The sequence below is a fragment of the Melopsittacus undulatus genome, chromosome 5, assembly GCF_012275295.1.
Source record: "Melopsittacus undulatus isolate bMelUnd1 chromosome 5, bMelUnd1.mat.Z, whole genome shotgun sequence".
In the NCBI taxonomy this organism is placed as follows: domain Eukaryota; kingdom Metazoa; phylum Chordata; class Aves; order Psittaciformes; family Psittaculidae; genus Melopsittacus; species Melopsittacus undulatus.
In genome coordinates, this window is record NC_047531.1 from 80,688,766 (window position 1) to 80,760,854 (window position 72,089).

The 72,089-nt window shown below is 38.7% G+C and overlaps 1 protein-coding gene across 1 annotated transcript; it reads right to left on the reverse strand.

Annotated features, from left to right (window-relative positions):
* Positions 1-375: 375 nt before the first annotated feature.
* Positions 376-48,896, reverse strand: MPPED1 (metallophosphoesterase domain containing 1). The gene is made up of 6 exons (XM_031048142.2): positions 48,631-48,896; positions 43,338-43,519; positions 29,291-29,516; positions 11,404-11,519; positions 6,650-6,763; positions 376-3,093 (listed from the first exon to the last, which is right to left on the reverse strand). The coding sequence occupies exons 1-6, from the start codon at positions 48,780-48,782 to the stop codon at positions 2,975-2,977; spliced, it is 909 nt and encodes a 302-aa protein (XP_030904002.1). The 5' UTR covers positions 48,783-48,896; the 3' UTR covers positions 376-2,974.
* Positions 48,897-72,089: the final 23,193 nt, after the last annotated feature.

Genomic DNA, 72,089 nt, shown 5'->3' on the forward strand with positions numbered 1-72,089 from the left:
ATTCCCGAAGCACGGCACCCCATCTGCTTACTGCTTCACAGCCCCATTGCAACACTTCCTCATGTTAGCTTTTCCCAGCCTCACAGACACATCTGGCGTATTCCCCCACCAAAATACATCGGTTACAGGTAGCAGTTGTGGCTTTCCCCTCTCTGCAACCCCAACTTCCAATTTGCTGCCTTCTGCAGGACAGGTGGTGGCCAGAAGAAGCTGGCAGGTGGAGCAGGGCACCTTCTGCCTATCACCCCCAGCCCCTCTGCCAGATGTCCCTCAACCCCTCCCGATAACAACTTTCATGTCCTGCAGCCTGTCTCCTGCTCCTGGAGCAGATAGGCAGCCTTTCCCACAGAATGCATGAGGTGGACATAAAGAGGCTTTTTGTTTGTTTCGGGTTTTTTTAAGATTTTATTTGTCCAACATGCTTGACCAAAAAGTACAACAACAATCAAGTTATGCCAAAATGATTAAATAATCTTTAAGCTTTCATACCTCAAGTACTTTAAATGATATTCTGAAGGAACAGCTGCTTTCGTATCCTTTCCACATAAAAATACACAGTATTTTGAAGATGCCTTGGGAAAAATTATTTTTAAGACAATAGTTTATGGTCAACATACAAATTTTGTTGAGCATAATAAAAGGACCTCTTCCCCAACTTTAACACTTTTTAGTCTCTTAAGTGCTGTGAGCGAATGTAAACATTTCAGACTTTTAACATACAGCCAATTTCCTGCCACATTTGTGGCAAATCGCTTGAATTGTGACTAGCTAAGACGCTTTTATTCTAACTACATGCTATTGCTCATCTTCTCAGTGATGGCTGGAGTTCATAATCAACTATCAATTTCAGTGCTTGCTGATTTAGGAGCTGATCCTGCAGTTTCTATACCAATAGTTTTGACAAAAGCACTCATCTGAATTCATGGCAGGCTACTCATGCGCTTGTGAACTATTCACCCAACAACCAGTTGTGGGCATCACTGGTTGGTTTGGGGTTTGTTTCAGGAAAAAGCAGCACGTTAGTTTAGACCCCAAATCACCGAAAAGCTTACAGGGAACAACAGACCTGTAACTTCTCATGTTTTCTGTTGGTTTCTGGTGGGTCCACAGCATGAGTTAGTTACAGGGCTTGAATGCCATGGCTCCCAGCAGCAGCTGGAAAAGCTGCTGTCCATGGGAAGCCAGCAAAACACAATGTTTCTGCCCACCTTGCTTAAGAGTTGAGGCTGACATAGCCTGGTTTTGTGACACAGGCATTTTAAATTGTGTATGCATATGAAGTACATGCAGCTGCTACGTGAAGCTCATTTACACCCATAGATCAAGCAAAAAGTAACATACACAATTATCCAATGCATGTGTGCAGACGTGGGCTATGTACAGACCTGCAAACAAGCCTGTATTGGTAGCGTGATGGTCTGCCCAATATACGTGCACAAGATTAACGTCTAGATGCCATCAGCCCCAAATTCAGGATGCAGCAGTTGAATTAAAACAGCTCCTCTTTGTGCACGGAGTTACTGATGAACTGACCATTGTCAGTTCTAGACAGAAACCCATTTCTTGTAGGGCACATCTGAAACACATTTTTTTCTGTAATCAATTCTCAACCTTCTACCTAGGAAGGTTTTAATCCAGCAGCTTCAACACCTCTGTTAACCTGCAGGAAAGACGCACGGGCAGTACCATGGCACTTGGCCACCCCAGTGAGCTTCTGACACAAGTCCTGCTTTACCTGGCATCACACACAAAATGACAGAAAGGTTTCAACTCAGTTGACAATTTTGTCTTGGGCCTCTTTTAGCAGTGTCCATGAGTGAACGAACACCAGTGACAGATTTTACGAGTCTCTGTACCCACTGGTGTGTACTCATTACTCATTGCAGTTACACTGCTACATAGCTACCCAAAAGTGAATGCCCAATCTCCACCTTGGGATGACCCCTTCCCCTTGACATCTGTAACATTCTCCAAGGACAAAATGATGACATTTAATCACTTTCTGACTGGGGCCAAATTCAAATCAGTAACCTCATTATTGGCTGCATGTCCCATTATCAGGTTTTAAATAGTCCCAGTGGATTTTATTTAAAATACCACTAATGAATATACAATCATGTATCGCCTGACCATAACAAAACACAGTTATAGTATTTTTTTCTTTTCTGTTTTTTTGTTGTGTTTTTTTTAAGGGAAATATCATGCTTTGCTTTTTTTTCATAGGTGAGGCCAGGTTACAAATTCCTGAGTTTATACTGCACTTAACACAGTCTCCCTTCTTGAATGTTGAGCTGTTTACAGCATGCTGGCAATATGCACCATTTCCCTTACCATCTGTAACGCCAGATGTAGTAAAACTTCATTTCAGTACAGTGAATTAGGGCCTCTATTGCATTGGTTTTGAATAGATGCAAAGACTTAGACCTGGAGCACTTGAAGTAACAGCTTTCCTCCTGTGACTGGTCAGTCGTGCACCATCTTTTATATTTGCCTTGTTAATTAAGGGAAAACATCCTTACCATCATTCTTCTTTTACCGAGAGCTCACTGGGAAACATCTGAAATGAGGAAATCCTAGTCTAAACACTTAAGTTTAAACTGCAAACTTTCTTAGAGAAACATTACTTTGAAAGACATTGTTCTTTTAATAAGTCCAATATAATGTACGGTATATACAAAAGTCCCTACTTGATATATATATATATGTATATGTATATTATATATGTGGAATGCATTCACTTTTCCGTGTTCACAAATATTTTAATGGTGAAATGTTAAGAGTCTTTAACCTGTTTCTGGCACCAAAATGTCTTTGTTCCTCATCCACTTTCGTCACTCAAAATTTATCTGTTAAGAGCTAGCAGGGAAAAAAGAAGATTTTTGCTTTTTTTTGTTGAATGAATCCCTATTGGGATTCTCAGCCAGCAATATAAAGTTGCTAATGTGTTGGGTACAACTTTAAATCCTCATTAAAATCATGTGTTCCTTGGAGTAGGTAAGTCAATAACTATAGGTGGATTAAGTGGCTGGTAATTCACAGTGCACACAGATGCGTTCACATAGGTAGTAGTTCCATCAGCCATGACACCATAGCCTGTGAAGAAAGACACACTCTGGTTACTCTCATTATTCATTACTATCTTCTTCCTTTTTTAATTATTTGCCTTTATCACAGCAGTAAGTGCCACATTTATTACTCAGAAGGAATTAACAATTCTCTTCATGCAAAACATAAAGGTCTCCTGAATTAACACCATCTTTGTCCTACAGCAGAACTTTCTGCCATCTTTTAAATTGTGTAAGAAAATCAACATGGACCCTCACTAGCTAGTGGCTATATTCTCTGGTAGCCAGCTCACCAAACCTTCCTGGAAAGACAGGTAATTTTCTCTGCAAAGCTTTTTTCTTAAAACCTTCTCAGTTTTGGAAAGGATAAGAAGATAGACAGAGCTTAGGCAACTGCGGCATTGAAAAAAACCCATAGTTCTGATCATTCAGGTTTGCAGTCATCAGTGCTGCAAACTCTGGACAATTTTCATCTTTCCACCTTTTTTCCTGTCCTTTGTTGTGTATCTTTTAAGCAACCAATAAGGATAAAGCATTGACTGACTAAGAGGAGTATGTGTGCATGTGCGTCTGGGTGGGATTTGTCTAGTAGGAAGCTCTTGTCACTATGTGTTTGAATTTGTTGACCAAGTTCCACCAAATTTGCTGGAAAGACACTAAAATGCCTGACCAGTCAAAGAAAAAACATGGCTATGACAAAGTGAATTTAAGCCTAAGACACCATAGCATTTCTATAGGAGAAAACACTTTTCTGTAAGTCTCACCAGTGGTAAAAGAGCTTTAAGTACATTTCATGTGTGACTAGACACCCAAGCCAAACAATTCCAGAGCTAAATCTGCAAAAAAATCAGACTTCCAGCTCTAGCACCTGTAAGAAATACAGTGAAATGCTGTTTCAGGGAGTGAAGCAGCAGCCCTTTAACTGCCCTCATGTTATGAAAAAGTAGACACACTCTCCATTGCCAAAAATCTTTTCATGAATGACCAGGAAAAAACAGAAGCTTGATTCAGCAAAAGTAAAAGCTTAATGTTGGAAACTTGCATTGAAACATTATGATCATCATGAAGGAATGCATTCAAAATCAGAAATACATGATTTTGGGGGAATCAGATGCTAGAAAGCATTTGTACTATGATTCAATCCCACTATTATTGAATAGTGAAACGTATTCGTTGCTACATACACTGAGGTACAGCTATTCAAATCCTAAGTGCTTAGGATTCTACAGTTTTTTGAGTGCAATTTTGTGTCTTATGGAAGCATTGATAGATGCATAATTTACAAACAAAGAAACAGTAGCCAAATTCTTCTCTTTTTTGTTCCTTAAAACACCCTGAATAATGCAAGGCCTCCTGGACTCCCCATGGAAAAGCCACACTATAATTAGGGACAAGAGAGGGAAGAAAACTCTGTCAGGTTCCTGTCACAGACATTTCTTTAAATCATTTGCTGTTGCCACAGAACAATTGTTCTGTGTAAAACACAAACTGCACAGAGGACAGTCAGCATTGCTGCTGGGACTTTCTGTCTCCTCGGCTACATCTTCAGAGAGAACAGAATCAGCTTGCTAATACGTCTTTTTGCTGAAAGACTGCTAATGCTACAGTTCTAACTCACACCTCCATTACCCTGGCCGAGTACCGGCTGCAACAGGCAAAGCAGGATTTTAGCTGGAGTCCCTGCCATGCTGCTAGTCACTTCTGCAGGTCAACCAGCAGCAAGCCCTTGTGTAGAGGCATTTTTTGGCAGAAACAGCAGTGCAGAGGGGAAATAAAGAAGACACATCTCTTCTAAGCATCTTTTCCTTCTGGATATTCAGTAAATGACTGCTGCAGATGTAGCTATGCTCAGTCAGGGGAAGAACTCATCTGTTCAAATCATGCATTCCCTCTACAAAGAACAGCTTCGTTTGCACAGGCTGTCTGCAATGGGAATTCTCCTCTGCAGAGATTTAGCATCCCACTGCAAAACAGGCTATGCAGTTCCCCATTTGTTTTCTCTAAATGATGATAGTTAACAAGATGAGTACCTTGTTTCTGTGTTCAGATATCTACTGTGCCAACTGTATTAATTCACAGGATTTACTGTTCTGTGGAAGTGCCATTCTCCTCCCTTGGGAGCCAAAGTTGGGTTTGGTCTTAGCAGATGTGATTTTGTTTACCTGCCTGAAGCTTCATGACTTGCTAACTGTTTGCTTATATCCCCTGCAACCCACTTGGCTTACTATTTCTGAAAAGACAATGAGTTTGAACTGTATTCACCAACTCTCTTGTACAGAATCTCAAAGACTGCTCTAACAGTGGAGGGTTAGGGAAAATACTGTCTATGTATTGTGTGTTCACTCTGTGATTTAACAGCACATTCAACACTAGCTAGGCATTAACAGGTCACCACAGACAAGACACATGAGGACAATCAACTTAATCCCTGAGCTGTAAAATAATGATTTGAATGTCTTCTCAATCAGTTTCACACCATACACCTCTCAGCAATGTCACTTCTAACTTAACATAGTGAAAGCCCCTAGCAGCAAGTTGGAGTGGGATTTCTTGGGAAGGGTAATGATTCTTCACAAAACCAGAAATATCTGCATTCCAGCTATTCCAGTGCTCCCATTTGTTCATTTCTACACTGGTGAGACCTACAGAAATCCTACATCAAAGGCTGGAGCAGTCCCAGAAGCAGAAAACTGGCAGTTATGGAGCACCTTTTTCTGCCAGTAAATTAATGCTGCCAAGGACTAAGCAGCTGATAATAACACACTTACATGCCAATGGGTACACTTCTGCACAGCCCAGTGGTTTCTTTGGATGGGGGCACTGCTTGAAGTCTTGTTGCCATAGTATGTGAACAAGACATATATCTACAGCAGACAGCATCTACTTCCCCTTTGTCTGGAAACAAGCTCCCCTGGTCACTGACTTCAGTGGAGCATATTTGTCACCAGTTACTGACTTATGTGAAGGGAACTCATTTGTTTCCAGTTAAAAATGAAATAGTCAAGGGAACCATTTTGTTTTGTCTGGGTACAAAATGTTTTCCTTGCCAAAGCAAATATTACACAAATAAATATCTTAAACTTCTGGCCAAGTCAGTGGTGACATCCCTCTTGATTTTAATTTCATATACATGCTGATGGAATATTGAAGATTTAGCCTTAGAAGCACCCCTCCAAGTATTCTTACACATTCACACAGAAAACTGAGACACAGAGATCTTACATGAATTATCTGTCTCAGGTCAGAGACTCAGCAGAGGAAAATACAATCCATCAATCCTAATATTTAGTCACTTTCTGTAACTACTGGACTCATGTTCTTATTTTAAAATTCACAGTAATCCTCTCTGTGCAAGAGGGATCACCCTGTTTTACAGATGTAGAAAAGAAGCCATAGTACAAATACTGAAATTAGAGTATCAGCCAATTTCCTCTCTATATATGCAGCTAAATAAGTATCTGAATTCCAGAAGTGCTTCAGATCAGACATTCAAGTCTGAAAATGCTGTTAAACCAGACAACTTCTGTGTTTGTAGTTTCTACATATACATATATATATAGAGGGAGAAATAAATGTGTTCTGACCTTCATGGATATGTCCAAAAACATGAAGCCTTGGCTGTATTCGTCTCTGGACTGTGTTCAGCAGCTCAACACATCCTACCCGTTGCATTTTCTTAGGAACCCAGTCTAGAAAACCTTGGAAAAAAAAACCAGAAAGCTTTAAAAGAAGACAGGGTATCTGCAAAGCTGTACTGCTATACAGCATTTCTGAGATTTAATAGTTTGTGGCTTTTCCTAAGTGGCCACTGAAGAACAGACATAGAAGTAACAGTGTTTGCCCTGGTAAGTGCAAGAAGGAAGGAAAAATACTTGAGGAAAACCATAAAAGCTTATCTGAAGAAAAAGGACTATGATAACTCTTTGCCAGGTGTCTTCCAGGGAAAATAAATCACTGCAGTTAAAGCATTTTTAATGTGAAAACTCAATGCTTTATGAAGTTTTCTTCCTTTAACAGTGAGGTTCAAAGAGCAGTATGTCCAAAGTTAGTATCTTAAGAATTCAAATCAACATTTGGCTATTGAAGTCTAGCCCTGAGATGTAGTTTTTGAAATGGAACAATTTAACTGATGTAATGGAATCTGTGTTGTTAGTAATAAAACTGTACTGTTATCACATTCACTCTTACAGTAGAGGAATTCACATGGGGAACCCAGAGCATACCTAAAACCAACCTTATCAAGTAAATGGGTTTAAGCACCTCATGACACACCAAGGCCAACTAGCCTAAATCTATGAACCTCAGATAGGAAAAGAAACTCAGCCCATCTGCAGTAGATGTTTTTAAGAGCTATAGTTAGTTGCACCACATTTGTATAAAAATTCATTTTTTTTAGGTATACAGACAAAAATGTACACCAACTTACTTTTATGTCTAGAAACATACTGCAAGGGGATGCTTACTGCCAACTGAAGTCTCATGTTTCCTTCAAAGCAGTAGTATAAGAAGGATGTTGTTTTATTAGAGGGTATGCAATAACCATTCTTGTTATCTTTCTATTGTTCTGACATTTTCATCAGGCTCAAATTTGGAAACCTAAAAGATACAATCACTCTGTTTCTCTTTAGTTGTTCTTTCCCTGTGTGCCTATCATAGCTTTTCCTCTTAAACTGCTGCAACAGAAGGAATATATTATGCCTCTGAGAAAGCAGTAGTCAGCCAGAGGTACAGAGCATGGGACCTAGTTTTCATATGTTTACTTTTGACTTCCACTCGAGCATGGCTAAATAGCAGCTAACCAGCTGGCTTAAAAGACCAGGACTGGCATTCAAGCTCTTGGAAAAACTCACAGATTTGCTAGAGCTTCAGGGTAGGTTCACACATTGAGCTGATCATCTCTAGATGCCAGTGCTTGGAAACTGGGCTCAGTGTAGTGTGGGGTTTTATGGCATTTGAAAAAAAATTGCCCTTTTATCATAGTTACTCAGAGAGCAAAGTCCAATTTTCAGAAATGAGTTGGGAATGAGGCATCCTAAATGTCAAAAAAAAAAAGGAAGTTCTCACGACAGCCATAGACTCCTAATTAATTCAGACACAAAGATGTACAAAGAAAAAGCCCTGCTGAATTACAGAGAGAGCAGAGCAATGCTCGGTTCTGGTAACTGATTTTATCAGTCACCCTTGGTATCCAGTGCAGGTCAAAATTCACTGTATGAAATAATAAGTATTTAGGATGCCAAAGTGAGGCCAGAAACTCCCCTGGAATCCAGTCATGTTTTTTTCCAGAGTAAGAGTGTTATAACCATAGGTTTTGTTACTGCACTGATTTGAAACAGTTAATTGTCAAAATGTCTGCGGCGAACATCAAGCCAGAAGTATTTCCACTTCAAAAACTTCACAAACAAAAATTCATAAAATTAACTTCTCCATTAAATTAAGCATTATTTATGTTGAACATGTTTTTGTTTACATGCATTATCACCCTTCTGAAGCTTTCCCATATGTTTGCAGCTTATTATGTACACCTGACTACACAAACTAAGAATAATTGATTACACCTAGCTAACAATTAGAGTTCATCTTAGGGTTTTTTTAATGTTTGGTAACTTGAAACAGGTTTCTGCAGCTGTCAGGAAAGTATAAATCTTTGTCACCGACAATGAAGCAGACAGCTACAAATGAAGACTTAAAGGTGAAATTAAATTAAAAAAAAAACAAAGAAAAGTAAACTTTGTGAAGATGAATAAAAGAATCATAAAGGCAGATCTTTAGGAATCAGGGAGAAGACTTGAAAAGCTATAACATACATAAATGTAACAAAAATATGCTAATATAGAAATGAGCGTTAGCACTGATCCCATAATCACGAATACAGTATTTCATAAGCTATGAAATATATGCCTTATCATAGTTAACACCACACAGGTCACATAAAATGGTCAATATTAGCTGGTTTAACCTTTGTCTTCTCATCCTGTGTGAAGCTCCTGTGTATCCCTCCCCCGGTTTCATCCCAAAGTACTACTCAGAAAAGAAAAATTACTCAGAATTTTGTTACATGCCTAGCTAACTTAGAAACACTACATCCATTAACTCTTAATGGTGTTTCTGCATCTAAATCATGAAGGCAATTTAAAATCTAACAATGTAGTATTAATTAGTTTAGGAGGTTGCGTGCTTTTTTTAAGTGAGTGAATGAGAAAGCAGCACAAAAAATAGATGATGGAGAGAAATTAGGCAGCCATGGTGGAGAAAAAAAAGAGAAGAGGAATTTGCAAGAGCACTGATTGCTATTTATGATCATTAGGAACAGCTCTGATGATGCTGTCCAAGATCAGAACAACAGTAATCAGTTTTCTGGTTAAAATAATTGGCTGAGAGGGTCAAGAAGGATCCTATCTCCCAAAATGTCTATGGACCGAGCTGTATCATAAGGAGGTTCTGTGAGTTAGGCAGAGTGCTGATTTCTTTTGAAGCATCATATATTTGTTGCAATGGGTGTCAAGAAGACCAACAGCTGATGCCCTCAGGCAGAGGGTTCTGTGCCTGAGCCATCTATTAATGCATCAAAAAGAAAGACAATGAAATGGGAACTTTAAAAAAAAACCAAAACCCTTGGAGGACAGTTGAAGCTTAAGAATTAAAAAGAAAAAGAGAATAAATACTCAGACATGGAGATGGGGGAATTAATGTTTCCCCATTACAGTCAGTGGAGATGGGTGGCTCTTCATCAGAATTACTACAATTACTAACTTCATTATTAAATTTATTATTAAAGCACGTCTGCTGAGTGCCAGCTCTGCAGTGCTCTCTAGAGGTTCTCCTGCCTCTGCTGATCCCACAGGCTGCCTGGAGAGGCCTGGTGGCTAAATTAGCAAGGCAGCTAAAGCTGAGTGGTGTGAACCCCTCTCTCCACTTTCCAACATTGGATTTCATGTGGTAGATACAGGGATATTGTTTGGATCAGCTGAAGGTTGGATTACTTTACAGCTGATCAGATGGTTTAGAAATTGCTTAAAAATGCTGAAAAAGCTTCTGAAAAAGTTTTAAATAAGACTTATAAATACAAGTATATCAAAGACCCAGTGTCATGCCTTGGATCCTAACAGGGATCATCCCCAGTAATAACCGCTCGGAGCTGATATCTCAACGTCTAAATAATTTCTGCCATCCACTTTTACAATAGAGGTCTATACTAAAATCAGTCAATGGTATGACATGAGACTCCACTTAGGTGAAGTATCAAAACACACGCCTTCACTGTGAGAAACCGCGCTCACAAAGAAGCCCTTTCCCTCAGGATTAGTGAGCAGTGGAATGCAAACATGTCTTTCTAAAGAAAACAACAAAACACAAACCCTTTAGATACTTTCTTCTCCAAGCTCTGAAAGAGAAGAAAGGGTGGAAGACAAGAGGGTTTTAGCTTCCGGAAATTGGGGAATCTAAAGGTTTAAAGAAACCAGCTGCCTTCATTTCACACAAAGCACTCCTCCACAGTAAGACTCAGCAGACCCCTTAAGTACATGCTTCACCTTCGTGTCCACTGATTAAATTAGTGAGAGCTAAATGGATAGCTGCATTAAATGCAGCCTGCTGTATCTTAAATACATTGAAAACCATGTTAAAAGCTTTACTAAATCTGGACAAATTTATGAGATTACATTATTTCTGTAACACACATTCACTTTTTTCTAGGAATACAAGAGATCTCTCCTTTTATATCATCTATATTAATATTTGTAAAACACAAATGCAGAACTATTTCTTGTTGGTGTGTTGGTCTTGCCAGACGGTATTACAGATAGGCAATTCACCCACACTGTTCAAAGAACAGCAAACAATGGCAGCATTTGGGTTTGTGAGGCAGGAGATGCACCAAGTCAGCATGATGAGTGAAAACACAGACTCTGGGGGTACTTGTTGGTGGGGGAATGCTACTGAAAGTGAGGGACAAAGGCAGTGCTAAAAATAGAAGATCCTGATCCTGCACTTCTCTTCAAGCAGGCTCCATGCTTTAAACCTACTAATGTCAGCAGTGACAGAGTGGACATATGCATAGGAAAATCAGATCTCCCTTGTTTATAAAGCTCATTAAGGCTTTATATGTTGAGGCTTTATTTTTAAGCCATTATTTAATTCCCTACCACTGAGCATAGGTAATCATTAAACATAAACCTGCACTGGAGTCCTGGTGCTGCTGAAATCAGTATGGATGTTACTTTTGACTCTTCTAAGTCAGGATTGCACTCTGTCTAGGGAGAGGCATCAGTTACTCATAATAACATAATTTCAGATAATCATCTGAAATACACAGCTAAGAGCACTAGTATTTTCTTACCGAGAGGTGGTCCATGTGTTATAAGAATATCTATTCCATCTGGAATAAGGTTCCATTTCTCTAATAGTGCTTGGCCTCGTGGAAGATTAAAGCCCCAGCCATAAAACCAAGGTTGCCTGCCAAGAGAGGAGGAGAATGTCTTCAGTGGTACTTCCATATACTGGTTATCTAATTAAAATACGGAGATTGACTCTCTACTAGCATGGAATTTGGAGACACAAATAGCATTCATTTTCTCCTTTGTGTGCACAGTAAGACTCTCTTTCCATACAACCAGTGTTATTTAGCTTGTGTGGAAAATCAGTGCAGTCCTTACCACTTTCAGTAGGCAGCATACAGTAAAATATTCACAGTATTCCTCAACTAGTTGAAAAGTAACTCTTACAAGAGCTGGATAACAAGATCTTCATATGTGGATTAGCATGCTGCACTCCCACAGCATCTAAAAGAACACCCATCTCAGATACCTAGGTGTGGATCTATGTTTTACATTGGTTCCTGTCTTGTTTGGCCCTTAGCCTGTGACCAGCTGGGCAAGGACAGACCCTGGCACAATGACAGATCCCACTCCAAAGTCAGAGACATCATCTATGCTGCTTTGTTTCCCTAATTGGAAGCATCCCATCAGAACAAGAATACTGCTTCTTTCCTTACACATAATTTTTTTCTGTCCTTGGTGCATTGACTTGCTTTTAAGACTTTCCATATTCAGGATATCTTATCATATGGGCATTTACATTTTTTAAAACATATTTATGGAGCAGCTCATCATGGAACAGTGGGACTGTTAACACTGCCAGTCGGAACACGATTTATCCATGTCTTGCTATCCCATTGATTAAAAAACAGTATTTCACAGCAATTATATCACAGTGGTAAATTATGTCTTGCTGACTATGCCCTGATTCTAGGTCATAAAATTGAAGGATTAGTTTAGGTTGGAATTTTTTAATAATTTTTTGACTGACATCTTCTGGCCAAATCCATATTTGGAGAACAAACAGGCTGCCTTTCTTCCACAGACGCACAGCCTAAACAGTTCTAGACAAGTAACTGAAAGGTTTTCTGTGTCCAAAGCTAAGAGCTCATCTTACAGCTCTTCATCACATGCCATGGATAACCAGGGTCTGGATAAACAGGTGTCCCAGGGAAAAAGAATAAAAGGTGAAACTTTCTACATCTGCCACTGGGACCAGAAATATATTCCAGCCTCCCAAAGCTGTGATAAGGGAGGTGAAGGTGTGTGAAGAAAAGATGCTAATAGCAGTAGCAATGAAGCAGAAACCTTGCTCTGAGTCAGGTTGCTCAGACCAAGGCATCTGGCTAAGAAACACATATCCCTATATCAAGGATATGAAATCACAGTTTTCTGGTTACCTGTTCAACTCCTAGCAGCCTTTCCTCATAGGAATAACAGCACCTGGCTCACAGGTACATGACTTCTCACCTTCTGGGTGGTAACTCAGTCCAGCTAGGAGGCTCAGAAGGGACCTTATCACTCTCTACAAGTACCTGAAAGGAGGTTATAGTTAGGTGGGTGTTGGTCTCTTCTCCCAAGTAACAAGCGACAGGACAAGAGGCAAAGGCCTCAAGCTGTACCAGGAGAGGCTTAAATTGGATATTAGGAAAAATGTCTTGACTGAAAGGGTGATCAGGCATTGGAACAGGCTGCCCAGGGAAGTGGTGCAGTCACCATCCCTGGAGATACTTAACAGATGCGTAGATATGGCACTCAAGGACATGGTTTAAGCAAGGGACTTCACAGTGCTGGGTTAACAGTTGGACTTGATGATCTTAAAAGTATTTTCCAACCTAAATAATTTTTGATTGTAGTTACCGGCTTATTCTGCAGTAGGTGACCAATGATGTTACCATGATGTTACAACGCTGTTACGCAGAACCAAACTCCAGTCTGTGGAGCTTGATCAGCCTGTCTTTACATTCCGCTGTCCATTGACGAATTGAGTATTTTTATCTCACAGGAATGCCATGAAAATAAATAAAACTGAAGTCTGTGAGGCACTCAAGTATTACAGAAGTGGCAGGCTTTAGGAAAATATACAGAGGTTAGACTGCTTCTAAACTCTCCATCCATTCCTGCCTTGGGAGTGCGTTCCACAACTTACATGCTAAGCATCATGAAGATGAAAATATTCAACTGTTTGGCAAATTGTCTACAGGCCCAGAGCAAGTTTTCCAGCAGCAAAATCTCAGCAAATGAAAATATTTGCAAAGGCAATCAGGACGCAAACGAAGTGTCAGGACAGTAAATCATGCTTTTAAAGCCCATGACAGATTCAGTAAATACAGGCCCCTGCTCCCACCCGCTACTGGCACCAGTGCTGCTGGGCATGGACAGGACCATCCCCAGGTCCTCAATGGGAAGTGAGGTTAGGCACTGTCTTGCAGCTCAGAAGTGTGCCTGACAGCAGAATGGGCCATGGCCTCTCCACGCCCCAAGAAAGAAACCAAGGGGGAAGACTGGTACTTGTTCAAGAAGAAAAGGTCAAAAACCGTTGGAATAATTATTTTAAGGATGCAAAGAAGTATTTATGAAGAGAAATAATCATGACTGCCACAAGTCTTGCCAAAAGTCAGCTTAGTCCTGCTGAAATCCAAATGACCAAAAATGGCATATGCAGCTGCGAGAATCTCTGCCTGCCTCTACTAGGGCTAGCCTGTACACAGCCACTTTTTAAAAAGCCCGTTTCCCCTTATGAATAGGCATGATCTGCTTATTAAGACAAGAAGCACTTTCCCTCGTCCCTCCCTCCCTCCCTTTGTGGTGACTGCAGCATAGCCGCCTGAGCGCAGGGCTGGTAAGTTATGCATGCTGGAGCTGTTCTTTTGTGAAGGGGAGATGTTACAACTTGTGTGATTTGCCATTATGCTGTCTTTTGTGACAATCCCAAGATCGAAAGAAATGTCTGGAATATTTCTGGCATTTAAAAAAAAAAAGAAAATCTGAAGTCCAAGAAAGGATTCAGGGGAGGATGTTGGTATGCTTTACATCTGAGAGAAGAAAGACAAATCATACATATCAGTGCCCCCACCCCAAAGCAAAACCATCTTTATATGCAAACAGAGATTTTATAAATCCCCAAGCCCCCATCTCTACAAACTTAGTGCAAAACAACCATCAAAGTTTCTGAGTAGGGGAAAAACGTCTTCTCAAATACCCAATTAACAAGTGTGTGACCTGGGTATCACACAAAGAAAACTTTGTCTAAAATTCGCATTTACAATAGAACCTGAAAGCAAGTTAAATTCTTCATATGAAGCACCAAATTTCTGGATCCCTACTTAATGCTTGTTCAGGCAAAGTGGGTTTTTTTTTGTAAATTATTTTTCAGTATATCCTGGTTTCAGACATACTGAATGTTTTACACCTACATATTACATACTGTAATATTTTACGTTTTACAAAGACAATACTGGTGTTATGTATGTTTGATAAGGGAAAAATCCACTGTTCCTTAAGAACCCCAAGAAAAATGTATTTGGCAATTAAACACGTACAATATGAATGCATTTAATCTCTGAAGTGAAGCGCTCGTGTATAGAAATGTACTTTGATTTAGGTCTTCTTACACTGAACAGTTTGAGTCTCTCCATATACTACTGAAATTCCAACAGCTATTATTATTATGATAAGAATAATGATTGTCTACATGTTAAGATGCTAGGGGTAAAAGACATTGGAAGTGAATTTGTTTACAGCACAATTAACCTTATGTTAAAAACACATGAGCAAGTTTTGCAGGTCAAATAATCCACCATACAAAAAGAGCTGAATTATCAGAGTTTGTGCTAGCAATCGGATGTTGCTTTATGTACTGAATTTCTATCTTTCTGTTCTAAAGTAACCATTGGAATAATTTTCTTACAGAATGATAGTTGCTATGACAACCATAGCAAATTTTCCTTTTCTGAAACAGATGTCTCATTTAGTTGAAAATTAGAATGTGAAAAACCCATGGGAAAAATTAATTCAAACTTTAACAGAACACTGACTACAATGTAATCTCTTATAGGTTAACCCCTTAACATCTTTCTGCACTCTTAGAGTAACCTTCTCATAAATTCTAATTAAACCAGTTTAACCTCCTAGGAATGACCTTCTTAGCTATCATTAGAGCTTTAGTCGTCTTTGAAAGGAGTATTTCTGTTACAATAATAACAGAAAAAAGTCATGCTAAAAAAACAGTGGTCAAACACATTACTGCCTTAATTATTTGGGCAAACACATTATTGCCTTAATTATTTATTAGTTTTTCTTCTTTTATTCAGCTGTTATTGGAAAGGGCTACTGTGTAGTCCAAGGACTCTTCTGTCATTTAAAATGAGGCATAACTTAGCTTTACATGTGATTTACTGTAAAGGGCAGTGAGGTACTACACAGATTTGACCTGTAATTTAGGTGTAAATTGAAGGTTTTCAATTTTCAAACCACTGGTATCCATTTCAATCTGCTTAGCAGATGTATAAAAAGGGGACACAAAAAGGGACACTTGTCTGGGGAAAACTATCAATGTGAATGGATTTTTCCATTACAAGCAATGAAGACTGAAATCTGATTCTCCATTACTTTGACTCAATGTAAATGTTTTAACTTAAAGAATGGATCCCTTCCTCTCTGTACACCTGATGGAGGGGCCTCCACAGTACTTGATCATCAGCTACAAATGAACACAGCAGGCAGTCAGTGAGCAGTTGAAGAAATATCCCCACCACAGCACTACTGCCTGTAGTGCTTGTGGGATGTCAGCCAGCACAAGAACTTCAAGACTGCAATATTTACTGCAGCAGCTACATCTAGGTTGTCCAGATGAGTAAGACAAATCTTGCCACCAGTAGGCACACAATTACTCTCTTTGACTTCAAGGGAAAATTCCTTTCTACAGCACAGTAACTATGGAGAGTAAGTGAATGGCCATTAGCGCATCAAAGGCATTGGTAGGCAGCATCTTACAAATATGTTAATAGCAAGAAATACAGAACTAAAACACAATGCACAGATATTGTACCTCCTCATTTCTATAAAGCTTCCTACAGAAACCTTTTTTGCAGCTGAAAGGCAAGTTATCTCCCTAGAATTCCTTTGCTTACAAAATAAATTTCAAAGGTTCACAAACACATGACTTGCGCCAGTCTTTCCTCTACAACAGCTGTCATTTTCCTCCTATCAGAAAATAAACAGATATTGGCCAGTGACTGTAAAGAAGCTCAGTGGGAAAAGAATAGACCAAATCAGTTTTCCCATTCCTGTTTCCCTTCCTGACAACTGCAGAGCTGCACATAGTCAGCATTTAGAACATTAGTCTATACATGCTGAGAATCATACTGGTAAAAGTGACTGGCCGAGAGCCATGGAGCACCACAAAGCAGTCAGATTCAGCAGTGGCAATCACAGGCAAAACTCTGATACATCCTGATTCTCAGCCCAAGAAATCTCACTACTGGATCTATAATCTCACTATTTAAGTCTAACTTTTCCTGGTCTTGATTTAATCTTATTATTGTAACTAGTGACAGTCCTACGAATACAGGTATACAGTACTAAAAACACTACCTACCTTCCTTCACCTGCCTGGCATTAATATCCTTCAGGCATTCATATTTTTACATACCAAATCACAGTGTTCTCTGAATATACCCAATCTCCATAATTGCCATTTTAGCCTTTCCTCAGTAAGCAACTGACCAGTTTACTGAGTATTTCTACTGCTTTTTACTCAATTTTCTCTAACAAGTAAGGATGCACAGAAGTTCACGTTTGCGAGTGGGGGTATTGCCTGTTTCAACATCTAAAGTAGTTGTGAAATAACACTCATCTTTCTGTCTTTTCTGACTCACATTCAAGAGAATGATCCAAAGGAGGCGGGCTGAAACTAGCCGTGAGACCATAAATGCTAAAAAGGACTGGCAGGGCACTGTTTGCTTACAGCCTTTGAAATACCATTCTAAGCATTTCAACAGTATAACTGAGATTTCAAGGAAGACAGGTTTGAAAAGTTCTGAGGAGTATGAGGAGACTTATATTTTGGCTAACCTCCATGTGACAGAGACAACGGATGGTTTGATTTTAGAGAAGAGGTATGAAAGCAGCGTAGAGAATGAAAACTGCACAAAAAAAGAAACTTAGATTCACTCATTCATAATATTGGAACCAGGGTTTTCTTAATAAAATCTAAGGCCTTATACTTTAAGAAATGCAAATGATGGTTAATGTCATAGATTATCTCCTGGAACACAAGGCGGCAAAGTACAACTCAGCAGGTGTAAAGGAGAATGCAGAAGGAAGGAAAATGTAGGTGCTAAGATGGAGAAGGCTTGCACAGTATTAGTTCAGGAAACTGTAGTGAGCAGCAAACTGAAGTCATATCTTCTATCAGTCTGCTGGCTGTACTAGACACATTTCTTCGATGAGGAAGTTTGCTGTATTTTTTGGTTTTCTGCCTTACTAGCTTTTCATCTAAGGTTGTCCTTTCTGAAACTCTGAATCTAATTAAATTATAGTTTTTACAAAAGAAAAGGATAAAAATCCGAATATGGCCCTTTGTCAGTAATTATTTCTCTTGCAATATGACTTACACATTAAATCATTCATCTTTTGTTTAGTAAAGGATTTTTCTGACTGGAAAGAAGAAGGAATAAGCTGTGACTGATAGGAACTGATAATTCCTAAACCTTAATCTGTTATAAAACAATGAAAAATAAAAGGAAATCTACTTTATCTTCATAACAAGAAAACAGAAGATAACAGGTAAGGAGAAAAATTAATGAAGAACTGAATTTACAATATGCCAACAACAAAAGCAAATAGTTTATGTCATTCTGCTGGGAGGCAAATGATAATATCCCATCCGATAGATTTTAAGAATAATAAAATAAACCCAACAAATAATTAACCAAGAGATTCGCTGATGATGATACAGATGTAGAACTGTACAGACTTTAGGTACACTCTTACATATTTAATGCAGGGCTAAGTCCTTGAGTTCCTGATGCCACAGAGCATGTTCCCTCAGTCTCTCTGATTCTTAATACGTAAAAATATATGTGCAGCCAGGTTATCCAGTTTGTACTTCAGATACTGGTAGCTGACAGCCATAGAAAGAAGGGTTAAGACAGAGGAGGAATTAACATGCCCTCCGTACACAGTACAGTCACCATCTCATTTTAAATGTAACTTACACAAATGAGTCAATCTGTTAGGAAAAATAATTTTAGGCCCATCTATGTATGTCATCCCTACAGTTTTTCACTATCAGATGACCAGACAGCTGAAGAGAAACGATGTTCTTCCACACATCCAGCTACTGTTTGCTGTAGTCCCCAAAGACTTTGCAGAAATTCGCAAACTGAGAAGATTTACTATCCCTCCAAATTGAGACACTAGTGGGTTTTTTTACGATTCAGCTACTGGAGGGACTCTCCTAGATAAAACATGACTGAAATAGGTAGAATGTGTAATATGTGCACTAAGAACTGAGAAGAAAGGTCCTCAGAGTAGCCAGTTCGCAGTTCAGTAACTCTGCAGGTTTACATTCTTTTCTCATACCAGGAGTAATTAGCCCATATGGACTAACTGTCTGCCAGTTCTTTTCTAGTTTTCTTTCTTTTTTTTTTTACCTTCTTTTCTGTTGCAAATTCAATGCCATTTTGAGTTAAACAAGCATGAAAATGCTTCCAAAACTAATAAACTAATACAGCACATGTGCATATATGCAACAAGTATATTATTTTTAACATTTTTGATTTAGCAACAGATGAACTTACTTCTTGTTTAAAAAAAACAAAGTACTGATACTTCATATGCCATGTTTCTACCTGAGGTGAACAACATCCAAGTAATCCTAAATTCCAAATTCCTATTTTCCTGCAGTCCTAAATTCACCCCACAGTACAGTGGTGGAAACCAATTGCTGCAATATAACTTTCTATATGACAAAGGTACAGCTTTAACACCTGGATGCTCTTTCAGCTTGCTAGGAATTATGAGATAACCCTTAAAAAGTCATATGCTTATCTGATATAAATTACATCATTAGAAAATACCTGACACATACAGGTGCAGCCCTGTGTAATATTGGTTCCAATTTACCTTCTTATTGGAGAAGAAAATCCTCATATTCATTCATATTAAATTATGTTAATTTATTAAATAAAATTAATCCATGAACACCAAATCCAAAGGAAGTGTTCTAATGTTGAACAGCTTCACAACAAGTGGTAAATTACTTTTCAGCTTAAAATCTGGTCAGGGAAAAGAGGAAGAACTCAGACAACTGTGTTACAATTAGTTACTCTGATGGTGGCTCCATTTACAGTTCTTCACGTAGAGCACAATGTAAAGTCACCATCTAGTACTTGATGTAGTAACACATCTACTGTGTAAAAACCTAGGAAAAAAACATACATCCAAGCTACTGTGGAGCAGAGAGGCTGATTCTCACCAGGTGTAAATGGCTCAAAAGCCAGTGGAGCTCTGCCAACTTACTCCAGCTGAGAATCAGCTCCATATAGATCCGCTCCAAACTAGTTAGCTATTTGTGTTTCGCTTGGAATATTGCCAAAGGGCTCAACTCAGCACCCAACTGTGTTTACATCTTTGAAACATCCTGAAATTGCTGCTGTCTGAGACAACAGCCCAGACTACAGACAGAGCTGGTAGTCCTTTTGTTCAAGAAAAAATAGTGGGGAAAAAAGCACCAAAACAACAACAACAGAAAACCCACTTTAAACTTTAAAATCAGCTCTGTCGCATAAAATTAAACTTTCAAGCAAATGTGAAAAATAAAGAGAAAACTGCTGTGGGGGATTGCAATTTCACTCTTGTGGTTTATGAACTGCAGGAAAGTGAAGTCAATTCCCTGTAGTGATATTACAGGTCTTCTCTTCTATAGGTCTTAAATTAAAAACCAGCTGAATCCAAAGTGAGCTCGTTTACTGGATCAGAAGATTCAATTATTTCTGCTAAGTAACTGAATGTGAACTACTTCCTTTTAGTAATATACAACTAATAATTACCGCCTAAGAAAGGACTTTTTTCTACCAAGCTAATTAAACTAAAGCAATATATTTTTCAACTGCTCTCAAATTTAACTAAAACGAGAAACATTGCAGCAAAACAAGTAAATGAAATCCTCGCTCACATACAGAAATATAAAGCCACACGATGTATTCAGATATTGTAAGAAAAGAAACAGCACTTGCCCAAAAATGTTATGTGAAATCAATGTAACTTCTGGACTACATGCTGAATACATGTAGTGTTCAGCATACATGTAGTGTAATGTCCTGCACACTTGTACACACACAGCAGAGGAACACAACTGCAAAGTGGATGCAAAGCTTCAGTAACGGATTAAGCTAACTCTGCAAGAGATCACTGTGAAATGTGTTATTCATTCATATCCCTAACAGGTAAACACGTAAAGTAAGCAGCATGCAACTTACTGTTTTTCCTCTAGTGTGCCTATTCTAGGATTGAACTGTTCCACCAGACTCCTCAACCCTGAGCAATGTCGGGAAGCAATTTTATTTGAGAGAAAACATTTTCTGGAATGTTCATTAATGACAAAAAAAGGATAAACTGCTGTGACTTAAAAAAAATCTTATGGGAAATAGAAAATAAATTTCTTAGAAAATAAAACTTCTAAGGAGCTCATAACAGCTAGAATTAAACATATTGGTCTGACTATGATGGTATCTATGGGCTACAATAGGCATAGTACAGTTTACATTTCCATTCACTCACATACCTATTGCAGGATTCAATTAATAGCAACTATGTTCCTTTACCATGCTACAGAAAATTCACTTGGAGTCTCAGAAACTTTTATTTTGTTCTACACACCTTTTTTTTCAGCAATATAATGATTCTTGCTAATTCATTTCATTTAATTTGTACTGCAGTGTGCATTAAAAAGCGCTCCTGAATTCAGTATGATTACTCACATGAATAGCACCTGTATACCTACTGCCTACTGAATGAGATTCAACATTTCTTCTATTTCCAAGTCACGTTAAAAAAAGTACTTTCCAAGACGTTTTTACCACATGAAATGCACCAATTTTAGCAAACTGCTACTAGTAAAAAGGATGAAAAAAAATGGAGAAAAACAATCCAATGATCTGTTTCTGATGTTAAAACAGCCAGAACGAACTCTGAAAGTCTCACTTTCTGCCACTGGAAAGCCTTTCATACTTCAGGAGTTCAACATATTACATTTCCGCCCATCACATTCCCTGAGCAGCTGAATTTAATAGATCAAAATCATTTTGCAGGAAAAATACCCATTCTTATGATCTTCCATATGCTACAAACTAAACTACAGTGTATTGTGGTTTTAAGCATTTCTAGAAGCAGCACTTTCCAAAATGCAAAATGGTTTCTGATACATACGGAAGAGGAAATAAAAATATCACTCTAGCATTCTATTAAAATACAATTAAATCTGTATCCATGTGCCTCAGACTCTTAATTAATATATTTTAACAGGATGATGAATTTTGCTTTCTCTCTTGCAAACATACTGCTATTTCTTATGCATCTGTCACATCTTACCTACCTTTTACTGAATGCCTGAAATAAAACATCTTCAGCATTCTAACCATAGTAAGGCAGCCACACCAGGTAGGCTTAAATGCCAACATTCTCCCCAGTCTTTCTGAAACATGAGATGTCTCAAATCTAGGTAACAAGTAGAATCTATTGTTCTCACTCATGATTTTCATTTTCTTCAAGAACTGTATCGGCCCACCCAAATTACTTACTTATTTTGCCTGCCTCAAAGTCACTGATTAATAAAGCTCCACATAGTTCCTGATTTTAAAAAACAGAAAATGTCTACTGTTTTTAAAACATACTTATGAGCAACGAAAACGCATCACTATGTAGTATGTCCACATCCAGCATTTCCACACCCATTCATACAAAAGTGCAGCACTGACAAAGCTAGATAGGAAAACAAGACACCTGCTCAAAAATCTACCTAATCTGAGGCTTTCAATAATTTTGAAGTGGTATTTTATTGCATTAGAAAACAATTCAGAAGCAATTGCAGTATCGTTATCTGTATTCTTATTTTTTAACCAAGTAAGGGTGCAGAAAGAACACAGGAGGATCAGCTATTTTACTTAAAAGAAGTCTAGTATTGTTTTGTACAGTAACACGCATTTTTGGTCTCTCTATATATTTCAGTCATGTGCAAGGTACTGAATAGGGTTGCATTTTTTTTGCAGACTTGAAAGGGGGTATAAGAACTAAGAATCAGAGTGGTCACTTTGAAGCAGAACTTACTACTTTCTGTGAATTATACAAAGAATGAAACCTGCAATGTAACATCTTGCACTGCTGCTGCTGGAAAGCACACTCACGACTTGGGAGGTATATTATGTTAAATGAAGTCAATATTTTATTTTATTACAGTTTCATCTTAATTGATGTTCACCTCAACGACTAAAGATTTGTACAAGGTCTGGGAAAGTAAACATTAGATGATTCATCACTGGCAAAATGAAAGCGTGTCCCTCTCATGAAATGAATCTATAAATCTTTACTGCATTATTTTACTGATGGAAACTAAGTTCAGCGAGGAATGAAAGAGACTATTATAGCTGTTCTTAAAAAGATGGAGGAGGAAGGCAGTGAAATGGAGACCTAGGGTATGAGTGGCCTCAGTTCTGTGTGCAACAAAAATAAGTCTGCCTCATTTTGCCCTCTGCATGCTCTTTCAAACTACCCAAAATACACATGCAAGTTGTCAGTCTTTTTATCCAAAGTGCACATGTGCATGTGCATACACACACACACACAGAGAACATCTGAGAAGGGGGCTAACAAAGTCAGCTAATTTGTGATGAAAAAACAAATCAGGTAAGAAAGTAACAGATGAGAGTTACCTACAGCTAAGTACTACTGATCACACTGGACTACACAGCTTGAGTAAAGACACTTGGCAGCATACTGGAACAGTATAGATAACTGCAGTGAACCAAGAAAAGGGTCAATAGGTTGGAACAAATTTCCAGCCCTCACCCTAAAGAGGGATGATGATTTGAAAATAAGCTCCCTGGCTCCTTTGGGCTGAGCTGGTGACTGATACTCACTAATGCAACCTACAAGTTGGAATGGAAAGAATTCAGCCATCTTCTCTAACGTATTTCACTTAAAAATACCTGACTGCGTAGCCCTGAATGCTAAACTCAGTAAAAACAACTCTCCACATACACACCCCTAACTTTCGGCACTCAGTTCCCATAATCTGACTAACAGTGCTGCATGAGAGCTGTTGGCCCATGGGTAAACATGCAAGGCCACATCTAATCAATGTTCCACTGGAGGGAGCTAAAAAAACCCAGGAGTGCAGCCCCGGCATCTGCCACTTCAGGATAAATGATCACAAATGTCTTTGTAGGCTGATATTAATCTTTGCTCTCCCATTTTCCCTAACTGGGAAATGAAAGTTTCTGAAGTTCCAGATGGCCTAACAAAAGAATGAAGGAGGAAATGAGAATACATAGACACTAGAAAAAAACGTAATTCTGCAAAAAGAAAAATGAGGTTCTGTTTCACAGAACACATCCCTCCAGATAATCAAAGCCAAGCAAAAATCCACTCTCTGGATAATGAATCTGGAGGCAATCTCCTCCTAAATGTCTTCTTTTTGCTATCCAGGCCAATATGTCATTTAGAATAATTAAATTATCATACGTTTGGTGAGAGGACTTTGACTGTCCCTTCCTTTCCCACATTGTGGAAAACTGAAAAAGAAAAGCAAAACACTGAAGGAGCTAAAAAACTGTCCCGTCACTTTTTATGCTTGTTTGAAAGCAGGAGGACCAAAGCTTCTCCTCCAGTTGTGTACAGCTGATCAGTATTATGGAAATCCAGTGGCTAAGAAGAATACATTATTCTTCATCCACTTGCATTTCTCTTGCTATGTCAAGTGTGTACTTTAACCTTGCCATTAAAGCACAATAATCCATTTTTAATAGAAAATGCCACCAGAATTCCTTCAATTTTTTACAAGATCACACACAGAGTAATAGCTCTTCTGCAGATGCACATCTTTTTCTGTAAGTTTGAGGCAGGGATACAATATTACACACTGGTGGAAGGGCAAGTATAACCTCTGCAAGACACCAACAGCTTCTGATTATTGACCAGGTCAACTCATTAATCTTCAGGTCTTACCATTAGTTATTGCATGCAACTCAAGAGAGCAAAGTTACTTACCCACCAAGTTGTAAAAAACTCAATAGAAAAAATCTGTAGTAGGGCAGAGTCCCTTGTTGGAACCTTGTGCAGCAGAGAAGCAGACGTAGCAACACTCAGATCACACATGCAAGTATGAACCTCAGAGAGGTATTCTCATGTTGAAAAAAAAAATGTACATGCACCTGTAGAGGCATTTATTTTTGCATAGGAAAGTGGAGAAATACATAGTTAACTCACTAAGCACAGCAGATCTTGTGCACTGAATACATCAGGGGTTTTTGTGCAAATACAGTGTGCAATTGTGCAATTAAAATCTTTAGCAGAGGCAGAAATGGACTGTATAGCCTATCTTCATTACAGCTGTAGCTAACACTAAAACTTTTACCTGCAAATAGTAACACATTGTGAGGATAATGAGCTATAACAGAATGCTCAAAATCTGTAACTGAAATACCAATCATTAATATGGTTCCATGAATGATGTCATCACAGAGAGTACTCAGTCTGACGACACAGAAAAGACTTTCTGCTTCAAATCCAAATTCAATTTTCCACTATTGTCTTGGCTTCCTCACTTCCAAGCCACCTGTGAGGACCATCTACTGCTTATAGTGTTTCATATTAACAGCAGTACTTATTGTAAGGGCTTTGTTGATATCAGGTATCAGTGCTGACACCTAACTCTAGCTCTTATAGTGGGATGGAAAGAATCACAGAAACATTGCTCAAAAGGGACCTTTGAAGACCTTTAGTCTAACCTACCACTGCCTACTACCACTCACCACCACCAGATCTGGTCAGCCACAACTGTCCAGCCATGTCTTGAGAGTAGACCTGAAGATGGATTCTGTGCTCCTCTCTGGTGTTCCTGCTTGCTGTATTTTTACTTACATGTTATGATTTCATATGTTATACTGAAAAGCAAACTCTTCTGAAAGATGCTTTCATTTCTGGGGAAGCTTAGCAGTTAAATGTTAATTATAGAATTATTCTGTAGAATTATTTGGGTTATTCTGTCTGCCAGTTTGACTTTTGTTATAGCAGTCCAGAATAAATAAGAGTGTTTAAAAGTACTTTCCAATCAGAAGCTTTACAATTTACAACAAATGCTACTGAGAAACCAAAGTCTTTCGTTTACATTCCTAGCAACTATGACTATTCTTTACACAAGATTGCTTCCAGATCTGTGGATACGTTCTGGCCGTGTCCTTGGGTTTGCTGGGATGACACTAGGGTGCATCTTCCTGTGCCTAGCTTTTATGAAAAAATTCCCCAACAGTTCCCAGCGTGTGGGCTACACTAGAATGAAGCACGATGCATTCTTCCTGATGTCCTGCTCATCCAGATCTGGCAACCAACACTGTATGGTGCGCTGTCAAGCATCTTACTTATTTATACTCCTCTCACTTACAATCTATGCTGATAATCCGTAGTCCAAGTGTCGCAAATACCAATTCCTAAATAGCAGATTTTGTGCTCTGCAGCTTGATTTCAAAATGGATGCTCCCTGCTTGATGATTACACTAGAGTAATTAACATTTAAGGCAGTTAAATTTTCGTTAGTGGGTAGAGGCTCAATCTGGCACTTGAAATCTTGCCCTTGGAGCCTAGTAGAGTAAAAGCATTGGTTTCTGAGACAAAATTGTGTCCCATTTCTTCTATGCAATTAAAAATAACCACTGATTTTTAGATAATAATAGAGGTCAAAATACCCAAGTGCTATTGAAAACATTTAACCACACACAAATGGTACATATTTAAAAGGCCTCAGAGACTGGCATGTTACGCAAACCAATCAAGCTCTCATGGTTTATTCTGCAACTAAAACATCTTAAGCATAAGTATGATCTAATTGTGTACAAGTCACATATAAAAACACAGGTGGCTATGAGTAAACACACTAAGTTAATGCTCGTTGACATTAATACAGACCTTACTCCAGCATTCTCAAAGTATTTTACAACTATTGATTAACCTGTTTTATAAAGCAGGGATATCTTTGGCTTGTACTTATTTTTACAAAGGATGAAGTAAGGTCAGGGCTGTAACCAGAAATGGAAAGGCAGGACGTAAAAGACTAGGGCCCCAGTCTTCTTATTCCTAGATAGCTCACCTTCTCATTAAATAGAGTCAGGCATGGACAAAAACATGTACTGTAATTGGGAGTTCTACCATTAAGCAAATCTATTCAAAAAGCTAGATGCAATTTTCAAGGCTGGAAAAGAAAATTATTTCAGGATACTAAACAAACAACTGCATGAAATTTAGCTTTCTTACTGAGTTCTAAGATCTTAAAGAATTCTGAATACTGAAGTCTTGACTAAGTTCATGAGCATTTTCTGAAGGACTGGCTTCAGGATGCAAGGGCAAAAAAAGATTCACCATGAAACATTCACCAAAGTTCTGTAGTTTTTTAGAGATTACATTAGTATGACATAGAAAGAAACTGAGACTGATTTTCCAGAGAGGCTATGACAAACCTCTTTTTTTCACAAGGAATGAAATATGGAGCCAAAAAGAACTGCTAAAGAACTGTAGTGATCAATAAGCACAGACTGGTACTGCAGCCTTCAATATAGCAGGAAGCTAGTTTAATCTACACAAAATAGCTACTTCTCTTCCTAAGTTTTCTGACCAGTGAGCTGGTTGATGTGACTTGGTTACTTCTGCATCTGCTCTTCTGATAGACTAATGAAGAGTGACTTAAATTACTGCTATTGCTGTTGCTGACTCTACTGGACATGACACCAGTTAGCATGGAAACTTCATTTGGTACTGCACAATAACAAGTAAAAAAAACCCAGTTTGGCTGGAAGACTTTCATCAAGACTTTCTCCCATATGGAGCAAGCAAAGATCTTCAAAGGACCTTACAACACTCGTCTTCCAGGACCATAAGGGGGTGGGAGATGATTTAGCAACACTGTGAAACATGTAGTGAGGAAGTTTAGATATGACCTGAAGATGCATAGATGGAAAGCAATCTTTTTTCATGCAGGATAGGTCACGCCAAATAGCTTAGACAACTTGCGCAAAATGACAGGATTAGCGCACAAAGGGAATGCAATGCGGCAGATCTGATTTTACAGAAACATTATTTATGGGTTAGTGGGTGGACAAAAGTTTTCTCAACAGATTTTTGCACATCGAATCATACAAGGAGTTCAAATGGTTTCTTTAGCCTCTACTTAGTGCCACTTTCTAGATAATGTTTTGCTGTAATTTAATTTCTCTAGACTTTAATGAGACTTTTGGTACTTTACTGCCTACAAAATTATTACTGACACTGGAAATATGGTGCCTGGTTACGAATATCGCAATGAAGATATGAGGTTGCCAGACATATTGTAAACAGAGCATAATTACAGTATATTTACAGTTGAACATCAAAATGGGAAGAGATGCCAAGTGGCATTTCTCAGAAGTTAATATTGGGACTGATACCATCTAATATCTTCCCTAATAATTTGGAAAATGAAGTAAATTGTACATTGATTGAATACACAGTAGACACAAGAGGAATATGAACTACAACACAGCAGGTGGGTGGACTGAAAAATACCCCCAGAACAATCTGGAGATCTAAGAGGGATAGAGAGAAGGGTGTATTTAAAAGGGAAGATATTTAATGCAGACAAATGTAGAATAATAAGCATAGAGAAAATTAACACCCATCTCAAGTAACCAAGTGGGAAAATGCCAATTTTCATTACAAAAAAAAAAATTAACAAAAATCCAAGAGATTTCACAGTTTATTCACACTGAAAATTCACATTGGGGTATATGCATCAGGTTTGACAACTTGTTTGCTACATTCCAGCCTGATGTGATTTTAAGAGGAAGAGTAACAGATTCCCTTAAAAATCTGCCTTTTAAAATAAATTTTTACTTATTTTATATGTATAGCGAATGCTCATAAAAGACTCAATTTACAGTCCTGTTAGTGGAAGTAACACAGTAGTAATGTAACTTAAGTAAGAGACACAGAAGCAGTACATACGAGGGCCAAGGTGGAGGTCAGGAAGCCAAAGCCCATCTGTCTCCAATACTGTCGAGGAATTCTAAGTGTTCATTCGATGCAACAGAGCAAAATCCATGAAATACTAGGTTGCCACTGTTTTGTTGACTTCAATTTAGAAGCTCAACTATGCCTTAAGGAAAGCTATTACTGTATTAAAGAAATAAGATTCTGAGGGATATTAAAAAAAATAAGGAGGCTTAAACAAATGCTGTAACAACCTTGCTATGTTAAATGACTACTGTATACAGTAATGAAACTTAAATATTACCTGTAGGATGGAAATTGTCAAAAGAATATACCCTCTGCAATAAAATTAACCTGTAATTACATAAACTCACTAAGTATAGAAACATATTTTATGACACAAAAAAACCCTACATGGACTATGTTACAGAACTGCTACTGGCTAAAAGTTAAAGAGCACACTACCTTTTTCCCATCATTATTTGGTTAACAATACCCATTGTACATTATTTTGTCACAGGAATGATTCATTACAAGAAAATATAAAAACCTTATCAAACTGAGTATTACTTTTCTTCCTAAGACAGCAATCCAAATATAGCTGACGCATACAAAATGGCTGATGTGATAGCAATCCATAATATTTTTTTTAGGTATGTTTAAAAACCTGCTTACCAAGGGGAGCCATATATTCTGAATCCCCTCACCGTCACTTCAGAGTCTTGAAGATAGATGCAGTTTGTTAGAAGAGACTGTACATTTTCATAGCTCTCTGGCTTCAGCTTAGAAACAGAGGGGAAATAGTAAAAGTCCTGCTTGATCAAGTCAGCCATGAATTCCTGGTCAAAGGTCAATTCATGATTTCCTGCTATCACAATCTTGTATTCATAGGGCAGGCTACCTAAAACAGTGAAAAGCAAACAAATTACGTGTTTTATGGAAAATCTGATAAAGAAAACAGACAGACTCACAGACTATTATCAATTCCTATAATATGCTCACATACTGAAAACAACTGAGCATACCCCTTACTGCATTTTACTGCAATTCCTGGTGATTTCAGGTAAATGACATTACTGTCTTTTTCAGGGCACACTATGATTTAGCATACTTAGCATTAATGTGTTGAAATTACTTTCAACTCATCAACCTTAAAAACCAGTCTGCAGACTTCTGCTCTACTATTTACTTCTAGTTAATTGCCATTTGTGCTGCAAGTATCACTTACTGTGACAGTGATGATAACTCTTTGACAGAAATTAGGGTTCAAAGAAGATCAGCCGTAACGCTTCACAAAATAATGTCAGCTCTTCTCCCAGAGCTGTGGTCTTTATCTGCTTGTATTGATTAGGTCTTACAGACTCAGAACTTGGGTCAGCCAGAGAGGTCTGCTGCCCTCTTCACCCTTTCAAATCAGCCTTCAACCAAGATGGGGATGGGGTTTAGCTGTCAAAACTCCACATCCCACAAAGCAGTCTTGCAGTTTGCCTCTATCCCATGTTTTTTCCTGCTCCATTTTCTCAGTGACTTCCTTAGATCCATGGACTATAATTTAAAGTGACTCATGTTCAAGAATATTTTACAACCTGTATTTAGTGAAAAACCTTACAACCTCCTGCTGACTGCAAGAATATACATGCCCACACATATGGGTTCTCCCTGAGAGCAGCACTGCAACAGGAACTTTCTACCTAACTCCACATTTGGTTATCAACTGGATTCTGTCCTTGAGAGCAGGCATCACCTGCCTCAAGAAGCTTAACAGAAACCTTCTGAGTACATCTGAGAGGAAACAAAGACAGAAACTGTGTAAAGTTGCATTCATTAGCTTTGCTTCTGCACTGTTACTGTGCATCAGGACGAAGACTGTCAGGCAAGGAGACTGGGACCAGAAAGAAATATTTTCTTGAAAATGAGACCCACCGTGCATAGCAGCAATCTTGTCATTTTTAACATGTATTGTTGATAACATAGAAATGACAACAACCATAACCTAGAGGTATGATATTTACAGAAGGTAAGCCACCAGCCAATATGCAGTGGCAAAAGTTGGCATGTATAGAACTTAAGAATAAAATGCAAGAGTGTAATTCAGAGTTACAGAAATAGAAAACAAAGAACAGTGCTAGCCCAGAGGAGATGCCACAAGGCTAAACTCATTATTTGCCATATGAAATGATCTGAGTAACTCTGAAGTGTAATTTTCAGACGGCTGGAACACCTGTATTAGGAAAATTGATTGTACATTTTCCAGTCTTTCCTGTAGATTCAATACATATGTGCCTTTAGAATATTTACTAGGGGAAACTTTTTTCAGGTATTTATAATTACATGTTGAATGCCTTTTTTTTTTACTTGAAAGAATACCTGAGATGTACATTTTGTAATTTTTGCCTCTGAAACGCTTAGCATTTTGCAGATGTGCACTCAATCTTGACGAGTTTTCTGGGTGTGTGCACATATACACACATAAGTTAAAAATGTTACTTAGATGCTACAGTATGTATGGCTTAAAGCATTCTTGGGAAAAAGGAAAATAAAATCCTGAATACTGCAGTGCTGTTAACAATTCCATTTCTATTGTTTTGTACATCTTTTCCAGCTCATCTGATCCATCCATCTAGCAGCCAAGAACCTGCACGAGCTTGTTATAGTTGTTGCTTCCACTAATGTATTTATGTCATGTTGCTGTCTGTGGGTGTTACTTAGGCAAATTAGCAAATTACTCTAAATGTACAGTTACATTTATTATAGTGGCGGCCAGAAGCGCTGCTGTAGTTACAGGTCTGTCAGCTTTTCAATTAACAACTGTGTTTTTGATGAGTTTGCAGCTCAAGGTTTTTTTTCTTTCATTCCATACCAGGTAGCACCTTGCTAAGCCCATTTCCCTCTTTTTGCCTCCACAACCTCTCTTTGCCATTTAAATCTTTTTTTTTTGTCTAACAGATACTTTTTGCTGCTCATGCAGGTTTTCATTGCTTCTTATAGCAACTGGAAACATGGTGGAATAGCTCATCTGACTGGAGAGATGCAATGGATGGACACAGGCTTATAACCTATCTATCACACCTTTGAAAAGTCATGGGGGATTGGAGAAGTTTCCCTTGGCTGGAAAAAGGCAAATGTCCCACCCACCTTCAGAGAAAGACAAGAAGGGGAATCTGGGAAACTACAGGCCATCAAGATTCACATCAGGCCTGGGAAAATTATGGAACACATCTCTCATAAAGTAATTTTCCAAGCAGTGAAGGTCAGGAAAGTGAATGGGAACAGCCACCAGTGATGGATAAATCATACCTGACTAACACGATTACCTTCTATGAGATGACTGGCTCTGTGGTGAAGGGGGAGTACTGCATGTTGTTTGCCTTGATCTTAGCCTTTGACACAATCTCCCACAGCATCCTTAGTTCCAAGTCGCTAAGATAAGGATGGATGACAAGGTGGGTCAAGTATCCCCTAGAATACTGAGCTCAAAGGGCTAAAATCAGTGGCACAAAATTCACCTGGAAGGAAGTCACTAGAGGTATCCCTCAGCTAGTGATGTTGTGGCCAATACTACTTCCCTTCTTTACTAACAGCCTGGATATCTGATGGAGTGCACTTTCAGCAAATTTGCAAGACAACATCAAATTACAAGTGAGGATATGCTGACCCACTCCAGAAGGCATGTGTGCTCTTCGGAAGAACCTCCTAAGTGGAAAAATGGGTTGACAGGAACCTCATAAATTTCATCAAAAGCAAATGCAAAGTCCTGCATTAGCATACTCCTATGATGGAGTAACTTAATTCAACAAGACTAGGCACAGTGTGTCTTTCTGGCAAAGCCAGACAACCACACTGTATTAGTTAACAGTGAAAAGAGCTGAACAAAGGGAGTGATCTTTCTCCTGTCTAGCACTTGCGAGATCAAGCCTGGAGTGTGGTGTCCAGTTGTGGGTTCCTCAATAAAAGAAAACATACAGACAAACTGAAGAAGTCCAGCAGACAACCGCCAAGACTGTTGGGGAACATGGCATATGGAAAGAGGCTGAGATGTGATTCTCTTCAGCCTAGAGAAGATGAAGACCTTACTGCTGCCTGCAACTACCTGATCTCAGGATACAGAGAAGCCAAAGCTAGGTTCTTCTCAGAGGTGCACACAGATACAAGAGGCAACAGACACAAGTGGGAACATGGTACAAGGAAAGAATTTTACTATGAGGATGGCCAAAACATGGAATAGGTGCCCGTGCAGCTGTGAAATCTCCATTCTTAGAGGTATTCAAAACTCAACAAGGTTCTGAGCTGCCTGCTCTAAATAAGCCTGCTCCAAAGAGGAGGTTGGACTCTGACCTCCATAGGTACCCTCCATCCTGTATAATTCCAGGTTTCTTCAAGTCTACATTGGAAAACTAACAATAATTTTAAAGAACCTGCAATGTTGCAAGGAATTAAAAACTCATTTCATGTTGTGATTCTAATGGAACAAATTTACAGCAGGCAAGCAACTTAACAAGACTAGAGAATATGTTCCATTAACTGGTATAAGTTTCTCATACTATCCATTTAGCAGATGAGTGGGACTAAATACCCAACTGACAACTAATTAACATTTGATGCTAGTATATGGCTTTACTGGAGGGCAGGTAACAAACTCGGTATTAAAAGAGAAGATCTATGTATACAACAATATTATAGAAAATGTATGGCTGTCACAGGAATTCTGCACACATATCCAGGACAAAATTCATTCCGCAGTAAAATTAAGGCATCAAGTATGTAAGAAATAGATCTGCCCTTCCGGAGTGCCAAGAAACACATACAATAACATATGCCACAGGAGTCAAAGATGTATTTTTGAACCAAAAAACAAAAGGCAAAGTCATGAATTTTGGGGAAAGTTATTTTCTTCTTTAACTTCTTATTTTGAATAGCCAAAACAAGACAAGTGTTTTTGCTTGAAGACCAGGGAATCCCCTGTTCTTGGCATCTCAGAAGCTTCTCCTAAAATATTTCTATAAGCTGGAGAGAAACTAGAACTAGAATTGGTTGGGGAAAAAATTACCTTAACAGCATTCTATATTAAAATTATTAAAATACCACTTGGATGGAATGGGATATATTTGGAAATTCATGTAGTGTGATTCTGACTTTACCAAGGAAAGAAAACGAACCAAAATGTCAATTTAAAATATCTGGGGGTGAATAAAAATTCAATTCCTAAGCAATTTTTTGGATTTTTTTTTCCTAAAATAAGGGTGTTTTCCCTTCTATAATATCTAACTTGTGAGAAATCAAAATTATTTTCCTCCATAATCGACCTCTAACCACCTCATCCTATTTGGATTTGGAATCAACACAAATCTTTACACATCAAAATTCTGTCAGAAACGCACTGGCTCAAATTCACTCCTGGGCTTCAGGGCTTTTAGGCCACATCCAACTTTTGCCTTCTGCCAATTTGGAGTGAGGCTCCAAGCCGCCATTCGCTTTCAGACTCTATCGTAACAAAGCATGGGAGATTTTTCCCTTCTTTTTCCTTTATCTATGCCACATGGCTTTTCATCTTTCCTGACGCATTTCCGCCCCCCCCTTGTAATTTCCCCCTGTACGCAGAAAAATGCTGGAGACATTACCCTGCACTTAATTTAGCATTTTACCAAAGTCTTTTTCTTTTTCTTACAGAAACAAAACTTGCAGGAGTACAATGCTTCAGACTTCTGTATGCTTGTTTCTCTATATCCCTCTGGAAATGCCCAGCAGATTCAGAAGTTATTTCTTATATTCAGCAAAGTACCTCAAAGGTATTTATGTTCCCTTGAGCTTCCTCAATATGTTTAAGAAGACTAATGCCCAGTCTGAAGGAGCGATTTCAAAGGAATGAGACACCTAAGGATCCACAGAAAGTCTAGGAGACAAAATCCATGAAGTCAGGCAGCAGTGGTTCTCCTCCCAGAACAACTAAGCAGAAGAAGTTTCTGCCTTAAATCAATGCAATTTATTATTTTTTTGAGATTATCTTACTATCTTGACAGCTATAGCAAGCCCTCCTGAGAAAGCTTCTTGGCTTTTGTTGCTTAGTATAAGAATCTGATAGCAGTTCTGGTAATACGTAATGTATAAGAATATAGATATTGTTCAGCTAATAACATCTTTGTTTATTCCCTTCATTACTGTAGATTGCTAATTAAGAAAATCAACTGAACATCTAATTTTTTGCATGTTTACACATCAATTACAAAATTATTACAGCAATCCTTAACTTCTAAACTACAATAGGCCCTTTTTATGGCAAACATAATTTTTACAAAGTAACTTGAAATGCTGGGGAACCATTACTTGAACTACAAACTGCATCATGCAAAGCACTGAACAATGTGCCTCTGTCTGCTATTTCTCTGCATCTCAATTTGTTCAAAGCAGAATTCTGTGTGCTTAAAGGTTCATCCTGTTCTATCAGGCGTCTTCCCTGTAAACTAGATCAACACTGAAAATAATTCAAAAGCAAATGCATGATGTTTATACTCCGGGCTTGTCTGATACTAAGAGGTTAGGCATCTTTATCAAACAGTAACCTCCTTTGCAGCTTAGAGTTGTTATCAACTTGCACCTTCACCAAGATAAATGCAAACTTGTACAAGCAGATGTGCTTTGCTTTTCTCCTGGTATTGTAGTGAGCAGAATTTTTATTCATTAAAAGCAGAGACAATCATGTAAGTGCCCACTTAATGCTTTCTCCCTCTCATTTCAACCTTTTGGAATACAGCAGTGAGTGATATAGTAAAAAGACTACGTAACTGTCTCAGATTGCTTTTTAGCATCTCTTTGACACTTCTGTGTTTAAACACTGGGGCTGATGTCTGGGAAATTCACATTAACATACTTTTTGTATGGTGTGTAATCTGGAATAACATTGTAAATGAACACTCCCTCCTAAGTCATCTGTAACGTGCTAGCTCTAGACATTCTTGCATTGTAAAAGCTAGTAATTATATCAAGCACTAAAACAGCAACCACATACAATACTGCTCACATTTACAAAACAGGATTTCTTAGTATAAATAGATAAAGGCAAATCAAACTAAAAAAATACCTGATAATAGCCCAACTTAGGCTCTTTGATATACTGTGCTTTATATGCATACACGCGCATGTATAATAATTGGCCAAAATTACTTCTAAAGGAAAAATGGCTTCCTTTTATCCTGGTTTATTTAATTACCCTGTAATTATGCAGAATGAACCCAATGCATGTCGCAAACTAGGCCATTAGAGTGGCTGTAGTGAGTCAAACCAAAAGATTATGTAGGTCTGTACCTTCTGTCCACTAGTGGTCAGTAATAGACGCCTAAAAAATTATACAACTGCAAGGTTTGCCTAAACTGAATCTTCCTTTGATATTGCCTTACATTATGGCAATTATGGTTTGAAAACCCCCAACTCTGTAAGCCACAGAGTCCATTTTAATAAATATTTTTTCTTTTTATTTCCTGTTGTAGTCTTAAATAATATACATTTCAGTGGAGATAAATTTCTACAACAGCTTTTCTGCCCTTTGGAATATTCTATTTCTGGTTTAAAACATACATAACTGGGGAAAATGAAAGAAGATAGATAACTGTGTTAAAAAGTAACAATCAAAAACATTTCAGACTCCCTACATGGATCTCGCCGCACACTGACACAGATTCCTATTCAGATCTTCAGATATCACAAAGGTGCTTTTAGTACCTCCCAGTCGTCACCTTCTGGCAGAGCAGACTACAAAGAGCTGTGTGTCATGTCACTGTACAAGGTGCACAGCACTAATAACAGTATTTAATGTTTGTGTACAGTGCTTTGCAGTAGATGTTCAAAGTGCTGCACTGATGATAATTAATCCTCCAACATATTCATGTGGTAGGTGGATCAAGCATCATTTTCACAATTTTACAAGGGGGAACAATAAAGAGACTGTCAAGTCTGAAGACGACTAACCACAATTTAGTCGCTTGTGTTCCTCAGGCTTTTTCAAATATCTCCACCAGAGGCAATGGCAATTCTTGGAATCATACTCCAGATCTCTCAGTTCCCTGGTTGATCTCTGCACGTCTGGGCTGCACTGCTTTCTTAAAGCTACACTTGTCTCCTAGCCTGGAATAAGATTGGGTGTTTTTACTCACATGTTATTTGGAGGGTCAGGATCTCCATACTTATGAAAATCACAGGACATTTTTAGGTGAGTCACCCCAGAGACTAAGAAACTTTAAGTTTGGCTACTTTCCACTCCACCAGTGGAAACAAGCAACCTCAGTATTAGTGCAAAGTGCAAGAAATCCCCCAAAAGCATACGCGTGTTTGGAAGCAGGAAATTAAGAGAAAATCTTTTAGCACCTACCACTCCTACAGCTTGTCACCACTAGTATGGGAGAAATACTTGGTGAACAGCTGTTCTGAGTCATCTTGCCAATAAAGGGATGTAGTTTAAATATTCCCTGAGACACCCAGCCAGTTTAGTGTTCAGAAGTCTTCAGGACATACTAACTCCCCAGAACTGGAGAGTGTGTTGCAGTGCACTTTTCTATGCTGTACTGTCTGAATCTTAGACGTACAAACAGATCTGAGCCATTGCACATTCAAGAAATGCAATAAAAACCAACACTTTTTTTAGTATGCCTAGTCTTTTAAAAATGACATCTGTTCTAAATCCCTACACAGCTCAATGTTTTTTCACTGCATTTCCAAAGCCATTCTTTTGTAAATAGATAATTAGTACTTAAATACTTCTTTCAAAGGGTTTCCACATTAACATAAAAATAGTGTAATTACCGATGGTCAAAATGGCATGACTACAATTTATAAATTCTGATAGCTTTTGCTGCTTGGAAGATAATTTTTTCTCTTCTTCAACACAATTTTTATCTGTTTTAAATGTATTATTGAACCTAAAAACATAACATACCTGTTAAAAGAGGAAGAAAAACTGCTGCCATCATTTTGCAAGATTGAACAGTAAAGCAAACGTAAAGCTAAGCCTAGTATTTCAGGCTTTTCTGAAGAGCTTTTATTTTTTATCAAGAGCTTAAAAGTAGGGATGATGTTTATTGACAAAAATGAGCTGATTTTCTTCTATAACCTAATACCAGAAACAGGTAATTCTAGTAGTGCTATTTACTATAGCTGGGATGGCATCTTCAGACTAAAATACTTTTTAGTCTGAAATAAAAAAAAAAGTATCCTTTGAGCTGAATCTGCCTAGGTCAATTCCTGAAGTGCATGTCAAATAACTTAATCTAGGGTTTTTGTGTGTGTACAATATACAGGTAAAATTAACATTTTCAGGAAAATACTCTAAAGAGCTAATTACTGTTTTCCATGACAATGCAAAGCCACCTTCTATTTTTTTATTTCAAATTTAGCTTGAACTTGAATTTCAAATAGGAAGACTGTCTTTGACACTGGAAAATCTCAAGCAAACATACTGAAACAACGGATATTAGTTTAAGTAATCTTTTCAATCCATGCACAAAAGAGAATTCACAGATAGAATACAAAAGCATGTGTTGCAGCTTACATCACTGATTGGCTATTTAGTCAAATTTCCAGGAAAGTAACCCAGAAGCTCAAAGTGACAGTAGGTCCTGGAGCATACACAATTTGGAAATGATATTACAGACTTGAGCAAGGGGAATTACATGAGCAACTGAGCCAAGCAGGCAATTTCAAGTGCCAACAGTATGGGAGATGAAAAATAGGCATGGTTTTGGATTCATTATTTGATGAGTGGACTAAAGCAGAACATGTGTCTTTGTATTTGTCCTACAACACATTTGATTTATATGCAGGTAGGGAATAAATAACAAAACCAAAAATAATGAAAAAGCTGAGCACAAGGATAGCTATAGTGCACAGTCAGCCTGATATATCTTATGATATAAACTACCTTATCTAACTTTGATTACACAGAATTACAGAATTATTTGAGTTGGAAAGGACCTTTAAAGATGATCTAGTTCCAACCCCCTTGCCATGGGCAGGGATACCTTCCACGAGACCAGGTTGCTCAAAGCCCTGTCCAACCTGGCCTTGAACATTTTCAATGACAGGACATCCACAGCTTCTCTGGGCCACCCGTTTCAAATGCCCCACCACCCTCATTGTAAAATATTACTTCCTTATAGCAAATCTAAATCTCCCCTTTTTCAGTTTAAAACTGCTGCCTATTGTCCTACCACTACATGCCATTGTAAGAAGTCCTTCTCCAGATTTCTTATAAGCCCCCTTTTGGTAATGAAAGCCTGCAATAAGGTCTCCACAGAGCCTTCCCTTCTCCGGGCTGAACAAGCCCAACTCTCTCAGCTTGTCATCACAGTAGAGGTGCCCCAGCCCTCTGCTTACTTTCATGGCTCTCCTCTAGACCTGCTCTAGCACATCCATGTATTGAGAAACAAATCCCCAGAATTATTTTTGGCTGTTTAAAGTGATGTCATTAAAATCTCCTGGACATACTGGAAAATTACAATGTGTTCAAAGCTATCATACCATGCATCCTTATAATGTCATTAGAAAGTTTCACTGGCTTCATGCCCTTCCATGCAGCCCTACATAATACATATTTTAGACTTTTATTTTTTCTCATTCTCCAAAATTGGATTTTCAAATTTGGAAAAAAATGGTCAGAGAGGAAAGTATGTAAAAAAGGTAAAAAGTAAAATATAAGAACAGGAGAAAGGTTAATTCATAAAAAGAAGGGAAGGAAATTATCAGGTTTGCACCACTGTCAAGCTTTGTAAACTGACTGTTCATCCCTGTTTCCCCTCTTTTTCTAAGCTATTCTGAATAAGGACAGCAAAATAGAAAACTGACTTGCAAAAGTACATCATGATACTGCATGACTGGGCAATAAGATGACAGATGAAACCAAACATAAATTTATGCAGAATAATTCAAGTGCAGGAAAATATATACCAACTACAGATACACACTGATGGGCTCTGAACTAGATATTACCATTCAGGAAAGAGTTCATAGAGTTATAACAGGCAATTTTATGAAAATGCCATCTCATTGTTCAGTCACAGTCAAAAATAAAAACAGAATAATCCACAACACTAGAGAGGAAAAGAGAACAAACTAGGAAATTTCATTATGCCAGGGGATAAATCTGTGGTGTCCTCAGCTCATGTGCAGTTCTGGTCTCACTGTTTTTAAAACAATATAGAACAAAAGGGTACAAAGAGTAACACGTATGATCAAAGGCACTTAGGGGCTCCTAAACAGGCTTCAGACTGAAAAATATCTTAAGGGCAGATATCGGAAGAGCCTATATTCTCAACCAGAATAAAGAATGAAATTGTTCACTTTTCCAGTATCGGGAAACACATTATGACAGTAGTAGGTGACAGGTTCAAAATAGGCACAGTACTTCACACAAACATAGAATCATAGATTGGTTTGGGCTGGAAGGGAGCTTAAAGATCATCTAGTTTCAGCACCCTGAAATGGGCAGCGACACCTTCACGGAGCTCTGATGCAAAATTGTCAGCACTCAAAACTTGCATAGATCCAAAAGGCAATTAAAAAACTAAGAAGAAAGATCTGTATGTTGAAAACAAAGTAATGCTGTGGCTCAGGATGTTGTTGGACTGCCTACTACATAGAAAGCTGACAAAATATGCACATCCAGTTATCACCAGCATTTCATCTCCTCCATAGTTAGGCATCTATCCATCCCTAGTAAAACCTCAAATTACTCCTTGGGAAGCAGGGGGGAGGGGGAAGAAAAGTGAAAGAAAAGAACAAATTACCAAAAAGAACAAAGTGAAATTAAAGGGGGGGCTTTAGGGATGAGATAATAAAAAATACAAAACTAAGTAACTAAGAGGCAGACAAAGCAGAGCACCTTAGCTGCTAGCTACAGTCAAAGACAATACGATGCTAGAGACATGTATCATCTGAGCTGGTATAGGCCTTCCTGTGTACCCACATACAGTTAGCCTAAAAAAGAGAGAACATATTTCAGGGTATGACTCAGCAAGCCAACGTGCCTCTATTAGCACAACACTTGAGCATGTGGTCGATATAGCCATAAGGTCCATGGAAGTTAATGATGTTAATGTAAAACATACTTTGCATCAGACAGGAACAAAAATTTTATGCACAGCAGAAAGATAAAATCTGAACTTGCTGAAGGGCCTACTGAAAAGATGGAATAGGCTGATAGATAAGAGTGGCACAGACCCAAGAGGATCCAACAGAACAGAAAGCTAAAAGGTAGGAATCAATGCTAAACATAAAGATATGGAGCAAAAGGAGTAGTTGGATACTAATCTAGTGCCCAAGAGGAAGCTGAGATCAACGGGAAGTGTAATAAGCAAATATTCTAGCATTTATTCCAATGCATAAACAGAGTTATAGTCTATTGACGGCAGAAGACAGAGATTTGACACAGAACAAAGTAAGTGAAAAGCTGAGTCCTGTGCTATGGGATGAAGGAACAGAGAAATTTGGTGGCAGCAAGTTAAGAATGATGCTGGAGGTAAAAGTCCGTGCCAGAGCCTGTCAATTGCTTTCTCACGAAGCTAGTTAAATGTTAAGATAAGGAAGAAGGAAAAGGTTGAATAAGCTGTGGGAGTTGCAGAATCAAAGAAGGTACTGGAAGCAGCTATCTAGAAAAATTGAAACTGTTGCAGACTAGTGCCTTTCACAACAACATGCACAGCTAGCAAAATCTTTTTTAATTTCTTCTTAAAGGGAACACTTTAACCACACTACCTTTTACTACAGATTTTGCAAACACTCAGGGTATTCTAGTGTTGCTAAATTGTTCATTAAAAAAAAAATTAAAAAAGCTAAATCTTCCATTTTGAATTCTCACTGACTGCTATTTAAAGAAATAGTTTACAGTTCTGAACTGGAACAAAACTTTAAATGCCAGCTGATGAAGCCTACATCATGATGCCAAATTATATTACTATTGAATCTTCCAGAATGAATTTAAAAAATAAGTTAAACTTCCCCTTTCTTCAAATTGCCAAGAAACTGAAAAAAAATCTCTGACTTGTTAAATTTGCATATCTCAAAGATGCTCTTGCAAAAATATAGCTGAAACCACCAAGATCACCTTTTCCCAAACTGCACAGGCTACCGTGGAGTTGGAACATGCCTGTAAAGTCAGAAAATTAAACATTCTTTTGGAATAAAAATGATGAAGAGACCATCACGGAAAAGCCTTGGTAAATCTCTCTGCCACACTGACAGTCCTTCAGTTTACGGACTTCTTCAGAACACTGTACAGATGTGATCAGCAGGGAGGCAGATGGAGAACAACGGAGACAAAAACTGTGCAGCAAGTAATGTGTGTAGACACCATCCTTGCTTGCTAACAATATCCCAAAGCACTTTTCTTCCCACACTAGCAGATAAATAAAATGGGCATTATTTAGAAGAGCTAACCATATGGTTTGTGTAATCTTTATAATGCTATTTTCAGTACATTATTATACTACATGATAAGAGACCTACAAAATCGGATTAAAATTTGCTTTCTGTTTTACAACCAACCTGTTCCATTTGGATACCATTCTATGATTCAGTGATACAGAGACAGAGGTGAGGGCACTATACCAGAGTGTATTACTTCCACATGCTGTCTCTACCTTAATACTGGTAGAACAAAGCAGTTGTTCCATGTGAGGCATATTATTGGGTTCCCAAGCTCAAACAGGTATTTATCAGCCTTGCTGATAATTATTTGTTTATAAATATTTGATTAAATTGTAAAGTCCTGACTTCTTTTATATTCCATTTCAGCCTACATTTATCTGTCTGCTTTGTGCCTTCCCAATGTAGAATGCTGTAATATGTAGCAAAAAAAAAAAGATAGGAATAATGCAAAAATATCAACTACAGGAAAGAAACTAAACCTAAACCCTGAAATCCATTACTCATAAATTGTGTTCTCTCTCTCAGCCACTTCTTTCTTTCCTCTCACCCTTTTTTTGATAATGAGGTATCAGAATCCAGAAGCCATTTTTATTCTAAATTAAGGTATCCACATTGCTGTAAGAACAATACAGATCAGGGTTTTTGTCTGGGTATGTTTTCCCATTTTCACTGTCATTTTTTTTTAGCATATACAAAATGTTGCAGAAGCACATGTAAATCACCACTCTCTTGCCCAGTGGAACAGAATTTCAGTTACCAATGCCAACAGTTGCCTACAGAAGGCATCTACATCTGGTCTGCTACATCCAAGACAGCAACCACCAGCACACGTTTTGCTTTGTTTGGAATTCATCACCGTGGTGCAGCTGAGCCTCAGATAAAAAAAAAACAACTATGAGCCTCCAGGGTTAAACAGACAAATGTTTTCAGTCACAACAACTTTTTTTTGGGAAGGAAGCAAAGCCATAACAATGTATGTAAGAGGTTTTATGTAAATCATTAAAGGCCTCCTGACTTAAATTGTTGCTAACACCAAGAAGTTGCTTAATGTACACTTGAGAGTGTGAAGGCAGAACAGATGAATTGTCTCACAAATCTTACTTGCTCAGTTGGAAAAATGCAAAAATATTTGTAAAAAAAAAAAAAAAGAAAAAAAAAGAAAAAAAATCAGACTCCGGCTCACTGCCATTGAAATTTAACAGTCTAATTAATATTCATCATTTCTGAGTGCGTGATGGCTTCTACTGAGAGGCAGAAGGGGCAGATACAATCAGTAAACAAATTTACTGTCAAATCCACAGAATTCAATACCTACCTAGCCACTCGTTGAATTTTTTTACTTCACTAGGAAGTCCCAGCTCAGTAAAATCACCAGCATGTATTAACACATCTCCATATGGCATTTGGATGGGATCAGTTCTTGAGTGAGTATCAGAAATACAGACAAATCGTGTATATCCTGGAGGTTTGGGAGCATCATGGGGCACCGGATCAACCCTGTAGGAAATGCATCATAACAAGGTTATAAAGTACTTATGTACTTCTTAGTGTCTACTTTGCAATTCTAATACTACTTTTACCTTTACAAAAGATTACACAGACTTCTAGATCTGGCTGATGGAAGGGATTTATTAAAACAAACCTAACAGTAATGGGAGGTGTAAAAATTCTTGATGTTCACATCACAACATTTTCAGTATTTGTTGGGTAGATGGATTAATTTAAAGAGATTAGGAAAAAATTGGGCTGTGGCAGTTACTGACACAAACACAAATAAATCAAAGGCATCACGAGTTTCAAAGCAATACTTACTATCCCGTTTCATTGTTTAAATGTGATTACACAGTATACAGGGAAAAGATTTATTTTAGATACATAAATACATTTCAATGTATTTTTTCTAATTATAACTGTTTTTCCCTGCGAATTATGTAATTCCAGCAAATTTAATTAACACATTTTGGAGATATGTTTCAGGGTGTTAACGCAAAGCAACATAAGAACTCTCCTTACAACAACTGTAAATGTACATTCGAGTCTGACTATTGTCAGGATAAATGTGGCAACTTTCTGGGCTTAATTATACTAAAAGAAATCAGATGCTGTGAGGGGTAAGGCTGCATTGTTCAGAGCCCAATCCTGATATTCAAAACTGAGGAAACTAAAAGATCTGACCCAGATTGATGAGACTTATGGTTTAGAAGACGAAGCAGAGAACACTTCTCTGCTATATGAGGAATACTTATTTTCAACTCAGTCTTTTTACCTGCAATCCATATTTTGTTAAGATATATAGAAGCAAATGTATCTATACGCAGCTATATTGTATCTGCTATTCCCGTTAGGGAATTCTGGTGGAATAAAATTTAAATGCCAGAGATGCAAAGAGTTATATTTATGTCGCCTGAAAACACAAAGAGATAGAGAACTGTTATAATTGTTTTACCTTTCCAAAATATATTTTGAAAAGACAAACAAAATTAGTTTGGTTCAGTGTTGCAGGATATGTAATACATATCCTTATTCCTTGCTGGTTGGGCTTCAATTCAGGAGCTTACTTTTATATAAACTCAGAATAAAAGGTACAGATCTTTGCTATTAATACTATCTGTTTACTTGGTAAATTTTCAAAAGGCACTTTATTACTTGAAAGACATAAGATAATAATCTTTATAACCACATAATCTTTTCTCCAGGTCAAAGAATTCTGCAAAATTTATATGCTGGTAAACTGAGGTGGTTTTGACAACTCCATGAGATTAGTTAGAGAGTGAGGAATAAATCTAAAACCTTTAACTCTTACTACATACAGAGAAAGTTGTTAGCATTTTCCACAATATAACTACACAACTAGAGTATGAACAAATGATTTCATACCAGTCTTTCCTATACCTTTTTAGGAAGAAGGTTTTCTACAGCAGCAATGGAGAAACAGCTTTTTAGCACAAGTACCTCGGAGTTGCCTTTCTCAAGTTCCAGGTTTTGAGCAGAAAGTAACCAAATAGGAGGTAAGGAATAAAACCAGCTGTGATCAAATCATACCTAATGAATACCCAGCAGTATATATATGCTAGTGGCATATGTAAGCAAGCATGTACTTCAAGTTGTAAAATTTGGCTTACAAACAGTGGAACATTTGGACTTGAGAGAGCAGCTGCAAACACTGCATGTAAGGCTGAGGGAGCCTGCATGTTGCAAAAAAGAATAACAAGCACATGTAGAAGGGCAGGTGAAAAAAAGCGTTAGATGCAAGAGGAGTTAGGTATAGGAGGTCACAACCTCAACCATGCAGCTGCATTACTGCCATCACATGTTAAAAACACCTCTGTTTCGGAGGGAAGACTACTGCCATAGGGAAAGTTCTATGGGTGGTTAGTGGAAATAGCAGGGTTGCAAAGGAATATATATGGTGAATGGTGAGGTTTAGACTAGTGAGTGAGACCTGTCAGAAGGTGTGAAGGGTAATGCAGTCAGTTCATGAAGTTCCTCCACAAAATGAACTGTGATGGCTAGATAAAATGATGAGATGCTGACCTCGGCTATCACTCCTGCCATTTAAGCTAAGAAGATTAAATATCAGTCCAGTAAACAGATTTCTGATTATCGTTTTTGGTGTCCACCATATGAGTTATAATAGTAAGCCAGCTTTAAATTATGCCTCCTACCCTCGAACAACCACCCTGGAACAACCTAACAATATGGACTGGTCTAAAATACCACTTTTTGACTTTTCATGGTAGGGTAGCCTTTAAAGCTGGTACTGCTTCTCCTTCAGAAATCTGTTAAAGCTCAGCACAGCAGGAAGTTGGGTGTTGGGGAGAAGCACGCATTTCACATGTTGCTCCTCTGAGGCTGAATGGAAAAAACAACAGACTTACCATGGCAACCCATGCAGCACATAATATACATGTTTTTTCCTATAGTTTGAATGGGGATGGGAAAGATGTGGACAGCATGTTCCTGGCTGCTGAAGAATATATAACTTTTAAAACCTGTGCAATGGGCCAGGTAATTTTCATGGGGAGAAAAGAATCAATACAAAAGAAAAAAACCCCACAAATGAGATGCAGATTTTTCACATGGAAGTGATATGCACACACTGAGGCCATATATAGGTAAAAACATATGTCAAGTTTCACAAACGCATCAAAGTTGTATTACTGGAAATAATTTCTGAAGGCTCCATCCCCATGTTCTTGTGTAACGCATTCCCACAGCAGCTGTCACACCAACACCCAATGCACCGCTTGCAGCATGAGCAGAGGAATAAAGATCTGGTGATTATTTTTGTGCAAATGCTTTTGCTTTTCTTTAAACCAATATGAAAACTTGCAGAGAAATTGAAAAGCCAAGTCAAAAAATCTGACCAAAACCGCTGACAGAGGTTAGTTCATACATTAGATTTCAGTGGTTTCACAAAGGAGCAAGACAGGAACTTTCCAGAAACAAGGAATGGACTTGAAAACACTGCCAGAATTTACCACCCTTGTCAGCGGCAACCCAATCATTGCACAAGCACAGATATGCCAGACCCAGATGGGGCTATGAACAGGTTCTCAGCATGTTACGGCTGCTAAGAAGTGAAATAAGAAATACGGAACTGCACAAAGGACCAAGGAAGAGCTGCAAGATTGAATTCAGAAGAAAAGGAGCACACACGAAAAAATGTAGTTTAAGTAGTTTACTACAAGTTCATATGTTAACAAGTCTATGTGAAATTTGTTTACGATTGACTGCAACATCACTTATATAGTGATATTTTGAACTATACACAAAGACACTGCAAAGCCCTCACCTCTCTGAAGTCAGTGACAAAACTTGCATGGACTAGAAGCAGGGCTAAGATTTCACCCATAACAATCATGTGAATAAAAGGTGCTTTTGTTACACTTTTTATGTCTACTTCTCTCTTCTTTGTTATTATTCTATTCACTGATAAGAGGCAAAAGCAATACTGCTGGTATTCAGAAACATTACTTACAATTTCTGTACCAAGATGAAGAGGTCAGATTGTGGTTAAATGTTTCAATTGATTTAGCCTGTTTTTCTAGTTGTACAAGCGTCTTCAATAGTATTAATCATTTATGAGAGATTGCTAAATTCTTCTGAGGATCCATTTTCTATGAATAGCTTATTTTCAACTACTTGCTTAGGTGCTGAACTTCTATCATGCAGTTGACTGTCTAAGCCTTCCAGTAATATGGTTAGAAGTTGTAACAGCATATTGTTGAGTGCCAAGTGGATACTAATAAATAACTTATTTTCAGCCCAGTAAGAAACATTCAGCTTTTAAGACCAGTGAATAAATTCATGAATGCCCAGGAACTGTCTGAATATTCAGATGGCTAAGCCTCAACAAATAAAGCAACCTGCATTTGGGATTTTCATTCATAGAAGTATTTCTGAACCCACATTTGTTTGTTTGTACTTTTGCTACCATTTGCCAGCTCTGTAAACAAAAGATGTTTCCCAGTGCTAACACTTCACTCATTTTATTGTTTGCATTCCAGTGGTATCTAAAAAAAAACCCAACACAGACCATAAGCTAATACACTGCCCCCAAAACCTGAGTGTTTGCTCACTACCCTGATATATATGTCTTAAGATTTTTTTTAATAAAGTATCCCATTTGTGCCAAAGAATGTACGTAAGCTTTCACTAAATATTAGACACAGAATTAAAACAGGCATAACTGATGAGTTTTTTAGCCATGGAAGTAAATTATCAGATCATATTTAACACCAAAAATGTGAATGAAGTGATTTTTTTCAGTTTTCCTAAAGCAAAAAAGTGTTTCCATCAAAAAAAATTAAAAATCAGCTTTCTGGTCTAAAGATAAGGCTGCTTCTCTATAATAAACACAAAAAAATGGTGCATTTTTATTCCCTATAAAAATATTTTACAGTAGATCTTTATACTTTATTTGTAATAGCTTTACTGTTTTGCTCTTCCTTCTGGCTTTAAAGTTTATGGCAGGTTTTATTTTCTCATTATAATTCTCCACTTTACAGTACAAGTAAATCATTTAGAGTAGTTAATTTTACTGATGTTGTCATTATATAAGAAGTCAGAAACAAACACATTATTTTAATTACTCTTTAAGTACTTGGCATCTTCAGCCCATTGGTATGAAAGTAAGTTGTCGGATGGGTGCCCACACTATTTTATTATTGATGTGATTTTTCCCTTGTATGTAGCTGCAATATAACTAACCAAACAGTATGTGTTGTACAGAGACAGGATGGTATTTTCAACATCTATTTACATCAATAAGTGAGTGCACAGTGCAAACAAACATTATCAAGATCACAGAAAATATCCTTGTAGCATCTCTCATCTTATTACCACTGTTTATTGTTTTTCTTTTTAACACATTAAGTATGATATATTAAAGTAATGCTAGCTGAGTGATCTTTCTCCCATCCTTTAGCAAAGTACTTGTACTTTCCAAAAGGACTGATCTTGTATCATTACCGTAATTATTATTAGAAAGGCAGCAAAATGGTATTCTTTGAATTCTTTTTGACTGGTCCATCAAATACCACATTGACAAGGCCATAACAATTCAGAAGGCTGTGCTAGAGCAATAACAAAACTATAATACTTACATTTGCACATGTGGGGGCTGGAAACGTCCCTGGTTAATGTTGTAGAACGTGAAAGCCTGTGTGGGGTTGGAGCTGTACTCATCCACTTCAATTATGAGTCTACTGTGCTGATGCCTTCTAGCTGCCATAATGTGCGACTGGGAGAAAGCCATGCTTGCACTGCGTAGTTCAGCTTTTTCAGGCAATCATAACTGCTATCTTCCTACATCGATGGAAGTAGACCATGACATCTCCTTACCTAATCAGCACACTCCCCTTCGAAAAACCTAAAAGCAGATTGAAGAGAAGAAGCATAACTGTTTGACAGTTAATATGTTTGGAATTGCTTTATTTAATATGAGATGAAGATGAAGGGAGGATATTGAGGGGTGAAGACACACAGCTCCAAGAACTCATCACAAACCTTTCCAATCCAGCAATTTGATGATCATACTTTAGCTGTGGGTGGGAAGCGGGGTGAAGAAGTAAACTTGCTAAAGAGCACAGGGGCAACTTGCTCAAGTATTTCAGACATTTAATACAAAACTTAAAGACATGGCAGTCATTCAGAACGGTGTGTCAAATGTTTCTTTAACCCAATCATTTCCTTTCTTTTTTATTGCCTTGATGAATATTTATTACCCACCCACCTAAAAAACAAAACAACCCACCAAGCCTGACACTGAATACACAGCTATGCACAACTAAAAGGCGAGTTAATTAAACAAGAATCAGTTTAACCAATTCTTCAGAAAGTCTGCAACATTTATTACCAGGAAGCATTTCAAGTGGTTGTTCTTTACATCCAAAGGAACAGAGCAAAAGGCCTTCTGTGCCCTTGCTCCTGGTTTTATAGCATCGCTGAAGGAAGCTGGGACACAGATATGGCAGGATCCCCCTTTCAAACACAATCTCAGTCAACACTAACCCAACATTCTGAATTCACTGGAAAAGAAAGCAATTCAGAGGCTAACACACAGTTAAATGTTACTAAGTATTAAAAAAATAAAATCTGTACAGGTTTTATGCTTGGGAATAAATTTTTCCCTGAAGGTTACACAAGTCTAGAACAGCAGCACTGAAAACTGGCAGAGGAACAGCAAAGTGAAATCAACCGAAATGCGGAGTATCCCCTAGAAACAGCAGAAAGTAATTTAAATGTGAATTTTATTTTTATTTCCCAGTTTTAATAAAAAATGGATTATAAGATATAAAGGTGGGTATTTTTACAGTATAACTTTGCATCCTTTTAAAAAGTTGTCTGTCTTAAATATTTACTTTCATGCAAGTGAGGGCTCTTCTACAGAATAGAAGTGATCCACCTCAGAAGATGTATTTCATGAGAAGCCATGCTAGAATGCAGCAAGTCACTTAATATATGCAGTTTCTGGAAAGCAGAGTTACAAGTATTTTATGTGACCTTGCTGTTGTGCCTAACTTTCATTCTGAAGGGACCACTGCCAACAGTGATGGATGTCTTCATAGTCACTCAAATTTTTAAAGCTATTTAAAGGTACTTAGGTCCAATTCAGTTCTAGTGGCAGTCAAGCACCTAAGCATCTTTAAAAATCTGGGCTTCAGTCTTTGCTTAACTACTGCAGATGTTAAGTGCTCCAAGAAGTGGCAATGTTATTTTTGTTTTGGGAAATCTTGTTCTTAGGAAAGTAAAATGAGGGATTCAGCTTAGTTTTGTTAGTTGCTGAATGGCTATAAAATGATGACAACTTGCTGTCACTAACAACTAGCAGGAAAACAGTCTGAGAATAAAAGAGCAGATTCCTTCATGCCCTCCCCTAGAATTGAGTAGTAAGGAAATGGCAGAACAACAACAAAGAAAATTTTGGATTTTAAACACTCTCAGATGCCGTGTTCAGGCTACGGAACAAGCAGCAACACAAAGGAATGTGCCAGAGCAGGAGGAGGGAAGGGAGGCATGATCCTTGTAAGAATAATCAAGTACAAATTGCTGCATTTAGGAAATAAGAAATTATGACAGCAGATGTGAAGAACCCTCCCTGAGGAGCTTTCTGTATTAAATGATGCATTTGTAAAGAAGTTTGAATAGGCAAGGTCAGAGATTTTATAGGGGGCAAACTGTTCTAAGTGAACCTACTTCTGTTTGAAAGAAACTATTAGAACTGGTGACCTCTAGAAATATTCTCCAGTAAGATTAATAATTTATGATTCCACAGCTCTACATAAGGATTTCAAACTACCTGAAAGACACAGCCTTTGTTTTATAATTCAGGGATTAGGCCCACTTTACACACAACTGCAGTTACAAAGGAGTTAAGGCACTGCCTTAGGGACCTAGAATCTCCCTTTGGCCTTAGTTCTCAGGAGCTCACAGCAGCTGAGAAAACAGCTTCTGTCAGCCTCCTCTTCAGGTCCTGTCTTTCACAACTTATCTCAAGTTATACATTGCATCTCTTACAGAACCAGTATATTTATGCAGGTACCCTAATATCCACTTTTGAGCTCTGCCTCCTCATTCTGGTTCAGTGGAAAATAGCACCAACACAAACTCAAAAGAACAAATTTGTTTGCAAACAGAAACAAAACCACAGACAGCACACCGCCAATATACCCTTTAGTGCTGAGGAGTTCTTGTAAGCAGGGAATCAAGCCATGCACATGGGAGAGTGTGTGAATCATACCATTAGGCCAGCTTGAGAGGATGCTAGCCACAGACATTCCGCAAGAAGTTCACCATATAAACATGTAGGAAACAGAAAGCCAACATATTTACTTGAGGTAAGGAAAAAAAGGAGAAAACAAATTGAAAAAACAAGGGGGAAAAAAACCCCAGTATTCCACAGCACTGCTAATCCTTCTGCCAAATAACAGTCACCCAGCATCAACCCTGCACACATAAAAAGCATCCAAGACTTGAAAAGAAAGAGCCAAATCCTGCAATAAAAATTAAATAACTAGCAATCATATGAATAGCCTGTGATAAACAAGAATCAGATATGTAACACACATAATCAGTAAGCATAATTCAATAGCCAGCTTCATTCAAGCTCATTTCAGAAACATACACAGATGTCTTTGAACCTTACCTTTCAGTCTAGGGTTTTCTTCCTGCATAAGTGGTTGGCTGACTACTAACATTCTTAGTGTTCGACAGAACAAGCTGTCTCGTTGCAGCTTGACTGATAACCAGACTGACACCCATTACTCCCCTCTCTCTGTTTCCATTTTGAACAGTCCCCAAATCATAACTTTTTCTTTCTTTTAATATTCAGAACTTTCTTCCTTTCCCAAAGCAGGGTATAAAATGCAGCAGGGAAATAATTATCTGCTTCTATAGCATGCAAGTTTTAAGATTATATGCCCAGCATTACCAACACAGAGCATTAAAACTCAAATCCCCACAGCAACAACATGCTAACCATCCTCTTCCCCCAGACTTATGGAGCTGCGGGATGTCTGCCAGGGAAAAACAGAGAAATGTAAAAAGGACTGCAAGAACATGAATACTAAAATAAATATCACAAACCTGGCTGTTAGAATCACAGACTGAGAAAAAGCTATTAAATCAGCTAAGCCATCTTCTTACTGATGGCATGAATGTTCTCCATACATTATATTTCTGCTGCTTTCTCTAGCATATGGTCAAATGTTCTCAAGAGCTCTGACCCAAAGCCCATTGTGTACAGTGGACACTGCTCCATCGTCTTCAGAAGGCTTCGCATCAGACCGTAAACTACATGAATTGCAACATCTGTCCTGAGGACAGCCCTTGAACCCAGATGTACATTTAAACCTTTTGATGAGGTCCTCAAATAAATCTTTGTATTAAGATTTTTCTTTTTCAGCCTGAAATTTCTGGTATTTTCAATCTCACAGCCTTCTTGTATAGCTGGCATAGTTATTTCCCTCTTTTACATAAATTTTCCAGCCTTTTTATGCATCCTGTTTCTCTCTTTTTTTTTTTTTTCCATTCCAAGCCAACATTTTATTATAATCTCACTTCTTCATTCTCAGATTCTGGTTTATTGTGTGTTCATCTTTCAGTTCACTCTCATGTCCACTAATCTCTTGCTATATCTCATTCCATCATCCCCACCGTTTCCTTCATCATCTGCCCTTTGTCTCAAAGCCTAAAAACAACAAAAAACTGGCGTTTTCATGCAGCTATAAAACATCAAAGCACTTTTTTTTTTAGGGAAAGACAGTAAGACAATAGCAGTAAAATACCTTAAAGAAGCACATGAGAATCCACGACAGACCACACAGTGTGACACACTTGCTTCTTGAGTAAATTTTGGATACTGTTAAAACCAGAAACCCTTCCAAAAGCTTGCCCAAGGGTTCAGGTCTTCCCCATGCAGCACTACGGTGCTTTTCATAAGCCACCAGGTCATCCTTTAAACAGGGAAGTAGACCCTTTATTTAAACCAAAAAAAAGCATTACAGAGTATTTCACAGCAGTGGTCCCAATTGTCATAGTAACATTTCTATAACCACTAGTGATTGGTTTCATTACCACAAATTACTATTTTTGTCTTAAACACAACCCCCCAGAGCTTGTTCTAGACTGACCACCATGAAACTGGTAAAGCAATCGCTCACTGTGAGAAAGAGGCTGAAAATGGTAAAGGGTTTCTGCTGTCTAAAATACCCATTCCAGATAGAAGACTATCAATGGAACTAGTCTGCTATCTTCAGTTCTCCTATCGGGAAATGAATACTGAAATAATCCTAAAAAGTCATTATTCTGTGGGAAAGGATGAGCCAGGCAAATCAATCTGCAAATGAAAGATTTACTAAAGAGATACACTCTCCTCTTCCTCCGCTTCATTTTCTGAAACACAGTGCAAGAGCTGGCAAACCAAAACCACCAAGTCTTCCCTGAGAAGACTGGACCTAATGAACAAATTAGGACTCTAAAGTGAAGGCAGCATAATCAAATGTCATTAAGACACTTGCAGAATTTAAGGTTGATCATGCATATTTCTACTTTTCTAAATGAGTATTATTTATTGCAGGCAGAAACATTTCTTGTTGCATTTTAAAATAAACAAAACTGCAATGTGTTGAAGTGAAATATGCACTTGCAAGTCCTTTCCCCAAAGCAAACGCTTTATGTACCTGCAATTTGTGTCAATGAGAACTAACAATAGCATTAAAAGACAAACAGGCACCTCAAGGATATCTGAATTAGTCTCATAACCTGTGGTGCCATTTAAGGTGTTTACCACCGTTACAAACCTCCCAGAGTTCACCATGATAAATGCAGTGATTTAGATATCCTGCCAGGAAACCTAACCCTACTTCAGCCCCAGCAGCAGTACAGCATTTGAGAACACTAGTTCTTCTGCATGCCAGTTTAGCAGTGAACGTGCCAGGGTGACAGCCTTCAAGCCTGCAGCCCTCTATCCCCAGCCCAGACAGCGTGCAGAGGGGCTGGCACCCACACCAGGCTTGGTACCATTCCCCAGCCCACTGGTGCGCCTCAGGCCTCCACTGCAGAGACCTTAAAAGCACTCCATATCCATACAGGCCAAGAAATCCCCTGGTTTAAGCATCAAATAAATGCACAAATGAGTTTTGTAATGCAGATTTATCTTAAAAAAAAATTGAAATGCACTCACTGGTCCTTTCTGTGAGTACCATGAGAAGGCAACACACACTGCTCCATCTGCTCCTCAGAGGATAAAGCGTATGTATATTGCTGTGCAAGTCTGTAAAGTTGATCTAAGGTCAAAACACGGAATAAAAGCTTTACAAATGGTTCTTTACCATGGCTCTTACTATGGATTTCACAATCCTCATCTGGTAACTAGAGCACATATGCTCCACCATCGTATTTTCAAAAAACCTTCGCCCATGGTGTATCTTTATTTGAAAGATTTTAAGCATCCCATTTTTCAGTCTCTGCTCTCTTCAGCGGCTTCTGCTGAAAGAAATTATACCAAATCCATGATTTATTAAGGAAACTCTTTGGATGGTCTTTTTAAACCATGTTTGAGATGGTTCTCTGTGCCAGTGAATCCAAATTTGCTGTTATCAGTCAAACACTCAGTTCTGTGACCGTGTCTTTATCCTCAAAGTCAGAGCTATTCCCATTCACATAGCCAAAACCAAGGGGCATAATTCTGAGTTACTGGTATGCCTCAAAATCTCACTCACTTCTGTGAGAAGAAAGGTAGTATATCTATCCTCTTTTGTTTAGAATCTATTTCACCTACCAATGAACACTTCAGCGCCTCATCATATATATCACGTTTGTTAACAGCAGATCTACAGGGCACTGTGCAATCTGTTTTGTAATGTGTAAAAAAATCAGTGACTTAAATAAGACCTCATTTCCCTGTAATTACAATCACCTTAACCTGCATTACAAAAAAAAAACCCAACAAAATCCCCCAAGATATTTCTCACCATGCTAAACCACACATCATTGTTCTCTTTTGCTGATTATAATGACCTGTCAAATACAGTATGACAAAATTCTTCAATGAAATTATTTTTTTCCTTCAAATTAGTGTTCTTCCATTGCTCTCAAACGCAAATATTCTATGTTTCTCTCATAACTTTATTTATAAAGAACACTAACATACTTGTTAGCTTAAACTGTCATAAAAAATTATATAGACACATCAAGTACGAAATGAGAGAAACTGTCTTTTTGTGCTGTGCCCTAATATCCATTTTCCTCCAAAAATACACTGTACCTACTATATGTCAAAGTTCTTACCAGGTACCCAGAAAAAAAAGATAGATAACTGAGTTCAGAAAACACAAAAATCACACACATACCTATGAAATCCAATTCTGCATTTATTTCAAGGTTAGAAACCTTCTTAGCTAGTCTTATTTTGAATTATGACTTTATGATTTAAAATTGCTTTTTCTCATTTCCCTACCTAGGTTCCCAGAACTACAGCATCTGAACATTCTATTTACGAGGGTTTAATTTTATTTTGGCTCAACAGCAGTATCATTTTCTAAATCAAAGTCTCATCCATATAGATAACTGTTCATTTATTCAATTTAAAAAATAAACACAAGCTAATAATACTGCTTTTTTCACCTTTAACTTCCACTTTACAATATATCCAATATATTTTAGATTTAAATACTGCAAGACTCTAAGATTTACAAATAGATTGAACATTTGTCAAGGCTAAATGCATTATTGTAATCCTACATATGATCTTGCCTGAATGTATAAAACATTGTCATATTTGGATAAAATATTTAAATGCATACATTTTTCTTACGCAAAACCAACTCTTTTCCCTGAAAAATATACTGTTTTGGCTCAGTACTACCCATATTTATTCCAAAATACCTGCAGAGGTAGCTAATCTATTTAAGTAATTGACTCTAGGGGAAGGAAATTTTAAATAAATATCTAAAAGGCACAAAACTCATTCCTCACTAACAAATTTGCCTTCTGTATTTCAAAATCTATTGCATTACTGAAAATCATGAGTATATATTCATAAGGGACAAATTACACGTCCCAGAATTGGGGAAAATAGCTAAAATACAGCTTATGGGGGGGACTTACAAAAAATGGACATTCCAACAGGACTAAAGTAGGGTTGTGAGGATTTGATTCTACATTTCAGACTGCAATTTGGGCATGTGATCTGATTAACCTCTTGAATCTCTCAAAATATTATCTACCTAGAAGAAGACTACGTAAGTACTGAAATGTTACATATTTAAGAAACAGTTTGGTTTCATTTTTAACTGAAGAATGTTTTTTGCCTTCACCCTTTCGTGACAACTGGCCTCACATTCATTCCCTAGCCTTAACCTGCACAACCCTTGCTGGGTCAAGTCCCACTTGCCTGCAACACATACTTTATTCTGACCAATTCCAATGGAAACTGTACATAAATGCACAGAATTTGACCACTTTGATCATTTGTGTATATCTGAGGGCAGAATACATCCCTTCTGTTTTAGTGTGTTCACTCTGATACCAAACTTGCATCAGAATATGTCATGACTATTTAGTAGACAGCTGTAGTTTCCACATAAGCAGCATTCAAAACCAGCATTGGTCACCAACAACATTAGTCTGTGGGTCAGCAACGCACAGCAGAGGTGAATGGCACACAAAACCCCTGGAATAGCCAGCAGTAGAGACAGCAACTCCCCTGCTCCGAGTTTAGCAGGAGCCAGGAGCTGCTGCTTCATACATAGGAACATTAACACTTTTAAGACAGCTCGTAAGACCTTCCCTATTTGTGCAGCAGCACCTCTCAGCTCTGGATGAATTTCTATTGCAAATAGTCTTGTCCGATTTCAGAAAGAAATCTGACACTAACAACTCTTGAAATGTTGCTGATCTCTACATCAATACAAAGAACGGAAAATAGAAGTGGTCAGTCTATTCCAGTAGTTCAAGATGAATGAAATGCCAAAGTACCAGCACATAAACATATATATAAGGTGGAATGTAGAACACAGCTTACACGTAAATATATTTATAGTGACACTACTTCTGAGATCAGTGTGCCTTTTTCTCTTAGGGCCTGGAGTTAAACTGTAGACTTAATCAAGCAAATCCTTAACAGCTACATTTATTTTCTTGGAAAATTAAGTATAAATTTGGAAAATTAAGCATACTGTCCTATTAATTTTGTTGTTTTCACTTTTCACTCATTTAGCTGCATCCATCCCATTGAAATTCTTCATTTCATTTGATTCACGTTCAGGAAGGGACTCACTGGGTTTCTTCTGTTTTTCCAGGCATCTTCCCCAGGACTAATACAAGGAAAAAGTACTCAACAGTTCTTTTGGCCACTCACTCCTCTTACCCAAAAAGTCATGTCCACGAAGAGCCCCCCTACATGGTCCACATGAAACTGAAACAAAGGCAACCAAACCCTTCTCTTAAAAGAAGAAGAGACAGGAAAGATAGAATGGGGGAAGTCCCAGGCACACAATCCTGAAGGGAAGCATTTCAGGTCAAACACCTCTGGGTATTCATCAGACCTAAAATGGATCCTACTGATTAGCAAAGCATCCAGTCCACAGTGCCCTTCTCACACAGGGATTCTTCAAATCACTGCTCTCCCTGAAGCTGAAGAGTTCATAAAAGAAGCAAGGTTCAGGAGAAGAGCTACATGGAGAGTGCACACATGGCACTCAATGGCAGCTAGGCTAGATCAGGTGGAAGCTATCACACTGCAAAACACTGGGAAGGCTGTGACAAGTGACAGGAATAGTTGGACAGTGACAGGGCTGGCTGCCTCCGAACTGTGACTCCAAGCTGTATGCACCGTACATCAGCTGATTTGCTGGCTGCTTAAAAAACTGTTTTGAAAATTGTATTTGTACTGACTACAGATTTTCATGCTAAGCAAAAGTGCTAAAACAAAGCCAAACAGTTTAGGGGTGAAAAGTAAAGGAAGATCAAAATGAAAGACCACTTAAGAGGAAAACACATTAGTAGTGAAATGATTTCAGTATGCATTTTTGGCTTTTCTCTTCCTTTCTGCCTTACTTGATGAACATGGTGAAACCGGAACATTTTTTGGTGTTGCCAAAATGCATTGAAGCTGGCATTTTTTAGGTTTGGGTTCTTGTTCAAGGTACTAGATTATTAACTACTTGCACTATCTAAGTTTTAATCCATCCCATCCCTGCCGCAAAGTATCTGGAACTTTTACCAGAAACTACTTACACTAGAGTCAAAGTGTTGAGGTGCAAAACTGAGATGCACTTCAGAACAGCAATACAGTAAAGACCAAGTAAGAATTTTTTATTTTCTACCAAAGAATGACAATAAAAGCTGTCCCACAAAATCAAAATAATCCTAGAATTCTAGTATTAATATGTATTACAAGTGTCCACAGAACAGGTGAAATCCAACAGCAAACTATGCTAGACACTGTACAACCATACAGTAACAGGAAGTCTGCCCCAAACAGCTTACAGTCTCCAGAAACTCAACAAAGGATATAGGAGAAAAATACAGCCACAGAGAGAAACTGTCAGTGCAGTGGCAGAACACTATGTTCTTTCCATTTTCTTCTATGGAGAAGGAAAAAATAAGCAAGATTAGCGTCACAAAAGACAAAAGCAGCAAGAAGATGTGGTACGATAGAGACAGTGAGAGGAGGAAAAAGGTGATAAGAAATAAAGTGGCATTCAGGATGTTTGAGCTACACAACACATTAAGCAAAGTGATGCGACTGCGAGAGCTGGCAAAAAGGGAGCTTGAACAAAACAGCCAATTAGGAAAAGGCAGAGAAAAAACAGTCAAAAATATCAGTAACCATCAGTCTCCTTTGTATGCTGCTTCTACAGCTGCTCTGCTGGCTTCAGTCTTTGGTTGAATGGCAAGACCATCACCTGCCGTAAGGGAAACTGGACTGGCTGTATGGCAGAGGAACTGAATTTAAAAGGTCGAGAGGACATACTACATGAGAAATAGCTTTCAAAGTAATTCATACTAAATATAGTGATCTTGGGTTTAGCAGAAATATATACATTAAAAAATATACACCAAGTAAGTGCAAATATTTGCAACTGAAATATATTATACATCTGTATTGCACCTCTGAATCTGAGTAAGAGAAGTCCTTATTACACTAATATTAGTATGGCTTTCCAAAGTCACACAATACAGCATATTTAAATGACATTATGAACACAATCTTACTCCCATAGTAAATGATGGCATTTTAAATAGTGACTGAATGGAAAACACTAAGTATTTTGTATTTAGGCTAGTGTAATGAATCCCAAATTAGTTATGACTGCAAGTTAGTACATATATACCATGATGGTTGTTTGCTAATCCTAATGCAATTTCCACTGTCTTATCAGATCATAGCAGAGCTGTGACACCTGTTGACAGTTTCAACAATGAGGTCAAGCAGTGAGCAGCCATAAAGAATAAACTGCTTCAGCCTCCAGAGGTGGTCACTGCAAGGAGCCATTACCATAACAGCTCTGCTCCTTTTTGCAATAGATCTTATACTGGACTGTCATCCTGCAACCTTGCCTGAAAAGATGACTAAGAAAGTCAAAGGATAACAGCCAGCTCACTGACCTTTAAGGACTCTCCTCAATTACTAACTTTGCTTATATTTTGAAACATAACCAAGAATATCCAGGATTTAAACAGAAGGAAGTATTTTAAGTTAGAAATAACAATTATGAAAATACCTTTCCCTCAGACACTCTCACACAGACCCAATTTTCTTATGGACAATGATCACAGAATCCAAACTGGTGTACAATCCAAAACATATAAAGTTTCCAGCACTACAATGAAGTCTTACTCTGAGAGCTGATACTCTATGTTGTAATATCCAAACATATCTTACTGTAACGGAGTATGCTGAAAGGCTTTTCCTTCAGACTATCTTACACATCCTCACTGAATTCTCCAAACCAGGGTTGAGCAAGAATCAAATGGACTACATTGATTTGTTTTCACTGTAGTGTCATTTGAGATGAAAACTGTTTTCATGGACAAAAATACTAAAATTCTCCATTATAAATGCACTTTTTTCTTTATTATATTGGTACCATATGGTCTGAAAAAATAAACTGACTGGAGAATTGACTAAACAGTTACCTGGTTTCAGGAGATTAGAGTCATCTTCCTTGTAATTCAGCAGCAGAACTCTAGCTGACTTAAAAAACAGTAACCTTTTTATATACTTGTACATGTTTTACTATGTAGAAGAGCCCACTCCTGTGTAGCTCTTAGGTGAGGAGAACTGCACCTGAGGCGGCAGATCTGATCATATTTGGTTCCTAAAATACACTAATCCAGACCTTTTTTTCCAACTCCATATAATAAAATCAATTAAATCAGTATGATCACAAACATCACTATATTCTATGAGCCATTAACTCAAGGAACAGAAACATGAATGTCAGAATTGACTACGTACGCCAAATCAGAAGTCCCTTCCACTTTACATTCCTGCTGACAGATCCTGTAATGAGCATGCAGCATTAAATAAAACCATGACCTGTTTAAACAAAGATCAGAGCCCCAGCTTTATCTCTGCATTCTTTCATGTTTGTTGTTTGGCATCACAAACTAATACCAAAACAAGTATCTTGTTAACACCAGCCCAGTAGGTTTTCATACAGGGCATGAGGGGTTTGCTCTCATCCACCAAGTATATTCATGCATCTTTAAAACGGGCATTTTTCTTCACATGAACATATATACAGGTATTCTTAGTGGTTACTCTGTTTTGAATTAGACTGAAGGAGAGCAGGGAGAAAAGGGAAAGGGATAATGTGCAAGGAAGAAATTTTCATATTCTTCTGTCTCAGATGGCTTGAGACAATGAAACAAACCAAATGCCAAGCTAAAACTGTTTAAACATACCATTAAAATTTCATGGGTAATAATCAGTATTAAACAATTCACACATTTGTATCATATATGGGATAACAACTACATCAAATAATTTCAAAAACATACAAATGTAAAATAAAATTAACTCCCCCCTATTTGTGTAGTACACTACCAGAAAATTTACAGTGCCTGGCATCATGAACCTGTTCATTATGAATGGGTGCAACACAGACTGCCATCATATAACCCTTCAGTTGTCATCTCAAAAGAGACACTCTTTATCGGTTGCCAAATTTCAGACATGCACATTTTAAAATGTTGTCTTGTATTTTAAATATCTATTGATATTCTTTTGAGAGTTCACTTCACCAGGAGCCAGTCACAAAGTTTAATAATCTTGCCTAGTTATCAATTCATCCAGAATAACCAAAGCTCCTTTACACTAATAATAATTATGTACAAAATTCATTAAGCCTTAACTGAAGTTGAAATGGCTATCAATCCCACACATTATCAGATCTCTTAATTATGATATTGTCAAGGTAGAGATTGTGTAAGCAGAAATCTTCAACTATTGATCTTCTGCCAAAGAAAATGGAATGTTTAAAATCTGTCTAGTTTCTGCATGTTCCCCATCTTTATCCTCTCCGTTAATTCACAGACAAGAATACGCATTTATGAACGTATTCCACACTACCCATCTGAAAATGCAAAATATAAAATGCAGGTGTTAGGGAAGCAATGTATTAAAAGTAATTAAATCCCTACCTTAAAGTCCCTAATATTTCTTTTCCTTCTCCTCCACTGCTTTGAGCATGCTGGATAGCAAATAACAGCGCGATAATGCGTGAGAAAATCAGCACGAATCTTACAAACATCATCAAACTTATCGAGCGGTTTCCTCCCGGAACAAAACTTTAGAGGTCACTAAATCCTCCCCTACGACAAAGGAAAGTTCCTCCACTTCCATCACCCCTTCCCCCGGCTACGCCAGGAGGGGAGGCTACCGCGGAAGGCGCACACCAGTTTACATGGGGAACTTCTTTCCTCCCGTAAAGTCCCCGCGGGTGCCGGTGACAGCTGACACGGGGAGGGGGCAGGATGAGCGGGCGCTGTGCCTGCTGCACCCGAGGCTCGCTGCCCAGGCTCCTCGGGACTCTGCGAACAAAGTAACTTGCGGCTGGGTGGCGGCGGGACACGCGTGGGGCAGGGGCACGCACTGGCACGGCGAGGAAAAGAGCTCCCGGAGAGGCAGGAGCCGGCAGGGCAGCGGCAGCCCTCAGCCCTTCTCCGGGAGGACAGTGACAGCCCTTACCTTCACACCCCTTCCTCACGCCCGGCGGCAGAGGCGACCGCCGGCAGAGCAGCACGGAGGCAGAGAGAGGGGAGCTCCGAGGCTCTCGGCTGCCCTCCCTCCGCCTCTCTCCCGCTCCCGCTCCTCAGAGAAGCCCTTCCCCGCCCCCCCGACCGCCTCACTCTCTCTAGCTTTGGGGCATATATATAATTTCTTATTTTTTTAAAGCAGCAGAGAGAAGCCACGGGGAAGCTTGGTTGGGAGAAGCAAAGCCCTGACGCGCTTGGGGGTGGGTAGGTGGGGGGTACAGCTGGGGGGGTTTCAGACCCTCGCACGGCAACACAGGCAGACCCATCCCCCCCCCCCCCCCGTCTCTTCAGTGCCCAGCCGGGGAAGGCAGTGCTGAGGCTGGAACCTCGCTGTCTCGAACCGATCCCGCACCAGGGACCGGGCCCTGCGCACAATCCCCCCGCCCCGAGCCGGCAGGGAGACCCCGCCCGGAGCGGCCGCACGCATCTTTCCCCCGATCCCCATCCCCGCAGGGGCAGGGGGGCGTCGGGGGCAGGAAGGTCTCCCCACAATACTTACCCTGCCCGCCGGGGCTGCTTTGAGGACGCAGGATTTTGTGCGAGCGATCGTCTCCTTCTCCGGGAGCCCAGCCTCCCCTCCCCCCGGCCTCCCCTCCCCCGCCTCCTTTGGGGGGCCAGGAATCCCCCACTGCCGGCCCTCCCCTCCTCCCCGCCCGGCCGGGGAGCCCTGCCGGCCGGCCGTGCCCCGCGCCGCTGGAGCTCTGAGCTGCCCGGAGCCACGGCCGGGCCGGGTACGGGGCCCGCGGTGCTCCATGGCCCCTGACCGGGACCGGGACGCGCTGCCGGCCTGCGCTGCGGCGGAGGCACGGGTTGGAGCCCTCCCGCCTCGGGTGGGGGTCAGCGGGGGGCGGCGCGGTGCCGCCTCCGGCGGCAAGAGAAGGCTGCGCCCCCAGCCCTCCGCATGAGGGGACCGGGGCAGAGTTGAGGCAGCAACCGGGGGGCCGCTTGTGTGTGTAGGGAGGGAGGCAGCAGCTCCGCGCCGGCCTTTCGGGGGGTGAGGGGAAGCATCCCGGCCTCCCGTGCCCGGTCCCCCCTTCTCCTCTCAGCGAGCGGGGGGAAGTTTGGCTACGGGGTTCCCTTGGGTTCTCCGTGCGGCCGGGCCCCTCCGCGCAGGGCCGGCCGTTAGGCGGGATGGCGACCGTTAGGAGGGCGGGCGGGCGACGCGCTGGGGTCAGGGCCAGCAGCCCCAGTGCCGGAGCTCTTGTCCCCGCCGCGGCCGAAGTTTTCCTCTCGGGGCCAGGGGAGCCACTGGGCGTCCCTTCAGCAGTGGCAGGGGCTGCCGAGGTCCGGTCCGGTGTGAGGTACAGTAGGGCAGAGGGGAGCATCGCGGGTGTCGAGAGGAAAGGCCCCTTTCCTGCCGGCGCCTGGTGTATTTCTCAGAGGTACTGAGCATGCACAGCTTTCTTTCGCTTCGAAATCAGGCCATGATAGAATCATAAATATATAATATTACACTCCTATGATATTATGAATAGAGAGCAGGAGAGTTAAAGGCACACATCGAGGAGAGGCAAATTACATATAAAGGGCTTTACTGCACAATTGTTGAGCGATTCGAAAATGAAATATTTTCATATCCTTCCAAGAATAAATTTAATTCCTGCGCGCTTGCTCCCATATTGCCTGCTAGGCAAAGAAGCGTGCTGGATATCTAGGAACAATTAGTGGAGTTGCATCTGCTTTTAGTGCACATAGTAACTTCATCACTGATCGAATTGTCTTGTTTAATCCTGAACTGAAAAATACCCATTGTATAAAAGAAAATTGCAGTTTGGACATTTGTTCTATATCAGGGTGAAATAGGAAAATTTCTGGAGGAAATAGATTGTAGATAGAAATAAATAGAAATGCATCTCAGCCTAGCCCCATAGTCAGTGTGTTACTGAAACAGGCCAAACTTGAACACAGGCCTCCGCACAGGGTGGAAAATACCTTAGCTATCCACTGAGCCCTTATATGTTCTGCGTGCAGATGGAGATGAGGCTGGGCTGTGTATAAGAAACCAAAGATTGGACTTCAGAGCCCTCCCGCACAGTTTTCTGTTACTGGCAAACATATATTTATCTTGAAAGTTTGCATTTTGACATGTCAGCGTTTTTTATAACAATATAAATGTGCTTGAAAATTTTTTGATCAGCCTAATGGTTGGGACCTATTAGAAGCTGCAGAGCATAGTCACAATCAATTCACTTATTCAGATGCATGAATACAAGCTTAGGAAAGTAATTACACGCACCTTTTTTTTGGAAATCTTGAGGCTGTGTAGTTTCCCCATGGGAAATATGAGTAATAAATTCCTCCCAAAAAAGAAAACAAATGTGCTAAGCATTTTTCTTATTTATTTTTATCTTTAATATTGAAAATTGTTGATTAAATGTTCCAGGTAGGGTAAGGGTAGCTGGATGTAAATCCTTCATTTTAACTACTGTTTAAAAGAACAAGCAGAAGGAAACTGATCTGGGTAATTTAAATCGTACTGCTTTTTCAATTTTTAGTTGTCTTTCTTAAAAGAAATTGATTTCCCTTTTTTGGAGAAGATGTAAATATAAATTTGCAACTGATTGGTATTACCTAATCTAGCTATTTTGATCCTTCAACTAAGAGAAGACATTGTATCCATACACATTGAATTCATCATCTTAGCTTTAAAATCATTTATTCAGAATATTAATTTCTCACCCTTTAGTGTTACAAAATAGTGAGTGGTATTTTATATTTTAGTTCTTTATGGTTTGCATCAAGCTCTGTATGAAAACTGACATTCAATTATAATTTGCATGTGGTCATTTTAAGTTGTTCATCGATACTACCTTAAATGTGCTTGATGCATTTCAAAAGCATGTTTGCATTTAAAAATATTTCATGAAAGAACTGAAATAATGGCCTGTAGAATGGGAATTAAATGGGAAACTTCTAGTAGCTATGCCCTTCACAGTCTTAGAGAAGGTAGGTCTTATCCTCTCATAGCTAGTTTTAGCTCTAGATTGACAGAGGAGAAGAGGCAATCTTACTTTTTCCACTCTTAGTTTGATTTTTCAGCTTTGAGTTAAATAGTTCTTAACTGAACTACTTGAATGGATTGAAACAAAGAAGATATTCACCCTGCCTGCAGAAGAAACTGCAGCTCTGAAAAATTGCTTTCCTGCATCAGCTATCTCTTGCTCCATCTGCTTAGCCAATGACTTCAGTCAGATCAGTCTAAACTTAAGCAGCAAACATTTTTTCACTATCTTAACTCACATCAGTATACAACAGCAAGTATGAAACCCAATTTAGCAACAATATCAAGTATAAAAAGAGATGCAGATAAAATACCAACAAAATGATGTTTAAATTTTTCAAAATAGCGAATTTTGGGGAAAATATGCAATAATGTTATCCTGTTAGAACAGTAGTTGTAGCAGGATTTTGATCCAATTCATGGGATAATGAAGCAAGGAACCCCTAAATACTTACCCTTTGTTGTCCAAAGAGATTATTTTAAGGTGGAGGAGGTTCTATATCTTATTTTTTAAATTATTAGTTTTGATGACAGAAAGTGCTCTTACATGAGCCTTCACTTACATGGCAACAGACAAAAATGAATTTCAAGTGATAGGGGAGAAAATGAACATTATCTAAAGTGAAAGGTAGTTGGGTAAGTGAAGTGCAGATCACTGAGGAAGGCAGAAATGGATAATAAATATAATCCTATATAACAGTGCATCACTTTATTTCTGCTGAATTTTTGTACTTAATTTGGCTTTTCTGTGGTTGACAACTGTTTATGTGTAGTTTTGTTTAAACCTGTATTTAAAAAACACCCATTAAGTGAACAGATCTTGTCTACTTCAGGATTTTTTATATTTCATGAGCAGTTTGATTTTTACAGATAAGAGTTTGTGCAGCCTTCTGTCAGCGCAGCGTCACTGCAGAAGAGGAACAGTAGACCACTGCTGAGTGACAGCCTATAGCTCTGAAATCTGTAACCCATCCTCTCTTACGTTATCAATTTCCCATCCTCTGTGCTTCTTTGACATGTCAGACTTCCTGCACATGCACAGCTAGTCTATCCATATGCACTGAAGTCAATACTTCCTAAACTTGTCTGACTTACACTCCTAAAATGCTTTCCTGAAGGATCAGATTTAATGCACATGTGCAAGTAACAGTGTAGTCTTAGCCAGGACACTTGAATATATAGCATGCAAGTTAGAGTCAGTGTACATGAGCTCTGATGCATTCCTGCATGTCCATAAAACCTGGACAAATACTGAAAAACATCAGGTTGTGCCTGGGCATAGTTACCACAGGGAGAATAATATATGTAGGAAGCCTTGTATGTAAAGTATGTCCAGAATGGAAAGACCTGTTATTTGGGCAGTGGAACTTCACTGCTAGCACAAAAAAAAATGTGTTACAGGGCCTTTTTACTGTAAATTTTACATCTTTTCACATAAATTTTAAACTCTGGTGTGCGACTGATATCCTATTGTCATTTCTTTAGTGGAGAGGCAGTCTCTAACATGCATTATATTTCTAATCTAATAAATACATAGGTAGTTCTTAACATTAAATATATCAATCAACTCAGTCTCTTGTAGATTTCCAGTAAACCTCAGTGGTCTTCTTTTCAACTGTGGTGAAGTGTGCCCTCCAGCTCCTCGTAAAATACAAAATTGCCGTGCTCTGCCTGTGGGGGAAAAGTCTGCAGCCACATACTGATGTATCTGTTCAACAGTGTGAAAGAGAAATTCCCTATTCACAGCCATGCATAGTCAACATTACCTGCTGGTAAACTGAGTTGCTTAACATCATGATTAAAAGCTGTTTGCTTGTTTCTTGTATTGTGTTGTGTTTGACAAAGTAAAAGAGACAAAAGTCTCGCAATTGTTTGCATAACAAACAATTGTACATTGTTCAATTGTACAGGTTTCTCTTATTCTTAAAACTATGGTCTAGTAATACTATTGATACCCAAATCGAATATAATAATACTATTGAATCCCAAAGCACAATTATGTGGAATTGTGAAACTGAGTAGGTATATTCAGCAGCTACAGAAAAATGACAGGACAAAACCTCATACAAGCCAGCGTTGTTTCTTCCTAAGGATGCCAAAAATTGCTTTGGAATTATATTCAGCTTTTAATGAAGACAAACAAGGAATGTCACAAATCATCCATTGTACCGGTCACAGCAAAACCACATAACTACAGTAGAATGTATCCTTCCTAAACACTGATGTAGTTCCCAGTTTCATTTAGCTGGAGGGTTTTTTTGAAGTTTACAACTATGTCAGTGGCTGGAGTACTACAAATAACTGCAAAGCTTGAATAGCTGTTGCTTATGTTACTAATAGTAAGATGAAATATCTGCATTCTCCTGTATTAAAAGGAGAAAATTAAGTAGAGTGAATAAAAAAGAAAACAAAGTATTTATATTTTGAAAGATATGGAGTTACGTGTTTGGAACAGCTCTAAAGAAGGCCTTCTTTTCAGAGGTCTAAATTATAAAACATATCATCTGTAGTGGTGAAAGGTGGGTTTTTTATCAGTGATACATTACCTTCATCTGCGGGGAAAAAATCCATTTAAACAATCAAGTGGATGTATTTGTGCTCCTATTTTAGGAACGCAGATCCCTTTTATAGTCATTAAACATAGTTTACTGGGGGAAAAATTAATTTATTGTAACTGCTTCATGTAGTGTCTTTAATGTAAACATGAAAAAGATTTAGTGTTTGATTTGGAAGTTGGGGTTGGGGTGGGTTTTTTGCCCTTTGTTCTTGTTTTGTATTTTATTTCTTTGGAGAACTCTTTTTTTCTCCCCCCTTTCAGGAAAATTCACATAATCTTTTCCATTCGTCATCAGCCAGGTTGCTGATTACCAGAGTAACTGCCAAGCTTTCAACTCCTTGTCATCAATGGGCTGTGAATGACAGACAGCATTAATGTTGGCAAGCTCCCACTCTCCCTTTTGCCTTTCCCAAATGTAATTAAACTGCACTAATACAGCAAAAGAAAAGCTGCAGCTTTATTTTACTCACCCTAATAACATAACAATTAAATCACAGAAGCACACAATACAGTTAAATAAAACCATCATGACAAGGAAATTCAGAGGTAAGGGGAGTGTGTATCTACAATTTAAAGAAAAACATGAGTAAAGAATCTTCCTTTCCTAGCACTACAGCAACTGCACTGTTTGACCTTCAGCAAGATGATATGGCCAACAAGTAACCACACTGCTGCAGCCTGGTGGAAGGCCTCAAGTGTTTCCTCTTCTCTTGTATCTTTGGTTTAAGCATAAAAGGAAAAATTAGCTTCTTCCTTCAAATGATCTGTTATCTCCCTGGTAAGAGACAGCTGGATAAGGAACAGAAAGAGTATGGGTCATAACATATAGTTCAAATGGTACTGCACAACCTACCCACCAAAAAAAAATGGCATTATCCTGATCTTTGAAGAAGTTCTGTACCTTTGGTTTAAAGGCTCTAGGGATGAGAGGATAGCCAAGAGTCAGGAAGACGGAGACATCAGAGTACTCAGCTCACTTGCAGAGGGCTATGGAGGTTTATAGAGTGCACAGGCATCACTTAACATTTCTGAAGTAGATAAATTGTCAGTAGATTAAATTATATGTTTCTCTGGATGAAGAAGATGCTGGCCCTCAGAAAGGCAATGGAATTTACCCATAAAACTGTCATTCCTTTCAGCAGCGCTCTAGGATGGGAAGCAAGCGCTTAAAAGGAGGCTGAGAACTCACTGCCATGAGCTCTGCAAACACAGCTCTGGGGCTAGCATGCATGCTGGCATGATAGCCTGTCTAATTTTTCAAGCCATCAATAAAAATAATACATTTTGGCTTATAAGACAAAGTAAATTCACAGTAATGCAAAGAACCAGTTTGACTAAATGCAGACACAAGAAAATAAACAGGAACAAAGAGTACCATAATCAACAGAGAAAGCATGGAAAAGCCAGGACCCTCCTCAGTGTGTCCTTAAGCAACCAGAAAAGAAACGGTTACCAACCAAAGTAGATGCAGGTTCAACCATGACAATTATTAGGCCAGTCTGGCTAAATGAGACTGCTTGTGCAATTTTGGTGACTAATGGTGACTGATAGCTGACAGGTGGTACCTTATAAATCCAGCCTGTGCCAAATTCTCTCAAGATCTGTTAATGTGGAGTGCAAATAATTTACCACTGTGAACAAACTGTCCTGCACTATTAAATGCAGTTCAGTATGATGGTAGTCCTCCAGAGGAAGAAATGTTTGGCTGAAGCCATCTTTAGACAAAGCTTGCAGCAGGAACCTGTGCGTTACATTTTTAGTAGATCTGGAGCAGGGGTGAATTTTTACGTTTGATAATGTGGATAATATGCAGTAAACAGCAAAAAAGGAAAAAAGGGTTGCACATAGAACGTAAAAATGTAAACCCACTGGACGAAATTAATTGTGTATAGGAGAAATACTAAAGAGATGAAGGTTTCTGCTTTGATTTGTTCTCATACAGTACTGTTGCTTTAAACAAGCAGTTGCAAAACGGCCCAAAAGACCTTTTGGTTAAGTGTTCATGTTTTTGTCCTTGATTCAGCAAAGATTGAGGCTGCAGTGTTCCAAGCCAGCTCCAAGCCATCAGAGAGAGAAACGGCACATCAAGCACCTACCTCATCTGGTTTTGCCATCAAGCAAAGAAAGAAGAGACCACAAAGGACATGGAAAAAACCTGTCAGAAGAGCATAACCGAACCTTCAGCTGTTCTTGTGTGTCCACCATAATTCTTGCTAGGAAAAAAAAGAAAAAGCAGATTTGTTCCCTGTGTAGAAACTGCCTTGAACACTTTAAAAGGCTTTCTCTGAGTGCCCATGAATAGATGATTTCCCAGACCCTGTAGAAATTTAATCTGATTTTTCAGACTGAACATTAAGCCAAGATTCGCAATAGAAATTGGCCCTAAAAATGAGAAAAAGTGCTTTTATTGCAAACAAGGCTTGCAGCATTTCAATGCGATGGCCTTTGATTTTCATAGTGGGCAGCTACATTTGAGGGACCACCAGAGGAGGCGTTGGTCCAGAACTACTCTTGGCCTGTTCACTGCACCTAGATAATACCCTAGGCACATGCTAGTATCTTTGAACAGAATTAGATCTATTTATGAATAGGCTGGGATCAGCTCAAGCTTACTGATCTGAAACTGTACCCAAAGCAATAAGAATTGCATTTAAAATAATGAATTTGAGTCTGACGCACAGAACAGTGAGGAGGGAAATTATATTCTTAAGATCTTTGAACATCAGCCAGCTCTCCAGAGACTCCCAGATGTGCAGTTTTGTGGGACTTTAATCCTACCAAAGGAAGTTTATTTCTGTGTTTTGCAATATTACATAACATCTGCATTAAAAGGGTAGGGAAAGAATGCTATTTCCTCAGTCAGTGTGGGATTTAGTATTCAGAGGTGAAAAGCTTCTTCTGACTTTTTTCCTGTTAGCTGACCAGGGCTTCAAACTTCGTTTTCAATTAGGTGCAAAGACTAGTGTTTGCGTACTGGGTATTGATACAGAAACATAAATGACTTGAGACAAGGACAGTTTATTAAGAGTCAATGGCTAAACTCTCCTGGGAAAAACTGTCATATGATCTGCCAGTTATTAAAACTATGGAATATGTTCACAACTACTTGTCTGGAAAGAAACTTGTGCAGGGAATGGATCAGCAATGGTTCTACCAGAGGGACAACACTCTCCAACAATAGATTGGAGTAACTGTGGTAGTATGGGTTTTGTAGTACCCCAAAATCTTGGATTTGGGCTTAACACCGACTCGTATTGATGTTTTGTCCAGATAGCTTCATTGTGGGATTGGTTGCAAATGCCAGTCTAAACAAGCAAAGAGAGTTGATTGTTCAGGGGAAGGAGCATGGTTGGGAAGAGGTGATTGTTTCTGCTTCCTGCACCTTGTAGAAGTGCAAATCCAGCGGAACAGTAGCTACAGGGATTCCCAAGAAACCAAGTGAGTCCCACTCAATACCAGAGTACTGTGCTATTGGCAACAGTTATTCTGGAATATAGTCTCTCCCTTAGTATACCTCAGTAAAAGTGCTATTCACAGTGGAATGGCTCAGGGTTGAAGATCAAGTTCTGTTGAAAAGATGGAAAGAAAGCAATAGATTATAAACTTCATTAGCTAGCTCTAGATCCATGAAAAAGAAGTCTGTAATGTAATGTCACAATTTAAAAACTCCTGGATATTTAAGGGTTTGCAAAGTGGTACGATTTCATTTGCAAAAAAAGTTACAAAATAGATGTAGAAAAGGTGGCCAGGAACTGTTAAGAGAAAAGGTCTCTGTTGGGCAGTATTTTGTTAGGCAGATCTCTCTGCTATTTTTGAAGAAAGACCAGTAATTATTATTTATTTGGTTGATTTTTTTTAACTAGTTCACAAAATGCCATAAAGATTTATTAGTGTCCAAGTGCACTAATAAGTCTTACTAAACCTGACCAGTCTCACTCGAGGCCTCCAACCACACTTATGGGCCCAGTTCTATTTAAGCTTAGCCCTTATTCTTTGCTCTCTCCCTGAGCTTTGCTGGAGAAGCGAGTCATGGTCATGCTATGCAGCCACTTGATCTGGATCTCAACCTTTGGACCAACTTAGATGGCTTGACCTGGGACCTGCCTTGTTGCTCTGCATTTGTCTGGTGATCTCTGCTCCTGATCTTAACCTGAACCTATGGACTGACCTTCCAGTTTGAACTGGTATCTGCCTCATCACTATGGTGTTGCCTTAATATCTGGTTTCTTTGTTGGGTC

What these genes read in the sequence shown, in the direction of transcription:
- MPPED1 (XM_031048142.2), bottom strand. Translation starts at nt 48,782, where the DNA reads ATGGCTTTCTCCCAGTCGCACATTATGGCAGCTAGAAGGCATCAGCAC. An exon ending in CAGCCCCCACATGTGCAAAT is followed by an intron (nt 43,520 to 48,630) that starts GTAAGTATTATA and finishes CATTTCCTACAG; the next exon opens with GGTTGATCCGGTGCCCCATG. An exon ending in AAAATTCAACGAGTGGCTAG is followed by an intron (nt 29,517 to 43,337) that starts GTAGGTATTGAA and finishes TCACTGTTTTAG; the next exon opens with GTAGCCTGCCCTATGAATAC.